This window comes from Salvia splendens, chromosome 9, assembly GCF_004379255.2.
Source record: "Salvia splendens isolate huo1 chromosome 9, SspV2, whole genome shotgun sequence".
In the NCBI taxonomy this organism is placed as follows: domain Eukaryota; kingdom Viridiplantae; phylum Streptophyta; class Magnoliopsida; order Lamiales; family Lamiaceae; genus Salvia; species Salvia splendens.
This window is the reverse complement of record NC_056040.1, coordinates 4,872,830-4,944,918: the sequence shown is the minus strand read 5'-3', so window position 1 is coordinate 4,944,918 and position 72,089 is coordinate 4,872,830. Positions and strand designations below refer to the sequence as shown.

The following is a 72,089-nucleotide window of genomic DNA, read 5'->3' as shown; positions in this document are numbered from 1 at the left end:
ACCTCTTTGACTAGACATGGTCGTCCCCGGTCTTATGAGGTAAACTTCTTTGACCGAACTTGGTCGTCCTAATTCGGCGAGGTTTATCGCGTGGATCGGACTTTCCCTTATTGCAGTTCGTTTCAGACGAAGTGCTTATTTCTTAAGCCGAATTGTGGTCTTGTATCTTCCTGAGAAGCTTGGACTCACAATCGTTGGCTTATTGCAGTTCGTTTCAGACGAAGTGCTTGTTAAGCTGAATTGCGGTCTTGTATCCTCCTTGGAAGCTTGGACTCACAATCGTTGGCTTATTGCAGTTCGTTTCAGACGGACTGCTTGTTAAGCTGAATTGTGGTCTTGTATCCTCCTTGGAAGCTTGGACTCACAATCGTTGGCTTATTGCAGTTCGTTTCAGACGGACTGCTTGTTAAGCTGAATTGTGGTCTTATATCCTCCTTAGAAGCTTGGACTCACAATAGTCTTTAATAATCGATCTAAAAAGGGGATCAGTCTTTAAAGAACGATATACCTTGGTACCATTTGTAAGAGACGACAAGCACATAGAGACAAAACACATAGAGAAAAAATGAAAAAGATGAAAGAAAAAAACTTTAAACTTTTTATAAAACGACAAGTAAAAGGTACAAGTAAAAAACAAACAAATAAAAACATATACCCCTATGACCGAACTAGACACGAGACGGACTGACCGGACCTTTGTCTCTTACAAGTGGAACTTCTTGAGGTTGGAGACGTGCCATGTTCGGGGTACTTGTTCTCCTGACATGTGAGTCAATTTATAAGACCCTTTGCCGAGGACTTCTGACACCCGATATGGACCCTCCCATGTGGGTTCGAGTTTGCCCAGCTTTTCTGCTCGGCTTACTTCGTTGTTTCTCAAGACGAGATCTCCCACTTGAAATTGAAGCTTTTTCACCCTTTGGTTATAATACCGGGCTACTTGCTCCTTATACTTGGCTGCTTTTATGCACGCCAATTCTCTTCTTTCTTCGGCGAGATCTAGTTCTGCTCTCAGTCCGTCGTCATTCATTTCTGAGGAGAAATTTAGAGTTCGGGGACTGGGTACGCCGATCTCCACCGGAATTACGGCTTCAGTGCCATACACCAGACTATACGGAGTTTCACCGTTGGAGGTTTTGGGTGTAGTTCGGTAGGACCATAGGACTTGAGGGAGATTTTCTACCCATTGTCCTTTGGCTTGTTCTAACCGAGCTTTTAACCCTTTCACCAGAATCCGGTTCGTTACTTCCGTTTGTCCGTTTGCTTGGGGATGGGAGACCGAAGTGAACCGCTGTTGAATGTTCAGCTCTTGGCACCAATTCTTGAACGTCTTGTCGGTGAACTGAGTCCCATTATCCGAGATGAGGATGTGGGGTATGCCAAATCGGCACACTATGTTCTTCCAGACGAAGTCCAATGCCTTTGAGCTCGTTATCGTAGCTAATGGTTCCGCCTCCACCCACTTCGTGAAGTAGTCCACGGCAACGATAAGGAATTTCATTTGCCGAGGAGCTTGAGGAAGTGGTCCCACTATGTCTATGCCCCATTGCATGAAAGGCCAAGGGCTTTGCATAGTGTATAGATCGGTCTGCGGCATCCTTGGGACATTTGCATGAATTTGGCACTTCGTACACTTCTTGACGAGCTGCACTGCCTCTTGTACCATGGTTGGCCAATAATATCCCCATTTCAGAACTTTTTTAGCTAAAGCTCTGGCTCCGATGTGGCTACCGCACGACCCTTCATGAACTTCTCTGAGGATGTAGTCCGTCTCTTCTGGTCCTACGCACCGCAATAACGGCTGGAGGTAAGACTTTCTAAAGAGGACTCCTTCATGAAGTTCGTACCGAAGTGCTCGGCACGTGATCTTCCGAGCCTCTCTCTTATCCTCGGGCAATTGTCCTTGATCCAGATACTGCAAGATCGGCGTCATCCAGTTCGGCGAGCTGGATACTGAATGTACCTCGGCTTCATCAATGCTTCGATGCATTAATTCTTCCGCCTTTGAGCTCGGATCTGAGGCCAACTTACTTAAGGTATCTGCTCGGCTATTTTCCGCTCTAGGAATGCGGATTATCCGAAAATAGGAGAAACTTCGGCTGACGCTTCGCGCTTTGTCCAAATACTTCTTCATTCTCTCGTCACGAGCTTCACTTGTACCCAACATGTGATTTACTATGACTTGTGAATCACAATGGACTTTGAGAGATTTGACGAGCAGACTTTGCGCTAACTGGAGTCCGGCCAGGAGGGCTTCGTACTCGGCTTCATTATTAGTAGTGGGGAATAGGAACCGAAGTGAGTAGGTTACCTCGTGTCCGTCGGGAGCGACAAGTAGAATACCAGCTCCACTTCCCATCTTGTTTGAAGCTCCATCTACGAATCCGCTCCAGCAGTCCGGCGGCTCTACTTCGGATTCCAAGGGCTGTGCTAGTTCGGCATTGGCAGAATTCTTCTGTTCGGCAATAACAGGAATTGCTTGATCGAACTTTGCTTCCGCAAGAAAATCTGCCAAGGCTTGTCCCTTGATGGCTTTCCGAGGTAGATATTCAATTGTGTGCTCTCCCAACTCTATAGCCCACTTGGCGATTCTGCCTGATGCTTCTGGTTTGGTCAACACTTGCCGAAGTGGCAGATCAGTTAAGACGCATACCTTGTGAGCATAGAAGTATGGCCGCAGTCTCCTTGCTGCATTTACTAATGCCAGAGCAATCTTTTCCAGTGGTTGATACCTGGTTTCCGGACCTCTTAATGCTCGGCTTGTAAAATAGATGGGAAGCTGCTTTAGGCCTTCTTCTCGTACAAGCACCGCGCTGATGGTTTGATCCGATGCCGCTAAGTATAAGAATATTACTTCGGCTTCGGTTGGAGCAGAGAGAATAGGAAGCTCGGCTAGATAACTTTTGAGCTCGTCAAAGGCCTTTTTCTGCTCGGCTCCCCACTCGAACTTTGGTGCCTTTTTCAACACCTTGAAGAACGGCAGTTGCTTTTCGGCTGCTTGGGAAAGGAATCGATTCAGTGCGGCTAGACATCCGGTTAGCCTTTGCACGTCATGTATGGACTTCGGCATTGCCATGTTCTGAACGATTTGAACTTTTGAGGGGTTTGCCTTGAGTCCGTCCTTTGAAACCCAACAACCCAGAAACTTTCCCGAATCTACCAAAAAGGTACACTTTTGGGGATTAAGTTTGAGGTTGGCTTTCTTGAGCACGTTGAGAGTGGACTTGAGGTTGTGCTCGTACTCCGAAGTGCTTTTGCTTTTGACGACTATATCGTCAACATACACTTCGACCTCCTTTCCAATCAGGTGCCGAAAAAGCTTGTCTACCATCCTTTGATAAGTGGCTCCGGCATTCTTTAAACCGAATGGCATCTTTTTATAAGCGAAAATGCCGAAATCAGTAATGAAGGCCGTTTTTGAAGCGTCAATCTCATCCATTAAAACTTGATGGTATCCTTTGTACAGATCAAGAAAACAAAAAATTTCAAAGCCTATCAAAGCTTCTACTTTTTTATCTATGTTCGGAAGGGGATAGCAATCTTTGGGACAGTGCTTATTTAGATCGGTGAAATCTATGCACATCCGCCATCCTCCTTCCTTTTTCTTGATCATGACAGGATTGGCCACCCACGAAGGATACTTCACTTCGAATAACACATCCGCCTTCAATAATTGACGGACTTCGTCATGGATGACTTGACTTCGTTCTGCCGCAAAGAGTCTTTGCTTCTGTTTTATCGGCCGGACTGAAGGATCAATATTTAACCGATGAGTGATTACCTCGGGGGGCACTCCGGTCATGTCCAACGGAGACCATGCAAAGACGTCTTTATACTCCTTGAGGAGCTGGATGGTTTTTTCCCGAAGTAGGGGCGTTCCCGCGAAGCCGATCTTAACCGTTCTGGATGGATCGTCTTCGTACAGCTGAACTGTCATCGAGTTCGGCTCCGGTATGACTTCGGTCATCGCCTCTGACTCCGGCTGCTGTGATTGCTATGCTTGGTGGTGCCGATCTGACTGCTCGGCACTTCTAAGCGCAATTTGCAGACATTCCTTTGCTCTCTTGCGGTCACCTCGGATGACCGCTATCCCTCCTTTAGTGGGGATCTTGATGGTGAGGTGATAGGTGGAGCAAACGGCCCGAACTGTGTTGAGCCAGTCTCTTCCCAGGATGACGTTGTACGGGGACCGAGCTTTCACCACGAAAAACTCAATCATCGTACTGGAGCTAGTAGGCGCTTTCCCCACCGTGATCGGAAGGCTGATAATACCTTCAGGGCGGGTGTCCTCCTGGGTGAAGCTCTTCAGGGGAAGCGGAGCCGGACTGAGCCGAGCTGGGTCCACTTCTAGTTTGTCGAAGCACTCTTTAAAAAGAATGCTAACCGACGCTCCTGTATCCACAAACACCCTGTGGATCAGTTTGTTTGCCACTCCGGCTTGGATGACAATGGCGTCTTGGTGAGGAGAGATGGCCGGGACGGGATCAGCAGCCGAGAACGTAATCACTTCGTCCTGCTTCAGCCTTTTATGCGTTGGCTCCTCTCGATTGGAGCCTCTGCGTTCTGACTTTAGGGACGACTTGGTCTTCCCGGCAGGGAGCGCGTCAATAGTCTGGATTACTCCATCATATTGCGGCTCGTCATCGTCTTCGGGATCCGGCTGCCTTTTCGGATCCTGAGGAGCGCAGTTCGCACCACTCTGCTTTTTATTCTTCTTTGGCTGCTTGCTTCGGTATTTTTTCAATGTCCCTGCCTTCACAAGAACATCGATACCTGCAGCCAAGTTTCTGCACTCCTCAGTATCGTGACCGTGGTCTTGATGGTAGGAGCAGTAGCTATCCTGTGGTCGGCGCGCGGCTGATTTCGTCATCCGCTTTGGCTTTTCGAATAGGTCAGAGTGCAGTTCGAAAATTTCCGCTCTCGGCTTGTTCAGCGGTACGAACTGAGCGGGCGACTTCTCGGGATTGAGACGAGGTCCCAATCTGTCTTGCACCGGAGCCCTTTGAATTCTTTCAAATGGAGTCCGGCGAGGATGCCCCTGATCGCTATGATCGGGCTTCCTTCTGTCTCCTCGGGTCGATGAGCTGTCTAACGACCGTTTGCGACGGTCTGCCTCATCGGCCCGGGAGTACTGGTCCGCAATGTCCCACATTTCCTGAGCTGTCTGCGGACCGCACTCAACGAGCTTCCTGTAGAGAGCTCCGGGCAGGATTCCATTTTGGAATGCCGAGATGACAAGCAGATCGTTGAGATCGTCTACTTGCAGGCATTCCTTGTGGAATCTTGTCATAAAGTCGCTGATTTTTTCGTCGCGACCTTGACGAATGGAAAGCAGCTGAGCCGAAGTGATTCGGGCTTCCGCTTTCTGAAAGAACCTCCTGTGGAAGGCATCCATTAGATCTCGGTAAGATCTGATGCTGCCCTGGGGGAGGCTATCGAACCACCTTCTCGCGTTCCCGATGAGCAGCTCGGGAAACAGCTTGCACATGTGGACCTCGTTGAGACCCTGGTTCGCCATGTTATATTGATAGCGCCCCAAGAAATCGTGAGGGTCCACGAGCCCGTCGTAAGTCATCGACGGAGTTCGGTAGTTCTGTGGTAGGGGAGTTCGGATGATGTCGTCCGAGAACGGAGTCTTCAGTGCTCCGTACACGGCGAATCCGATATCTCGTCGGTATGGAGGAGATTGAGTTCTCCTGTGATTCCGGTACCGAGGAGGAACTGGAACATGTGGGGGACGGGGATTCTTTCTCCTGGGAGATGCGACACTACTGCGGTAGTGACTTTCTTGTGCGGAGGGGGAAGGAGAATCCGTCGTTTTCGTCTCCGGCTGCTTTTGGCTTCTTCGCAGGAAGGTTAAGAATTCCTCCTGCTTCGCCGCCAAAAACTGCTTGACAGCCTCATTCAAATCGGGCTGCTGGGAAGATTCAGTGGGACGATTTTTGGAGCGGCTTGTTCCTTCGCCATGAGAACTGGTGGTGGATTTATCCCTAGGCTGTTTTCCAGACCTATGGGATGGATTGGCTTCCTCCTGGTTCTCACGGGCAGGAATACGGGTACTCTGCGATCTGGTATGCATTTTTTGGGCGGAAAAAATGGATCAAAAATTCGCTTTATCACAAATTTTGTTCTCTGTTTCCCACAGACGGCGCCAGTGATGGATCCGCGAATTTCTGATGTTTGTAAATGCTGGTAGAGAATAAAGACTACGACACAATGAATTTACGTGGTTCGATTTACTGAAGTAAATCTACGTCCACGGGAAGAAGGGAGGGCAAGATTGTATTGCTTGATCTGGGATTACAGCTTACAACACAGACTTGCTATATGCTATTTTATCTCTAGAGAGCTTAACCTTTTTCTATCTGATCTAAGTTCTATTTATACATTGAACTAAGATCGTGGTTTGCAGCCCCACTAACAAGATCGTGGGTGAGCAATAACTGCTCAATAACTGCTTCGTACCACTAAATAGATCGTGGGTATAGCGGAGGTCGTGGAGGCCTTTCATGAGTCCACTAACTCCTAGTTCGGTCGAAGGCTGAGACCGAACTGCTGGACTTTACCGATCAGCTCTTGCCGATCTGAGAGGAGAGCTTGACTGGTCGGCTTTTACCGAGCTGTAAGCTGAGTCCGAACTCTTTGGTCGTGCCGAACTCTTTGGTGCCGAACAGATACTCTTTCTTGGGCTCTGGGCTGATGGGCCGTCACTGTTATTGGGCTTGCCATTAGGGTTTAGTTCGTACCCCATCACTCTGTTTCCGATTTGATTTGATTTTATTTTATTTTTGGCTGAATCTATAACTTTCATTGTGTTTCTTTTTGACGTCTCCCCGTCGTCACTTTCATTCTCATGTGATTCCCCAATTCGACAAGGTTTTTGAGAAATTGTGCCTTCATAGATAAAGAACTGAACATAATTTTACAAGTCTTTTGATTCATTTGACTGAATTGTGGTGCATGAAAAGGAACTCAATAAGCGCATGGAATTAAATAAGTGTGCATGGTGCACGTACACGTGGAGAAATAGAGGATCAAATCACGGTGAGCGCGAAGAATGAGATTGTGGAGTAGTTAGACGGTTACACCGTGTTTGTTAGCTCATATGTACTGATGGGGTACGAACTAAACCCTAATGGCAAGCCCAATAACAGTGACGGCCCATCAGCCCAGAGCCCAAGAAAGAGTATCTGTTCGGCACCAAAGAGTTCGGCACGACCAAAGAGTTCGGACTCAGCTTACAGCTCGGTAAAAGCCGACCAGTCAAGCTCTCCTCTCAGATCGGCAAGAGCTGATCGGTAAAGTCCAGCAGTTCGGTCTCAGCCTTCGACCGAACTAGGAGTTAGTGGACTCATGAAAGGCCTCCACGACCTCCGCTATACCCACGATCTATTTAGTGGTACGAAGCAGTTATTGAGCAGTTATTGCTCACCCACGATCTTGTTAGTGGGGCTGCAAACCACGATCTTAGTTCAATGTATAAATAGAACTTAGATCAGATAGAAAAAGGTTAAGCTCTCTAGAGATAAAATAGCATATAGCAAGTCTGTGTTGTAAGCTGTAATCCCAGATCAAGCAATACAATCTTGCCCTCCCTTCTTCCCGTGGACGTAGATTTACTTCAGTAAATCGAACCACGTAAATTCATTGTGTCGTAGTCTTTATTCTCTACCAGCATTTACAAACATCAGAAATTCGCGGATCCATCACTGGCGCCGTCTGTGGGAAACAGAGAACAAAATTTGTGATAAAGCGAATTTTTGATCCATTTTTTCCGCCCAAAAAATGCATACCAGATCGCAGAGTACCCGTATTCCTGCCCGTGAGAACCAGGAGGAAGCCAATCCATCCCATAGGTCTGGAAAACAGCCTAGGGATAAATCCACCACCAGTTCTCATGGCGAAGGAACAAGCCGCTCCAAAAATCGTCCCACTGAATCTTTCCAGCAGCCCGATTTGAATGAGGCTGTCAAGCAGTTTTTGGCGGCGAAGCAGGAGGAATTCTTAACCTTCCTGCGAAGAAGCCAAAAGCAGCCGGAGACGAAAACGACGGATTCTCCTTCCCCCTCCGCACAAGAAAGTCACTACCGCAGTAGTGTCGCATCTCCCAGGAGAAAGAATCCCCGTCCCCCACATGTTCCAGTTCCTCCTCGGTACCGGAATCACAGGAGAACTCAATCTCCTCCATACCGACGAGATATCGGATTCGCCGTGTACGGAGCACTGAAGACTCCGTTCTCGGACGACATCATCCGAACTCCCCTACCACAGAACTACCGAACTCCGTCGATGACTTACGACGGGCTCGTGGACCCTCACGATTTCTTGGGGCGCTATCAATATAACATGGCGAACCAGGGTCTCAACGAGGTCCACATGTGCAAGCTGTTTCCCGAGCTGCTCATCGGGAACGCGAGAAGGTGGTTCGATAGCCTCCCCCAGGGCAGCATCAGATCTTACCGAGATCTAATGGATGCCTTCCACAGGAGGTTCTTTCAGAAAGCGGAAGCCCGAATCACTTCGGCTCAGCTGCTTTCCATTCGTCAAGGTCGCGACAAAAAAATCAGCGACTTTATGACAAGATTCCACAAGGAATGCCTGCAAGTAGACGATCTCAACGATCTGCTTGTCATCTCGGCATTCCAAAATGGAATCCTGCCCGGAGCTCTCTACAGGAAGCTCGTTGAGTGCGGTCCGCAGACAGCTCAGGAAATGTGGGACATTGCGGACCAGTACTCCCGGGCCGATGAGGCAGACCGTCGCAAACGGTCGTTAGACAGCTCATCGACCCGAGGAGACAGAAGGAAGCCCGATCATAGCGATCAGGGGCATCCTCGCCGGACTCCATTTGAAAGAATTGAAAGGGCTCCGGTGCAAGACAGATTGGGACCTCGTCTCAATCCCGAGAAGTCGCCCGCTCAGTTCGTACCGCTGAACAAGCCGAGAGCGGAAATTTTCGAACTGCACTCTGACCTATTCGAAAAGCCAAAGCGGATGACGAAATCAGCCGCGCGCCGACCACAGGATAGCTACTGCTCCTACCATCAAGACCACGGTCACGATACTGAGGAGTGCAGAAACTTGGCTGCAGGTATCGATGTTCTTGTGAAGGCAGGGACATTGAAAAAATACCGAAGCAAGCAGCCAAAGAAGAATAAAAAGCAGAGTGGTGCGAACTGCGCTCCTCAGGATCCGAAAAGGCAGCCGGATCCCGAAGACGATGACGAGCCGCAATATGATGGAGTAATCCAGACTATTGACGCGCTCCCTGCCGGGAAGACCAAGTCGTCCCTAAAGTCAGAACGCAGAGGCTCCAATCGAGAGGAGCCAACGCATAAAAGGCTGAAGCAGGACGAAGTGATTACGTTCTCGGCTGCTGATCCCGTCCCGGCCATCTCTCCTCACCAAGACGCCATTGTCATCCAAGCCGGAGTGGCAAACAAACTGATCCACAGGGTGTTTGTGGATACAGGAGCGTCGGTTAGCATTCTTTTTAAAGAGTGCTTCGACAAACTAGAAGTGGACCCAGCTCGGCTCAGTCCGGCTCCGCTTCCCCTGAAGAGCTTCACCCAGGAGGACACCCGCCCTGAAGGTATTATCAGCCTTCCGATCACGGTGGGGAAAGCGCCTACTAGCTCCAGTACGATGATTGAGTTTTTCGTGGTGAAAGCTCGGTCCCCGTACAACGTCATCCTGGGAAGAGACTGGCTCAACACAGTTCGGGCCGTTTGCTCCACCTATCACCTCACCATCAAGATCCCCACTAAAGGAGGGATAGCGGTCATCCGAGGTGACCGCAAGAGAGCAAAGGAATGTCTGCAAATTGCGCTTAGAAGTGCCGAGCAGTCAGATCGGCACCACCAAGCATAGCAATCACAGCAGCCGGAGTCAGAGGCGATGACCGAAGTCATACCGGAGCCGAACTCGATGACAGTTCAGCTGTACGAAGACGATCCATCCAGAACGGTTAAGATCGGCTTCGCGGGAACGCCCCTACTTCGGGAAAAAACCATCCAGCTCCTCAAGGAGTATAAAGACGTCTTTGCATGGTCTCCGTTGGACATGACCGGAGTGCCCCCCGAGGTAATCACTCATCGGTTAAATATTGATCCTTCAGTCCGGCCGATAAAACAGAAGCAAAGACTCTTTGCGGCAGAACGAAGTCAAGTCATCCATGACGAAGTCCGTCAATTATTGAAGGCGGATGTGTTATTCGAAGTGAAGTATCCTTCGTGGGTGGCCAATCCTGTCATGATCAAGAAAAAGGAAGGAGGATGGCGGATGTGCATAGATTTCACCGATCTAAATAAGCACTGTCCCAAAGATTGCTATCCCCTTCCGAACATAGATAAAAAAGTAGAAGCTTTGATAGGCTTTGAAATTTTTTGTTTTCTTGATCTGTACAAAGGATACCATCAAGTTTTAATGGATGAGATTGACGCTTCAAAAACGGCCTTCATTACTGATTTCGGCATTTTCGCTTATAAAAAGATGCCATTCGGTTTAAAGAATGCCGGAGCCACTTATCAAAGGATGGTAGACAAGCTTTTTCGGCACCTGATTGGAAAGGAGGTCGAAGTGTATGTTGACGATATAGTCGTCAAAAGCAAAAGCACTTCGGAGTACGAGCACAACCTCAAGTCCACTCTCAACGTGCTCAAGAAAGCCAACCTCAAACTTAATCCCCAAAAGTGTACCTTTTTGGTAGATTCGGGAAAGTTTCTGGGTTGTTGGGTTTCAAAGGACGGACTCAAGGCAAACCCCTCAAAAGTTCAAATCGTTCAGAACATGGCAATGCCGAAGTCCATACATGACGTGCAAAGGCTAACCGGATGTCTAGCCGCACTGAATCGATTCCTTTCCCAAGCAGCCGAAAAGCAACTGCCGTTCTTCAAGGTGTTGAAAAAGGCACCAAAGTTCGAGTGGGGAGCCGAGCAGAAAAAGGCCTTTGACGAGCTCAAAAGTTATCTAGCCGAGCTTCCTATTCTCTCTGCTCCAACCGAAGCCGAAGTAATATTCTTATACTTAGCGGCATCGGATCAAACCATCAGCGCGGTGCTTGTACGAGAAGAAGGCCTAAAGCAGCTTCCCATCTATTTTACAAGCCGAGCATTAAGAGGTCCGGAAACCAGGTATCAACCACTGGAAAAGATTGCTCTGGCATTAGTAAATGCAGCAAGGAGACTGCGGCCATACTTCTATGCTCACAAGGTATGCGTCTTAACTGATCTGCCACTTCGGCAAGTGTTGACCAAACCAGAAGCATCAGGCAGAATCGCCAAGTGGGCTATAGAGTTGGGAGAGCACACAATTGAATATCTACCTCGGAAAGCCATCAAGGGACAAGCCTTGGCAGATTTTCTTGCGGAAGCAAAGTTCGATCAAGCAATTCCTGTTATTGCCGAACAGAAGAATTCTGCCAATGCCGAACTAGCACAGCCCTTGGAATCCGAAGTAGAGCCGCCGGACTGCTGGAGCGGATTCGTAGATGGAGCTTCAAACAAGATGGGAAGTGGAGCTGGTATTCTACTTGTCGCTCCCGACGGACACGAGGTAACCTACTCACTTCGGTTCCTATTCCCCACTACTAATAATGAAGCCGAGTACGAAGCCCTCCTGGCCGGACTCCAGTTAGCGCAAAGTCTGCTCGTCAAATCTCTCAAAGTCCATTGTGATTCACAAGTCATAGTAAATCACATGTTGGGTACAAGTGAAGCTCGTGACGAGAGAATGAAGAAGTATTTGGACAAAGCGCGAAGCGTCAGCCGAAGTTTCTCCTATTTTCGGATAATCCGCATTCCTAGAGCGGAAAATAGCCGAGCAGATACCTTAAGTAAGTTGGCCTCAGATCCGAGCTCAAAGGCGGAAGAATTAATGCATCGAAGCATTGATGAAGCCGAGGTACATTCAGTATCCAGCTCGCCGAACTGGATGACGCCGATCTTCCAGTATCTGGATCAAGGACAATTGCCCGAGGATAAGAGAGAGGCTCGGAAGATCACGTGCCGAGCACTTCGGTACGAACTTCATGAAGGAGTCCTCTTTAGAAAGTCTTACCTCCAGCCGTTATTGCGGTGCGTAGGACCAGAAGAGACGGACTACATCCTCAGAGAAGTTCATGAAGGGTCGTGCGGTAGCCACATCGGAGCCAGAGCTTTAGCTAAAAAAGTTCTGAGATGGGGATATTATTGGCCAACCATGGTACAAGAGGCAGTGCAGCTCGTCAAGAAGTGTACGAAGTGCCAAATTCATGCAAATGTCCCAAGGATGCCGCAGACCGATCTATACACTATGCAAAGCCCTTGGCCTTTCATGCAATGGGGCATAGACATAGTGGGACCACTTCCTCAAGCTCCTCGGCAAATGAAATTCCTTATCGTTGCCGTGGACTACTTCACGAAGTGGGTGGAGGCGGAACCATTAGCTACGATAACGAGCTCAAAGGCATTGGACTTCGTCTGGAAGAACATAGTGTGCCGATTTGGCATACCCCACATCCTCATCTCGGATAATGGGACTCAGTTCACCGACAAGACGTTCAAGAATTGGTGCCAAGAGCTGAACATTCAACAGCGGTTCACTTCGGTCTCCCATCCCCAAGCAAACGGACAAACGGAAGTAACGAACCGGATTCTGGTGAAAGGGTTAAAAGCTCGGTTAGAACAAGCCAAAGGACAATGGGTAGAAAATCTCCCTCAAGTCCTATGGTCCTACCGAACTACACCCAAAACCTCCAACGGTGAAACTCCGTATAGTCTGGTGTATGGCACTGAAGCCGTAATTCCGGTGGAGATCGGCGTACCCAGTCCCCGAACTCTAAATTTCTCCTCAGAAATGAATGACGACGGACTGAGAGCAGAACTAGATCTCGCCGAAGAAAGAAGAGAATTGGCGTGCATAAAAGCAGCCAAGTATAAGGAGCAAGTAGCCCGGTATTATAACCAAAGGGTGAAAAAGCTTCAATTTCAAGTGGGAGATCTCGTCTTGAGAAACAACGAAGTAAGCCGAGCAGAAAAGCTGGGCAAACTCGAACCCACATGGGAGGGTCCATATCGGGTGTCAGAAGTCCTCGGCAAAGGGTCTTATAAATTGACTCACATGTCAGGAGAACAAGTACCCCCGAACATGGCACGTCTCCAACCTCAAGAAGTTCCACTTGTAAGAGACAAAGGTCCGGTCAGTCCGTCTCGTGTCTAGTTCGGTCATAGGGGTATATGTTTTTATTTGTTTGTTTTTTACTTGTACCTTTTACTTGTCGTTTTATAAAAAGTTTAAAGTTTTTTTCTTTCATCTTTTTCATTTTTTCTCTATGTGTTTTGTCTCTATGTGCTTGTCGTCTCTTACAAATGGTACCAAGGTATATCGTTCTTTAAAGACTGATCCCCTTTTTAGATCGATTATTAAAGACTATTGTGAGTCCAAGCTTCTAAGGAGGATATAAGACCACAATTCAGCTTAACAAGCAGTCCGTCTGAAACGAACTGCAATAAGCCAACGATTGTGAGTCCAAGCTTCCAAGGAGGATACAAGACCACAATTCAGCTTAACAAGCAGTCCGTCTGAAACGAACTGCAATAAGCCAACGATTGTGAGTCCAAGCTTCCAAGGAGGATACAAGACCGCAATTCAGCTTAACAAGCACTTCGTCTGAAACGAACTGCAATAAGCCAACGATTGTGAGTCCAAGCTTCTCAGGAAGATACAAGACCACAATTCGGCTTAAGAAATAAGCACTTCGTCTGAAACGAACTGCAATAAGGGAAAGTCCGATCCACGCGATAAACCTCGCCGAATTAGGACGACCAAGTTCGGTCAAAGAAGTTTACCTCATAAGACCGGGGACGACCATGTCTAGTCAAAGAGGTTTACTGCATAAGACCACTTCGGTTAACTGGGAAAGTCCGATCCACGCGATAAAACTCGCCGAATTAGGACAAGGGAAAGTTCGATCCCGGCGACAAAAATCGCCAAATTAGAACACAAACCAAGTCCGGTCAAAGATGTTTATTTCATCAGACCAAAGACGAGTCCGGTCAAAGATGTTTATTTCATCAGACCAAAGACGAGTCCGGTCAAAGATGTTTATTTCATCAGACCAAAGACGAGTCCGGTCAAAGATGTTTATTTCATCAGACCAAAGACGAGTCCGGTCAAAGATGTTTATTTCATCAGACCAAAGACGAGTCCGGTCAAAGAAGTTTACTTCATAAGACCAAGGACCAAGTCCGGTCAAAGAAGTTTACTTCATAAGACCGAGGACAAGTACGATGAAATTTTTTCGCTAAGCTGTAAATACAGTGTTAGAAGCGAAAACAAAATTTCATTTTTCAAATCTTGTTCGGCATACAACTCCGCTACCCTACAAAATGGCGTTACGCTATTACAAAGGACTATTCTACTGTCCAGGGTTGCTGAAGTTAAGCCACCTATCTGCAAAATCCTCTGGAAGCCGAGTTCGGTTGTTCCGAGCAGATGAAGAATAAGCAGGTCGACGAGATGCTATCCTCGACCCAACGCCTCTTCCCCGAGCCCGAGAAGTCCTAACACCTCGGCGATGAAGAGTCTCTGCAGTAAGCATCTGCTGATCTTGCTCGCTCATAGTCACAACTCCTCGGCGAATTTCAGTCCGTCCCTGTCTTGACGATTCCGGTTGCTCCTGAGCCCGTTCTCGTCTTGACGTTTCCGGCTGTTCCGGAGTTCGTTGTTGACTGGGAGTAGGATTTTGAACAAGGGAACCAGAGGTTTGATCTGGAGTGCGAGCATCTGTTGGCACGATATGCCGAAGGAATCTTTCTATGGAGGGGCGCCGAGAAAGAACAATGTTGTACCGAGAAGCCCAGCGCCGCAATGATTTCACAACTTGTTGGCAAGCCGAGCTCTCCAGCGCATTGTTCCTCCGGAGTACATGATATTCCTCCCACAGTTCGTCAACTCGACTCTGAACATCTGATATGGTCACTCCCCCGCGCACACGGATGTAATCCTCGTACGCAGTCCTCTCAGCAATGGTCGTATTCAGCTCGGCCTCCAGATCCTTCTTATCGGACTCTAAGTCCTTATTATCGGCCTCCAGCTTCACTAAACGAGCCAGAAGCTCGTCATTCTTCGTCTGATCGGCTATAGCTCTTTTCTCAGCTTCGTCTAAAGCCGAAGAGTACAGCCGTTTCCAGTGAAGTATCTCCATCTCCTTGAGTACAAAGCAGCTATATTAGTTCGGCAGCTGTACCGAGCAGATAGTAAAATACAACAGGAATAAAGGCGAGTACGAAAAGCTATACGAAGACAAGTGTAGAGTATTTTTCATTCACAAGGAAAATTTTTACACTAGGAGGGCTTCAAGGCCATTTTACAAGGAAGAAACTAGACTAAGAGAAGGGAGACGAAATCATACTCCGCCAGCTTCGTCTCCGGCTCCTTGGTCTGGTTCAGCTTCTTTCTCCTGAGCTACCTCAGCCTCGGCCTCGCATCCTGCCGGCCTCGCCTCCGCCTCCTGATCGGCTTCCTTCTCCGGATGCCCGGCCCGCTCGACTTCGGCCTCCAGCTCCAGCGACTCGGCCTCACCCTCTCCGTTGTAAGTCGAAGCGGGTGAAACGGGTCCCACGGAGGCAAAGATAGCCTCCAGGTTCTCGTCCCGATCAGCTCGACAACTCCGGACTCGGTCTGCAGAAAGCAGGACCGAGGATGAAGCGAGCTCCTCAAGGAGCGGCAGATTCTGAAGCCGAGCTGCTATCTCACGGCTGTACAGAGGCAGCACGACGTCGGCCCCCTGCTCCCCCTTATCGGTAATTAGCCTTACCAGACTACCGACAAAGGCCGAGAACTGGCTGCTCAAAAAGAGTTTCTCCGTGTAAACACGGAGAGCCTCCCCCTGGGCAGCCACGGCGGCAGCCTCCTTCTGAGCCTCCCGGTGCTTCGTCTGCTCTTGCAGGATGATGAGCTGGTTTTTGGCTGACCGGGCTTCATCCTGAGCCGAGATCCTAGCAGCTCGGGCCCTCTCAAATTTGGCCTCAGCCTGTTCGGCCAGACTTCGAGCAAGATGCAACTTCTTCTGCATCTCCTCGTAGTCGTGGGATGCTTTGGAGAGCTCCACGGAGACGAGCTTGGCTCTCTGAAGATGAACAAGGAAAAAACTCAACAGAATGGCCATCAAAAAATGTGGAAAAGAAGCCAAGTCAGAAAGCTTACCTCCACAAAATTTGTCGGCCATTGAAAAGGCTCAGGGACGTGTTCCGGGATGTCTGCAACCACCTCGGAGATGACCAGGTCTTTCCCCGGCACTCTTGGGGACTCATGAAATTTCCCCTTCCCTTTAGCCGAACACGACTCCGGCACTTTCGGATCCGAAGAAGAGGTTTTTTGCCTCTTCGGATTCTCCTCGGCTTCAGATGCCGAGCGAGGGGCTCTCTGCCTCTCCGGCTCCACAAGCTCGGAGGACTTTCGGATAGCCTTATTCAGCATGTACACTGCCAAACAGCAAGAAAGCAAAGTCAGATTTTCTTCGTTAAAGCAGTAGAGCATAAAGATAAAGAGAAATCCTCACCCTCGGCCTCTTCGTCCGAAGACGAGATGTCGAACACGACGTCGCCCTTGACGAGCTCAGACTCCGTGTATTGTTTCCTAACTATGGGAATCTTGTTGAGCTCGCCATCGAGCTCGTCCAACGGTTCAGGCCGAGGATGACGGATAACAGACTTCGGCCCTCTCCAAGGAAAACTAGGAGCCGCGGTCCTATCATAATAGAAGAAGCGGTTTTGCCACTTCGGCCACTTCGTTTTACAAAAGGCCCTAAAGGGCTGTACAGGGATCAAGTAAAACCAAGACCCCTTCCTCTTAAATTGAAAGAATTTAAGGATCGCCTTCAAAGACAAATCCCTTCCTAACCTACGGAGTTCGGCAGCGAAGGCCGACAAGTGCCTCCAAGAGTTCGGAGTCACCTGGCCTAAAGGAAGCTGAAAAAAATCTAGTAAATCTATAAAGGCAGAAGGGAGGGGGAAACGAAGCCCGCATTCTAAGCAGGCCTCGTACACGGTGGCGTAACCCTCCGGCGGGGAGTCAGCCCTATGATCACCGTCAGGTACCACCGCCCTCCCCCCAGGAAAAAAGTATTTTTCGGGTAGGGATACCACAGTATCCTTACTCAAAATACTATGGAAATACTCTACGGTCTTCTCCCCGGACTCTTTCCGGCCAGAAGACCCCTTACCACCTCTCCTACTGCTACCCGACTCCGAAGAAGAAATAGAAGCCATTTTTCTTACTTTTTGAAGGTGAAGAAAGTCTGAGGAAGCTCTTGAAAGCGGAAGAAAATTTCTCGAGAAAGAGAGAGTATAGAAGACGCAACAGCAAAAGTGCTTCAATGATGAAGAAAGGAGGTATTTATCAGATTCGGCGAAGATTTCAAGATCGTCGCACCGTTTCGAATCCCACCTTTTCAGGATTCAACGGCCTAATTTTACTGTCGCATTTAATGCAAGGCACGTCCCCTGACGTCAGCCTCCCCCTTACCGTTATCCAGAATGCCGAAGTGACTCACCTCGCCGAAGTGATTCACTTCGCTTTTCGGGGGGGGTAGTGATGGGGTACGAACTAAACCCTAATGGCAAGCCCAATAACAGTGACGGCCCATCAGCCCAGAGCCCAAGAAAGAGTATCTGTTCGGCACCAAAGAGTTCGGCACGACCAAAGAGTTCGGACTCAGCTTACAGCTCGGTAAAAGCCGACCAGTCAAGCTCTCCTCTCAGATCGGCAAGAGCTGATCGGTAAAGTCCAGCAGTTCGGTCTCAGCCTTCGACCGAACTAGGAGTTAGTGGACTCATGAAAGGCCTCCACGACCTCCGCTATACCCACGATCTATTTAGTGGTACGAAGCAGTTATTGAGCAGTTATTGCTCACCCACGATCTTGTTAGTGGGGCTGCAAACCACGATCTTAGTTCAATGTATAAATAGAACTTAGATCAGATAGAAAAAGGTTAAGCTCTCTAGAGATAAAATAGCATATAGCAAGTCTGTGTTGTAAGCTGTAATCCCAGATCAAGCAATACAATCTTGCCCTCCCTTCTTCCCGTGGACGTAGATTTACTTCAGTAAATCGAACCACGTAAATTCATTGTGTCGTAGTCTTTATTCTCTACCAGCATTTACAAACATCAGAAATTCGCGGATCCATCATGTACATTTATATAAGCTGTTCATTCTATTGTATTGGATCATGAACGATGAATTAATGGAATTTCCTTCTCTCTTATCTCTCTCGTCTTCTCTCAATGGCTCATTGTGTATAGGTGAGATTCCGGTCGCTCTTCCTATCAACGGTGACCCCAATTCTGCACCAAGTGGTATTAGTTACCTTGTTCGATCCCTATCAATGTCGATCCAATCTCGATCGGCAAATCTGCTGCTGGTGGAGGAGACAATTAGCAAGGCAATGGGCGATTTGTTCTCGAGGCTCGACGAGTCCAATCAGAGGCGTGATCAAGCTGTTCGCACTTGCGATCAAACCTTGAAGGAGCTGCGGGATGATTTCGTTGCTCTTAAAGTCCAAAACTCTGAGTTGATGGTGAAGCTTAAGGCTGATAATGGAGGCAATTCTTCGGCAGCTTCGACCGGATCAAACACGCATGCTCAATGCTTCCCGAAACGCTAATCTAAGGTTGATTCTCCGATAGTCTCTGTCAATGATTTGAACGGTTCTGGCACTTGTATTACTGCTCCAAATTTGCTGCAATCTACTGCATCAACGGCCCCTGAAATTCTGGAACAAAGGTATAAATCAGTGGAGGAATGTGTCACATGTTTTCCTGCAAAAATCAGTAACTTCATCGGAAGGCAAACACCGGAATTGAAGCAGGCGAACAGTTGCCACTATTTCTCCAATCCTATGGTTGAATTAAGAAGCCTAAAACAATTAGGTATGGTCTCTTACTATCTCAATCAATTCAAAACCTTGCTAGAAAAGGTTGAGATCACTGAATCGTATGCTGTTCATCTTTTTGTGAGTGGATTGAATTATCATGTACAAAAATCAGTTAAAATTTTCAAGCCTAAATCACTTGTTCACGCATTTGCTTTGGCTAGACTACAAGAGTCAGCTTTGAATTTTAGAGGAATTTATTGTGAGATGAGGATAGAAAGGAGGATAGTATGAGAGAATCTATCCTCACTAGCCTTGAATTTGATGAGGAAAGGAGTTCAGGAAAAGAAATGTGTGTGGAGAAGATGAGGGAGTACTGATAGAGGAGGCCAGGAAGGAAATGGTGATGAAATTACGGGGGAGTTCTAACCGATACGTAGTACCACAAGTTATAAATCTTGGAAATACGCATACAGCTTCGATGAATCATTCTGATTTGGAGGATAGGGGGAAGAGGGGCTTCAGGAGACCGTCAACTAAACATGAGCTAACTCGTGAGTTGGCATATAAAATCACTACAAGATCAAATGAAGACATGTGCAATGAGAAGGAGATTGCTGAGACAGAACAAGGGAAAGAAAATGCAGCTGCTATTGTTGTGATAGAACACCTTGCATTGACAAGAAGCCTTGCATTGGCAGAGGTGAAAGGAGCCAAAATGCTGTCAGAAGAGACCGAGAAGGAGGAGGAATTCCCACCTGAAGGCAGCTATGAGTTGATGAGTAAAACGCAGGAGTCTAAGAGAAAGCAAAACCTTGGTGCTTTGACAATAACAAAGGCTATGAGCCGGAGGGAATTTTTCCAGCCGGGTCACCATAAATATTTGGTGTCATTCTTGATTCGAATGAAAGGAGATGAAGGTGTTTGTATTTCTCCATGGCACATGTCACTCTTCATAAGAAAAGGTTGCTCGCTGAATCTAAGCTTGCTGGGTTCTTTACCCCTTGAGGAGAGTAACAAATTTTTCCTTCCATCACATCACAGGAGATGTATCTTCCTTTGGTCTTTTGGTATGGGTGCTTCTAACTAGGAAGAGTCCATATTCACACAATTGGGTAAGAGTTGCGGAGCCAAGGCATCGCACAGAGCGACTACTTCAAGTTGCAAAGGAGTACTTCTACGAAAAAGAGAGGTGTCTGTTGTATTCGTTGAGAATGTTTGGGAATGATATGGAATCTCTCTGTATTACTTTTGGTACTATTTTCAGTGAGGTAGTTGGTTGAGAATTCAATTGTCAGAATGGGGACATATATAGTAGAAGTCATGTTGAAGACTATTTGCGGCTGAACGTTGATGAGGGCTTCTATTATCATCGGCCCATATACAGAGATGATCTTTTAAGTAGGCTTACAGGGCATGGAGATTCACCTTTTCGATATTCAGGTTCTCGAAAGAGACTCAATATTACGGACTCAATTCCCACATCGGTTCTGAGAACAACTGATGTGGTGTATATAGACTAAATGGGCTCTCTCTCCTAACAGGCTAGTCTTTTGGGATGAGTTCTCATGTTTGGTCTGTATCAATTGGTGCTTTCATTGAGAGCCCAAACGGCTCGGAGTGGTGGCCGGGCAACGAACTCGCTGTGACCAACGAGTGCGTTTGGGACCGCTCGGAGTGGTGACCCACGGAGTGGTGGCCGGGCAAAGAATCCGCCGTGACCAACGTGGCCGTGACCAACGAGAACTCGGAGTGGTGGCCCACGGAGTGGTGGCCTGGCAAAGAACCAGCCGTGACCAACGTGGCCGTGACCAACGAGGACGTTGGCCCTTAAAGGAGGGTCGAATGTTACAGACTCAATTCCCACATCGGTTGTGAGAACAACTGATGTGGTGTATATAGACTAAATGGGCTCTCTCTCCTAACAGGCTAGTCTTTTGGGATGAGTTCTCCTGTTTGGTCTGTATCAGTGGGTCACCACTCCGAGCGGTCCCAAACGCACTCGTTGGTCACTGCGAGTTCGTTGCCCGGCCACCACTCCGAGCCGTTTGGGCTCTCAATGAAAGCACCAATTGATACAGACCAAACAGGAGAACTCATCCCAAAAGACTAGCCTGTTAGGAGAGAGAGCCCATTTAGTCTATATACACCACATCAGTTGTTCTCACAACCGATGTGGGAATTGAGTCCGTAACACTCAACTTGTTTCCATTTTTAATGACTGCAGTGATTGTATTTGGGAGGTTCAGCCAGAGAAAGGAATTTCATTCATTGCTGCAGAGAAGCAGATCAAGAATTCTAAGGGCCCGATTTTATTTGGGCATAATGCAAGAGATTGGAACTGCTATATGTGTGACTCGTTTATCACCACTGTTAGTGAGGACTGTACATACCGTGTTTGGGACCAACATGGCAGAGAACTCAATGAGATAAGAGCATCCGCAATAGAGGCGAGCGTACCGGCTCGCCGATTTTTGGCGCTCGCAGGTCCGCTTGCCAAACTATTGCATCCGGCGAGCGCTAAATCGGCGAGAATTTCAGCGAGCGCACGCCGATTCCCGGGCGCTCGCCGATTGGCTCGCCCCTATTGCAGCCTCCCGATCGGCGAGCGGAAATTTTAATTTTTTTTTATTTAATGTTTTTTTATGAAACTCATTCTTGGTCGTTTCTCTTTTATAGAGACATCCGTGAATGTTTTATGTTCCACTTTCGATGTGGGACAAACTCATTCTTGGTTGTTTCTCTTTTATAGAGACATCCTTAAATGTTTTATGTTCCACTTTCGATGTGGGACAAACTCATTCTTGGTTGTAAAGTGGGACAAATTCATTCTTGGTTGTTTCTCTTTTATAGAGACATCCTTGAATGTTTTATGTTCCACTTTTGATGTGGGACAAACTCGTTCTTGGTTGTTTCTCTTTTATAGAGACATCATTGAATGTTTTATGTTCCACTTTCGATGTGAGACAAACTCATTCTTGGTTGTTTCTCTTTTATAGAGGCATCCTTGAATGTTTTATGTTCCACTTTCGATGTGGGACAAACTCATTCTTGGTTGTTTCTCTTTTATAGAGACATCCGTGAATGTTTTATGTTCCACTTTCGATGTGAGACAAACTCATTAATGAGGATGTTGTAATGTTATTTTAATTTTAATGAAGTGTGTTTTTTTAATTAATGTACTTTTTAAATTTTTAATATTATTATTGAATTTTTCCTTATCTGTGTCGTAAATTTAATTCCGTATTTTGTGTGATTGTTAATTATTTGTTTTTAGTGCTGATGATGTGGCTAGGCTATGGCTAAGCTATTGCTTGTCCAGTTGCTTGTCCTGATGATGTGGCAGGGGGGATTTTAGTGCTGATGATGTGGCAGAGGAGTTTGTGGCTGGGCTATGGCTGGGCTATTGCTTGTCCACTTCCTATTGTGGATGCTCTAAGGTAGCATATTAGGAGGGGGGTATGGCGATGTTTATGTAATTCTATCTTTTCATTTCTAGTTGTTGTTGGGTGCAATTCGGCAATATACCGGCTTCATATGGCTGCGGAAGGATTAGAGAAAACAGTTGCATTGGAGAGTTTCAGTAATAGGAAGGAATCATTTGCTCTTTCGATACCAAGATCATCGGGTTATGGTAGACTCATGGACAGCAAAACTGTCGAGTGGACTGAACTTGCTCGTATCAGTGAGGAAGCATCAATCATTGGTATGGACTTACATTCAAATTATTCTGCCTCCTCAAACAGATGTGAGGTTTGGATTGTCGGCGGGGATGGAAAAGTCGGAATGACGATTGTTCATATAGTTGGGAGTGAGTGGAAAATAGAAATCAAATTTACTTTTACTTGGCCAGTGGAAAAAGATAGGCATCTCCTACGCATTTATTGGTGCAAATTGCCAGAAGCTAGGATCTTCTTCTTCACCACTGATCCTGAGTATGTTTCATGCCTTAGGAAGAGAATAATGTGTTTGGATGCTTCAATTGATGAAGAGTTGAGGCTCTATGTTGGCAAGCTTCATGAAGAGATGCCAATGCTACATGAATCATTTGAGGTATTGGTGGCGGATTGTTCAAAGCTGCGCCAAAGAAGACCATTCTTCAAACTCTCAGAGGTCGTTCTCGAATTCGGGAATCGTATGAATGGGGGAATCGAACAAGCTGCAATCTCATAAATCCTAAAGTAGCTATTGGAAGTATAGTATCGATGGTGATTTTGGTAATCAGGTGCTCCTTGCAACAAACATTTGTTACTTAATCCATGATTATACACTTGCAACGAACAACACCGCTCCAGTTTAGGTCAAAACAATTAAAGGTAATGTTATAAGAGAGAATGAAATGGAAAGGGAGATTAGGATGAAAGAGATTGAGCTCAGGGAGGGGAGAATAATTTGTAGGGTCGAAATATCATGTGTGAGAAGTTGTCATGGCATGTCATTTAGGAGTTATTGTGATTTTTCCTTGTATCCAAGAAGAAGAAACTGTGGACAAATGAAATTTAAGAAATTGAAATTACAAACAGCATTGAGCAGAGCTGCTAACTATCAGCTCCTGGTTGGCACGCAAATCGGCTCTGATCTAGAATGGCTGATACAGAGAAAGCCCAACTCGCTGCTTCTCTAAATGATCTTTTTACCAATGTCTCCGGCATGATTAAAGGCGAGCTCCAGGTAATTGGAGACTTTACTCTGGCTAAATTTGAATGAACAGATACTGGTGAGGCGATGTTGGTAACTGAATGTAGACTAGACAATCTTACTTTAGTGACAAATCGTTGCGCAGGATGTCTAACCCTTAAGGCCTCGTTTGATTGGTCTGTTAGGTCTTGATAGGCCACACAATCTTACCACTATCATAGGTTTGTTTGGTATGATACACAACCCCAAATACCCCGGATATACCCACTGACCCGGTAGAAATTAAGACAGCAACCTACCAAAACCATATTCTTCAATCCCACCCTCCCTCTCCGATAAAGAACTATGTCGGTCTTCTGGTTAGGCGTGTTCTGCTAAAATGACCAATACATCCCTCTCCTTGTTCCCTCCTTCTACGAATTTAACCTCAACTTCAATTTGATATAACACAAGGTCCTGAACGATTCAATTGGGGGTTTAAAACAAGATCCTGAAATCGCTGCAAATTTTTCCCACGACGACAGACAATTTGCTGTCAATAACAACGACGCCGACGAATCGAGGGGCACCCATTTACTGCAATTCCTCTCTGAAAGCGTATTACTTTGTTTTGCATTGAAAGCTCTTCAAATTGTGCGTCGAATCTTGCTCGATTCTTCATGGCTAATGAGGACGACATACCTAAGGTACGCACTGTCCGATTTTTGTGAAGCGGGAGTTTGGCGCGCGTAGATCTAAATTTGGGGGAACCGTGTTTAATTTGTATGTGAATTAGGGTGGATGAGGACAAAGTTGGAACAAAGCAGTTTTTATGAGGACAATTTTGTCCAATCCATATGCTATCAAGGGTTTGTGAAGGCTGAATCAAACCAAGTATAACTGTCTTGGTCCTATGAATCATACCAACCAAAACTCACATGATATATGGTGAAGTAACAACAGTCATGGAATAACTGATTGCAATAGCACTATCTGACCCATCCCAATCAGACCAATCAAACTACCGAATTTCGGTATGTAATGGTATACCACAGTATATGAAAATTCATATAGTTACCTTATCGAAAAATTCTGGTAAAACATCATACCGTACCAAAAATCACAATATATCAAAAATTTGATATTTCTGTATTTTCCCTTGCCATGTACTACTAGTATGCACCACTCTCCAACCATGAATTTAACCAATGTTTAAAAAACCAGACCGGACCGGCCGATCGGACCAGTCCGACTGCGAACCGGTAACCTTTCTTGTTCGATTCATCATATAAAACTGGCAGAGGGTTGGGCCGTTTTGGACCGAATGAGCCGGCCAACTGGACCAGAAACCAGGAACCGATTGAACCAATTTGAAAAAATTTTAACTTTGTAAAATGAATTAAAATTAATTTGTAAAAAAAATATACTCCATAATATTCTTCTTTCATTTCATATTAACCCGTACTTATATTGGACTTATGAATTGATAAAAGTATATACTTGAAAAATCATTTGTGTCTCTCTTTATAGATGTGTTCCACCTTATTCTTATTCCATTTTCAACGTGGGCTGAAAAGTCTTTGTTTTATAGTCATCTTTTATAATCTTTTGCCTTTACTTTTTCATTGTGGGGTATAGTTTCTTTTGTTAATATGTTGCATATTATATCAACTATCAACCATCGACTATATACCATGATATATCTATAATTGAAAGCTATATACATATAGTTTATATAACTAGATCATAACTAAAAAATTAATAAATTTAAATTCACTTTCAAATAAAGTTTTAATTAGTAATGCTTAGATTGAAAAATAAAGCAACTATAATATATAATGAAAGAAACGTTTATAACATAAATCTTTTTTTGATACATAATAAACATATGAGTATGTATATTTATGTATAACTAGTAATACTATTACTTGTTAAGAATTGGTATATATTATATTTGTATATCTATATATTATTTGAAATCAAATTATATATTGTATTAATGCTTGTTTATTTATATATTTTGAATTTCAATAGTATTATACCAAATATGTATTAAATTATATACTAAAAAATATAAATGCCACAGTATTTCGGTTTGATCAGTGGTTGAATCGGTCCGATCAATTAAACCGTGAACCGATAGCTTAACCGGTTGGCTTGGCGGCATTGAATTTAACAATGGCAATCTCGTAATACAAGGAATCCAAATGGCATATTCCTCTGCGGGTTGCCATATTTAGGCCATCCACAACGCTGTTCCTATACCGTTCCTTAAACCACTATTTGAGGGCCCCACTGTACTTTTTTACTCCATTCCTTAACTAAGGAACGGAGGATTGAAGGAACGGAACCTGCAATCCTCCGTTCCTTAACCGTTCCTTAACCGTTCCTTAAATTACTATTCATTCAATTTCATTTTTTTTTATTTCCAACTCAATTCAATTAAAAAACACACTTTAATAAAAAACAAACACACTTGATTAAAAAACACACAACATTAAAAACAACTACAACTTAAAAAAAATAAAAACCACACAATTAAAATCCTAAAAAAATAAAAACACACAATAAAAAACACACAATTAAACGTGGGAAAATTAAAAAACTACTCTGCCGGCGAATCATCCTCCGGAGGCGGTCGAGGTTTAGGGGGAGTCGGAAGGTCAAGATGTGCTGCCATAGCAACAATTCCGTTCCACCAGGCCGTGAATTGGGCGTACGAGAAGCGGGAAGTGTCCGCCATTGTGGCGGTCATGTACGCCACCATAAGTGTGTCCGAGCGTCCCCGCGAGCCCGATCCCGAGGCCGACTGGCTTGATTCGCCTCGGCCCTTCCTCGCTCTAGCCGCCTTCGCCGCCTTCGTCCCTTGCGGCCGACGGCGCCCAACGCTGGATCCCCCGTATTCGCCGGGCGTTGGATCCCCCGTACCCCCAAACACCTGCGGTTCACCCTCGCCGGCCTCACCGGTGTCACCAGACGAGTAGTTGCCGGTCGCCGTGTGCTTCGTGCGCTTTGAGGTTGAGCCCGAGCTCGAGCGGACACCGCCGGCCCACCTTTCCTCGTCCTTGACGAGCTGCCAAATATCAACATATTTGAACTGTACACCGGTGTCCTGGTAGAAGACGCGCAAAGCCGCCCTCAGAATGTCGGCGCCCGAAGCTCCGCTTTGGTAGTTCGCCGCTTCGGCCGTGTAGATGCCGCAAAATTTTTTGACCTGTAGGTCGACTCGGCCAAAGTGAGCACGGAGCATTGTATATTTGCGCTTCCGGGCCCCTTTCGGCTTAGTCTGGTGGTAGACATCACAGACCTTTTCCCAGAAGCACTTGGCGGCTTGTTGATTCCCGACGATGGGATCGTACGAGACGGTGAGCCAGGCGGTGTACACCGCCTTTGTTTCTTCGTTGGTGTAGGGATGCCGGCCCAGATCCTCCGGTTCCTCCTCCTCCTCCTCCTCGGGTGCCTCAGACGCAGCCCTGGAGCTTCCACCGCCTCGGCCTCCTCCCTGGGTGGGTTCAACGGGGATATCCTCCCGAATCTGGGACAAACTCTGGGAAAGCCGCGAGCCGGAGGGTCGAGCGTAGGCATCCACATCGAAAGTGGGTGGTTGGTACCCACCCGGCGTCGCCGACCCCTGGGTGCCCGGCGTCGACGACCCAGAACCACCAAGTGTGTTGTACATGGTCTCCCAATCGCCGAACGCGTTGAGATCCCACCCACCGGCGCCGCCACCACCGTAATTGCCGTCGCCGGACATTTTGTGAAGAGATTGAATATGAAAATTGGAGAGGAATTGATGTTGATGTAGGAAGAATAGATGTGTAGTTGTGTGAAATGAAGATGAAATTATGTGTATTTATAGAATAAGAAAATAAAAAAAAAAATAAAAAAAAATGTTAAACGGATATAAAAAACGGTCATATGACCGTTTACACATTTTTAAATTTTTTTTTTTTTACAAAATTCGAATTTTTTTTAAAAAAATGATTTATTGCGTCATAATTAACGACGCCCACTCGCGGGTCGGCGAGTGGGCGTCACGCACGACGCAGGAGCTGCCACGTCTCGCAGGCAGCGGCGGCGCGCGTGGAGGAACAAGCCGTGCCGCGTCTCGCCGGCACGGCTCACGGCACGGAATGGGGACGGCCTGGGAACGGATTGGCGAGCCGCAACGCGTCGCGCCGGCGAACCGTTCCGCCGGAACGGAACCCGCGACGGCCACGGCCCGCGTTGCGGGTGCCCTTACACCGCCCAAGGAGACGTATCAGACTTGCCGAGCGCGTGACTTTCTCGCTCTCTAGTCTCAGACTTTTTCTTCTAAAGAAACACACTATCCATCCATCACAACCGTTAAAAATTCTACCACGTCATCGATCCCTGCTTTTCTAATCCGACGGTTTCAATTCACTTACTCGTCAAACTCCCTCTGTCTCGTCTTCTAACCCTACCGCGGTCAAACTTAACTCAAATCCAACCAACCCTAAGTTAACTCATCTAACTCGGACGCGACTCACCTCCTCCAATATCTTATAGCGAACCAGCTCTGAGAGACATACACACAGAATTTTAGAGAGAGAGTTTCTACAAAGCCAAATTCTAGGGTTTAAACCTTTTTCGAATCAGTATCATTATAGGAATTGGATATTGGATATAGGAATCCGCACGTGTTTTTATGCAGTGGGAAAATAGGGATTGATAGAACAATGGATGAGATCTGGGAGAGAGCGGTGGAAACGGCGTTGGACGGCCAAACGGACGTCGATTTGGTCCGGGCGTTAACGCTCGACGGCGCGGTGAAGTGCGTCCACGGCCGTTTACCGCCGCCGTCGCTCTTCGAGAAGTTCCACAATCTCCAGCACCTGTCTATGGCCAACATCGGCGCCTCGTCGCTGGAGCAGTTCCCACGCCTCCGGAATTTGCAGAAACTTATTTTATCGGATAATCGGATCGCCGGTGGGCTCGAATTCCTCGTCGCAGCCGGACCTGAATCGTTGCGGGACCTCGATTTGTCGAATAACAGGATTTCAGATATTAACGACTTGGGACCGTTGGCCGAGCTGAGGCTGGTCTCATTGGATCTCTACGAGTGCCCTGTTACGCGGATTAAGGACTACCGATCTCGTGTTTTCGGTTTGATTAGGTCATTGAAATATTTGGACAAGATGGATGCGGAGGAGAATGAGCGCCCGGAGTCGGACGACGAGGACGATGATGATGATGAGGAGGATGAGGATGATCCTGGCAGTGGAGAGATAGACGGCGAGGACCACTCGTTTAGGCTGAGCAATGGGCAGATTGCGGGGAGCGATGGGGTTGTGGATGTTGATGAAGATGAGGAGAGCGATGCCGACGAGGAGGAAGCGGAGACGTCAAGGGCGATCAACGGCTTGAGTCATGCTGGCAGTTCTCATAATCATTCCAATGGGTTTAGAGTAGAGGTTGTGAATGGGGAAGATGACGAGGAGGAAGGAGATGATGAGGAAGATTCGGCGGAGGAAGTGTTTGAAGATGACGAAGGTGATGATGAGGATGTGGTGGAAGTCCACGACATCGATGACAGTGATGATGGGGAGGATGGTGTTGAGGACGAGGATGAAGACGGCGATGATGAGGACGGGGAGGAAGAAGAAGTCGATAATGATGATAGGGATTTGACGGAGGCCGAGAGTACTGATAGGCTCACAAGCACGGAGGGGGAAATTGATGCACATGAGCAGGGAGAGGACGACGCCGATGAGGATGATGATGGGGAGACGGGAGAGGAAGAGCAGGCAGTTGAGGAGGATGGGGAGTATGAGGATGAAGAAGAGGCTGAGGATGAGGTATAATTTTTTTTGTAATTGACATCTTGTTTCTTTTGTGCTGTTGAATTGTGTTGGGTAATTTTTCTTTGGCAGTTGAATTGGAGGCTGATTGCATATTTAACCACTATAATCTCACATTAGGCCTAATTAAATGCAAATGTACTTTTTAGCTTGAAAGTCTTATAGTATTACTGTGTTTTGCCAAAATCTGGTTGCAGTTTTTGTGTATTAAGAACTCGCACCGATTTTTTCTATCATTATTATTTTTTAATTACATTAAGTTTTTCTATTCTGCCTAGGGGTTTAGTTAATGATCTTGCTTTGCCTTTCTTGGACATCCTTGCTGAATTTATATTTGTGTTTTTTCAGAACTTGCTTTGCCTTATTTGTCAGTGGTTTCTTAAGCAATACAGTGGAAGATCAATTTTTTTATGTGGTTTCTATTTGACAGTTGCACCTACAAGGTTTTTGGTTATTATGTTTATATGAAATCTTTGCCAAAATGACTGATGTTGTAAAGAAAATTGCTGTAAATCTGGTTCTTTAGATTTGACTTCATCTTTTTTAGTAAACTTGTGTTTCTGAATTATTGACTAAAAAGTTGCTTAAATAAATCTTCATCTGTGCCTACTGCTTTGGTATATCAAAATTTTGAAAATTTGTCCTACAGTGTGAGTAGCCATCCTTTGGTATGAACTTCTGGTAAAATAAAAATACTGGTGACAGTGAGTTGTAGTTGTAATCACCTTGCTTCTAATTCTGGTAAAAAATTGTTTTAATATTGTTGATGTTCAACTTACTGGAAAACCATTAGATCCCCCCTCCCAAAGATTAATCACGTAGAGACCTGTCTTTTAATATTTTTAATGGAAAATCATTATTTTTGCATAGCCTGATTTAGAATTTTGTGATTTTATTCACGTTTTCCAGGTAAAAAACAATCAGTTTACAATAACTGGAAAAACCATTTGCTCCTTGTCTATGTATGATTTGAAATTGGCTTTTATTCTTTAGAATTGGTGGTTACAATTAGCTTGTTCTTGCAACTCAAAAAATGAAAAAATAAATGATTGTAATACTAAAACTGTTTTGGTGCTCTTAATTTAATTGTATCTGCCCATGTTTTTTGTGATTCATTAATGTAGCATGAGTGCAGGAGGCCATACTTATTTTTATAGAAAAATGATTTCCAAATTTCTCTGATTTCATGAAAATTGTGCCTGAACTCATATTTGAACCCCTTTAAGATGTCATGATGGAATGACAAACTGTTGGACGTATAATGTACTGCAATAAATGCTGCGCATTGTATTCATTGATGTACTGAGTATTGGTCAAATTTGGTTTATGGCTTGTGGTATAACTTCTCAGTATCAGGTGAATGTGAAGTGCTAACTATTAGTTTTACATTTTGAGATTTGCATTAGGTTTTCTTTTATTTATGTCAATCTAATTGTGTATGTAATACCCTTTGATTAATGTTGAGTGTTCTTCTCTGTGTGCGTGTTTTTTAACCATGTTAAATAGTCCTTGATAGCTAATGGTAAATTTGTTGTGTTGGTTGATTGCAGGAAGATGATTATGGGTCTGCTGGATACCTGTTTCAACCAGTGGAGCGGGTGGAAGCAGAAGATAATGGCGGTGGTGGAGAAGGTGAAGACCTTGAATTGGAGGAAGACGAAGATGATGAAGATGGCGAGGTTCAGGAATTACCGGCTGCGTCTTCTTCCCATAAAAGGAAGAGAAATGGTGACAGTGACAGTGACGATGATGGGGATGATGGTGAGGAGGAAGAAGAAGACATGGCGCAGCCATCATCAAAGCAGCGATAGAGATGGAGGGGCTAGCTATGTTTATATGGAAGAAGGGTGGAAAACTTGAAATTAGTAAAATGGGGTTTGAAAGAGTGTGTCCTGTCCGTAGACAATATTTTGGAGGGAAATTATGTTATGGGTGGGAACTGGACAGCATGAAAATGAGTGTTTAAAAAGTGGTTTATTTCCCGCTTCGCTTCAGTTGTGGTGTTATGCCTTGATTCGAATCCAAGTTCAACTCGCTCCGCAACTCAGTAGTGGCGACGGCAGAAAAGGAAATACTCATTTTTGTTGACATATTTTAGAGGGAAAATGGAAAAAGAAAAAACAGAATAGAGATTATTGTATAAACGCGAGTGTATTCTATTGGATCAGTTAAAAGAATTCAGAGGCGGCGTCGTTTTGCGAATTTTGATTCCACGTGCAGCATATGATGGGTTGGATCAAGGTTATAATGGGTTTTTTATCCTATCATCAGTTAGCTTTAACTAAATTCTGAAGCTCTACTTATAGTTTTTTGCAGGTGTTTCAAGGCACTCGAGCTGAGTGGATCCATTACCAATTATAATCCATGATGGGCTTTTGCATATGTTGCGTCAATCAGCCCAAGCGTTTCCGTTCCCTTTTGGTTTAGGCGATTTTAGGCTGTGTTTAATGTAGGTGGTGGCGAAGGGACCCACAGAAGGCCAACTTTGACGTTACTTCCATCATTTTTTATTTTCATGTATTGTTGATCAATATTGGAATATCTTGCACAAATTTATGAGTAGCCCCTCTATAACGCAATTTCCAATTTATTGTTCACGGATAGTTCTACTTTTTTCTTATTTCTTTAATTTATAAAATAATTTAAATTGAAATATTTGTAAATATATTTATCTAAATTGCTATTAATTGAAAATGATAAAAAAACAAATATAGGAATTTTATTAAAATTTCAAATAATAATAATTGAACAAAAAATATAGAACATAATTAAAAAAAAAAAACTCCATATGGTTTTTTATAACTAAGCAAACTAACAAAGTAATAAAATGGGCAAATTATGAAATTACAGTTTATATTCGTGAATATTTTTGTGTCACCCACTTGTCGAGTTTGACTTGAGAACTGAAATATTTTGAATAACTAACCTCCTATCATTACGAGATATTGAAGATAAAGAGGCTGTTTTATAGGAAGGCAAATGAAGGGGGCAGACCTCGTAAGACAGCAACTAACACCATTCGCCATCACTTCTCTGTCTCTTACCTTTCATGCCGTTCTCATATTGAATTTTGCAGAAAAACAAAACTAGAGACAGAGCACATTCAAATTAATTAACCATGTTGGTCATCCCATGAATCATTAGAAAACGGCGATTCATGCATGTGATCTTCATGTAATGCTGTAGAGATCAATGAAGCTGGAGCTTTGAGTTTCGGCTTAGTTACATATCATTATGTCGTCATTGCCATCGTCTTCGTCATCATCTGAGGCTAATCCCTCAACATCTTCATCTTTAACTTCAACAGACTCTCCTCCTTCAACACCGCCTCCATCAGAACCAACACCGCCTCCGCCCTCTCCTCCTGCATCAACGCCTCCCCCGCCCTCTCTATCATCAACTCCGCCCCCGCCCTCTCCATCATCATCGCCCCCTCCCCCTCCCCCTCCAACCTCACCTCCTCCGCCCCCACCAACTTCTTACCCTCCACCTCCCGCGGCTTCAACGCCACCCTCATCCCCTCCCCCTACCCCTTCCGCAACATCCAGTTCCCCTCCCCCTTCTCCTCCCGTAACATCAAAATCCGAATCCCCTCCTCCGCCAGTTTCCACAGTCACTCCCCCGCCATCTCCTCCCACCTCAAACCCAACCCCTGTGGCTGCCTCGCAAAATCCTCCTACACAACAAGCTAATTCCTCTTGGTTGCCTACAATTCCTCCACCCCAACCAATACCTATTTCTCCAGAACTACCTACATTGCCTTTTAATTTCTCTCATAACCCTCCACTCCCAGCGTCCGCTAGCTCACCCCCAGTTCCTCCACACCCTCAGAATGTGAACGGCTTTATCATCGCCGGAGTTGGCGCGGGAGGTACTGTGATAATCGCACTTCTCTTCATCATCTTCTGCCTTTCTTGTAACCGAAGAAAAAGAAAATCCGATTACGTAATGGAACCATTGCAATGGCATGGTCAGCAACCTATTTATCCAACCATGAATCTCCACCCTCCTGCCGGAAGCTTCATGGGCGGCGGGTGGGTCCCGAATTCAAGTAGCGAATTTAGCTCAGGCCAACATGGCGCTATCCAATCACAAAACATGGGTGGTATGTACCAGTTCAGCTACGAGGAGCTTGCCGCAGCCACCAACGGATTCTCTCAAGCCAACCTGTTGGGGCAAGGTGGCTTCGGCCCCGTGCACAAGGGTGTTTTGCCTGATGGGAGAGATGTTGCCGTCAAGAGCCTCAAGAGCGGCAGCGGCCAAGGCGAGCGAGAGTTCCAGGCTGAGGTTGAGATCATCAGCCGCGTCCACCACCGCCATCTCGTCTCCCTTGTTGGATACTCCATCGCTAATGGGAACAAACTCCTCGTCTACGAGTTTGTTCCTAATAAGACGCTCGAGTTTCATCTTCATGGTTCTTACATCCTCCAATTTTGTCTCATACTTATCTTCCATATCAAACTGCCCCTAATTATTTGCCTGCAGGAAAAGGTGAACTTGTGCTTGATTGGGCGACGAGGCTTCGTATTGCAGTTGGCATGGCCAAGGGGCTTGCATACCTCCATGAAGATTGTGTGATTCTTCTTCATCTTGCTATTCTCAATTCTTATCTACTTATTGTCTATTGATCATGTTATTTTGCTTTTTGGGAAATTAGGTTCACCACGAATTATCCACCGTGATATCAAAGCAGCAAACATTCTTATTGACAATAACTATGAAGCAATGGTACTTCAATTACTTGCTATGTCTTCTTCATCAATGGAATTTAGATATATTAATGTTAAAACATGTTATGACTTTTACAGGTGGCCGATTTCGGATTGGCTAAACTCACTACTGACAACAATACTCATGTCTCTACACGCGTAATGGGAACTTTTGGGTGAGCAGTGAGCGATCTGCAGTATACATACATATCATTAATTAGTTGGCATCATAAAACATAATATATCAGTTCTTGATTCAGTATGAGTTCGCTTATTCATTAATATCAGTAGGGTAGGGTTATGTGCCATTGAAAGTTAGCAACAAAAATAATTTGTGATGTCAAATGATATTAACGAACCAACGAGCTGATATGATTCTCAGTTCTCAATCGATCACAACTTTCTCTATATATAATGAAGTTGATGTGATACATATTGATGGATGAAGGTACCTAGCACCGGAATATGCATCAAGCGGGAAATTATCAGAAAAATCAGACGTGTTCTCATTCGGGGTGATGCTGCTGGAGCTCATCACCGGGCGGAAGCCAATCGACCTCTCAAACAGCATGATGGAAGACAGCCTAGTAGACTGGGCGAGGCCTCTTCTAACAAAGGCAATGGAAGATGGCAACTTGGAAGAGCTGGTGGATCCACGGCTAGAGGGTAAATTCCACCACGCCGAGTTGTCTTGCATGGCTAGTTGTGCTGCTGCGAGCATACGACACTCAGCGAGAAAACGGCCTAAAATGAGCCAGATAGTGCGGGCGCTTGATGGGGACTCGTCGTTGGAGGACTTGAACGAGGGGGTGAAGCCAGGGCAGAGCACGGTGTTCAACCCCAACGGGGGGTCTGAGGTGTACGACACGCGTGCCTACAATGCCGACATGTTGAAGTTCAAGAAGATGGTCATGGCGTCTGGGGAATTCACCAGCAGCGAGTACGGTACCGACTCCTCCGAGGTTGATACTCATTGATGTCTAAATCATAATCTTATATCTCCACTCACATGTATCATATATGTATATGTACTTCATGTAGGATTACCAAACCATATATATATACATTAAGGCGTCTGACCTAAATTCCAAATGAAATTTCAAATTTGCTCTTTTGCATAAATACTATCTCCGTCCACAAAAAATTGACTGATTTTATCTTTTGAATAAATACTATCTATGTCCACAAAAAATTGACTGATTTTACCATTTTGGGTCGTCCACCAAAATTAGATCAATTTTAAATAGGCATATTGACATATAATATCATGGAACTTTCAAAAAGTTGGGTTTTTTTTCATTAACTTTGAAATTGACAAATAATATCACGAACTTTATGCCGAGTTTGTTATTTCACACCAATGAAAAAATTCCAACTATATTTAATAGATTGAATAACAATTTTGGAGGGTGTGCTTCAAGAAAAACTATCCTTAAAGATTGAAAAACTTGAAGCTCTCGAAGTTGTTGTCGATAAATTACGAAAAAAATCCGTATCATGATATTAATTGCCGGAATTTTTTCATTGGTGGGAAATAACAAACTCGGGGTAAAGTTTGTGATATTATTTGCCAATTTTAAAGTTCGTGGGAAAAACCCAACTTTTTGAAAGTTCCATGATATTAGGTGTCAATATCCCTTTTAGATATGAAAAGTTTTAAACAAATACTAACCTTACACATCATTCTAAATGTGGACCCACAATTCACTATGACTACTTCCACCACCTTTTCTATCTCTCTTATTTTACCAATTGTGCATTACAACTCGTGTTATTTACAACCTTATCTATTTTTTATGGATAGAGGTAGTAGTTTGATACAGAGTAAAGATTATGTTAAGAAAAAAAGTAAAGATTATGTTAAGAAAAAATTGTGAGATTGATAAAGAATAACATTTCTTCTAAATTTAATATGAATGACCTAATTGATTAAGGCTAAGCGATGTCGTTTTCAACTTCAAGCATCGCATAATAAATGTAGTATTCCTCCCGTCCATGATTAAATGTGTCAAATTTTGTAACACCCCAAAAAGAGGCATAGAAGTAAAGCAACTACTCCGAAAACAGAATTTTGAAATTATGCCGTTTGATGATAAATAAAGTGTAATGTGTGACAATGAGTTAAGTTATAAATAGATAGAAATATGTTTATTTATAGTTTATTTAAAAATATTGATTATAGAAAGGAATTTTTCGATAAAATCGAATATTATTTTGGTGTATGACTATAGCAACAAAATTTGTATTAATATTATAATATAAGGATGCAGAAAGCGGTAGTTTAAATGTTGATTCATTTCTCAGAGATTTATATCACGCTCTTGCTAATTTAAAGATTGAGCCGTGTACTTCACAATAAATTGGAGTTAAAATATACTCCTATGTGGAATAAATATGGATTGATCTAGAAATATTTCGAATTATGGACTTAAGTAAATTGTGATCGTTCAATATTTTCTTACTTGGTGAATGGATATTATTTTGATAACACGTTCTTTTTCTCTTATATTTTGGGAAACGTGTATGACATATGGAAAAAGGATAGAGTGGCTTTTAATGATGAAGTAGGAGTAATTCATTTTAAAAGAAAAATCTATAACACTAGCTTTGATTTAAATTGTGGTACGTGTATTGTTGAGGTGGAGAGAAATGAGAGTTTTGGGTTCATTAAAGGATGGTGAAGTTTTTGCTTCTCATAGATTTTGGGGGTTAGAGATGTTAAATGGTATAGACAACATATTTAGAGAAGAAAGCAATGAGAGAAGATAATTGTATTTGATTGAATGATGAAATGGTACTCAACACCCATATATTTATAGGGATGTTGGTGACCTTTGAGATCCTACAATAAATGTATATTCATGGAACTACACTATTATTGGAACAAGGCATGCACATCTTCAATGCTTCTTGGAACTCCATTCTTGGAACTCTATTCTTCTTTAATGCTTATTGATACTTCCCATTTTCTCAACACCCCCCTCAAATTGAGTGGTGGGATCTCCAAAACTCAATTTGGAAAGCACATCTACAAAGCTCCTTGAGTTGACTGCTTTAGTTAGGATGTCGGCAAGTTGATCCTCAGAGCGAACAAAAGGGAGTTCGACAATCCCATTCTCAATGTTTTCTTTGATGAAGTGTCTGTCAACCTCCACATGCTTCGTTCGATCATGTTGTATTGGATTTTGTGAGATGCTTATAGCGGCTTTGTTATCACAATACAACTGGCACTTGCTTGGAGAGAGATTAATCTCTTTCATCAATCTCCTTAACCATAAAATCTCGGTCAACCCACTTTTAATCCCACGAAATTCTGCTTCAGCACTCGAAAGAGCCACCACCTTCTGCTTCTTGCTTCTCCATGTTACCAAATTACCTCCAACAAAGGTAAAGTAGCCTGTTGTAGACTTCCTATCGTTTGGGTTCCCTGCCCAGTCAGCATCTGTATAACCATGAATCTCAAGATGCCCATTTTTGGCGAACAACACTCCATGCCCTGGAGTTCCCTTCAAATACCGACAAATCCTAAGTGCTGCCTCCATGTGATCTGTCTGCGGCTTATGCATGAACTGACTTACGACCCCAACTGCATAGGCAATATCTGGCCTAGTGTGCGAGAGATATATGAGTTTTCCGACCAGTCGCTGATATCGACTACGGTCAGCCAACTTGGCTCCTTCTCTGATTTGTAATCCGTGATTAACTGCCAGAGGAGTGTCTGCTGGTTTACATTCCAGTAGGCCAGTCTCTGCTAGGATGTCCAAGATATACTTCCTTTGTCGCAGAAAAATTCCTTTGGTTGACCTTAGCACTTCATCCTACTTGAGATTCCCCAAGTCCTTCATCTCATATTCCTGAAAAAGATTTTTCTTTAATTCCTCAATCTCTTCTAGGTCGTCACCTGTAATAATCATGTCATCAACATATATGATTAAACATGTGATCTTATCACCCTGCTTCTTAAAAAATAGCGTATGGTCTGAATTGCTCTGTGTATATCCATAGCTAATCATTGCCCCAACAAACTTCCCAAACCATACTCTTGGAGATTGCTTCAATCCATACTAATATGAGTGGAAAAAATTAATACTAATATGAGTTCGAATTTTATATTTTCATTTTATATTAGTGGAATCTGAGATCTACTTGCCAAAAATAGTAAATTTGAAATGAGTCGTGTATTACTGTATAGACGAAAAAGAAAAAAATGAAATGTTTAATGTCATGGGAGTACAAATGTTTGGTAAGTCTATTTCTTATTAGACTTAGAAAATCAATTAATTGATATCAAAACATGCAAATATAATGATATTTTTTTATTCTAGGTATTTTACTCTTAATCTTGTTTCTGGTATATATACTCTTCAAGACGTGGATATATAGACCACGATTTCATGAAATGAAAGAGAGGCGTCTGCTTAGGTGATAGACACAGTATTGCTGGATGGAAGATAGGTGCATGAATTCAAAAAGCAGCGGCCCCACCGCCGCCTCCGCACCGCCTGGTCGCTGTCTCAGCGCCGTCCTCGTCCAGTTGCAAATTTTCTAGGTATACTTACATTTCTTCAGTCAAATTATGAATTTTTTTTTTGTAAGCATGTTCTAGGTTTAAGAAAATGACTAAAAAAAATAGGACTGAGAATAATTTATGTTGGGCGTGTTGAGTCATAATTTTGATCTATATGACTTGTAAGATTATTTCTCACTACTATGTCTTTCTTAAAGTGAATTGATGCATGTTTTGCTTTGATAATAAGATTATGCTTTGATAATAAGATTATTTCTCACTACTATGTCTTTCTTAAAGTGAATTGAGGCATGTTTTGCTTTGATAATAATGTAAGTGAGGAACAATAATGTTTGTAGTCTCTTTCTCTATATTTGGGCACAAATTCGACAAACTACTTTCATGAAGTGAGCAATTACTCTGGACTAATGGTATTATATATTGTAGTAGTAATTTTTCTAGATTTTTCTTTAATCTTCTATCTAATTTAAACTTGACTTTTTGTCTCCTCTATAGAAAGAATCGGAACTTTTCAATGTTTTTATAGATCAATCTAGTATTTCAAAAATACTTTTTAGAAGTTTTTTTTTTGAACAATTTTAGAAGTTAAATATCTTAGTACCACAACTATAGTTCTCGGCACTTACAAAATTTTAAAGAAAAATATGTTCAATTAAATTAGAAATTGCTAATTTATTTAACTACTATCATATATCGAATAAATCCTCAAGAAATCCTAAATTGTGCATTTAAATTTTGGAGAAATACTATTTAGGTGTTAAGTGGAGTACAATTCTACTTTCCTTATAAAAGTTCTGTTCTCAAATTTTACTTGGTTCAAGCAAGTATTGTGTCATTTTATCTCAAAGGTGAAACATTGTCTATTACCCAAACAAAACCCTAATTTAGGCCAGGATTCAGTGCTGAATGAATCTGCAAAAAATCGCAATCGAAATTAAAGTAGTTAATAGGTGGCATCATAAGTCCGATTCACAGAATTCCCAGCAATTTTGATTCAAATCCAGTTCAGTTAATTTGTGAGGTGATCGAGCAGGAGTCGGTGCTCGATGATAACTCGCTCGAAACTCGTTGAACAACTCAGAGATTACCAGGTCCGATCCCAGCACAAGTGTCCCCCTCTTGCCGTCTTCTCCCCAAAACCCCTTCTTTCAACCTGGTTTGTTACTTTTTTGCCCGGAATTTAGTTAGCTTTATTGCGAATTATTGCTGTCTCTCGCGGATCAAACAGTTGTGCAGTCTCACTATTTGCTTTATTATGTCTGTTTCACATTGCGGTTCAACGAAATGATTGATAATTCAGTTGAATGTTACAAATAGCTTATAGTTTGGACTACGAAATGATTGATAATGCAGTTGAATGTTACAAATAGCTTATAGTTTGGACTTCAAAATTTATGCGTGGGAAAAATGAAAAGGGTGAAATTGTTATACCTTCCTATCGAAGAAGAAATCGAGGAAGCTAAGTAAAAGAACAAGCTCACTAACCATGAATAGTAGGATGAATATTTCCCCTGAAATGTAGGTTAACTAGTGCACTCAAGCTTAGTTTTGTTTCTGCTCAGCCGGCTTGATTGCTTAATGGTCGTTACAACAATGTAAGAAATTAAAAATGTGATATGTGCATATCGTTTCAATGGTTAGGTTTCCTAAATTATGCAATTTGGTGAGGATGGTTTTAGAAAAATCTGTGTTTGTACATCTATACTCTCTAAAAATTTGCCTATTTAAAATATTATTAGGGTGCATGTACAAACTTACATTACTTGAATAGCATCAAGAGGAAAAACACACACTACATTTTCTCTAGAGAAGCAATCCATATCTTCTTTTACAGAGGAACTATCATGCATCAAACCTTATAATGATTTAGTTTTGGCCTGTAGATAAGTACGTGATCTTACATTGTGGAGATTATAGTGACTACATTGAGGGCTTCTTTAATTGGGTTGCAAGGAACTCCAAGTTTAGAGTTTCTCAAATTTGATCAAACTAAGATAAAGAGGGCCACTCATTGTCATGTGTTTCTGATGGCGATCCTAAGAAGGACGATATACACTAACTTGGGGGACCAGTGGTGCCTAGGATGCAAAAAAGTACTTCTATAGCAACCAGCCAACCATATACACTACTGGCTACTCTGTATCTCTTTTGTTAGTGAAGTTTAATCACCTATCTATGTATATTGACCAGAGATCTATTTGTAAAGAAAATAAAATTTAGAATGTCAGAGCCTATTTTGGGGTATAATGCTGATATGTCAGATATAGGTCTAGTGGCAGGTGAAGTTAATATGCACCTATGCTCGAAATATATGAGTAGAACTCCATTTGGGTTATTCCCAGATATATCATGGGCTAAAAACTTTTCTTAAGTTCCTCAAGGTCTCAACAAAAGCTTTGGATTAAGAAAATTTTAAGAGAAAATAGTCATGAATTAGCCATGTCTATTTCATTTCATTTGCGCTTTTTGGTCCTAATTTTATACCCTAAGAATATAGCCGTCTCCATATCATGCCTGCTGCTTTTCATTATTCTAACATCTTTGTTTGAAAGGTTTTGTGATTCAGTCCTAAATTGATGGGAGCTGTTTCCAACTCGTACTATTACATCTTAAAAAATTAGCAAACCATTGGATATTCATAAACTAAACAATGTGTTGTTACATATGAGGTTGTCTTTCAAGCTGTGGTTGTAGGTAGTTTCCTGCATATTTGTGTTCAACAGCCCCATTAGTTAATAATGACTGCTGTAATATAGGCAACCTGTAATCTCAGAATGCAATACGGCCCCATTAGTTTTTTAAACTTTAGAATTTATACACAGCCCAAAACTATCCTTTTCCATTCATATATGCACGAAATAATATGATGTCTCTTTTTCTGTCACTAATTTGAGTTTGTCATGTCTAATATTGATTCAGATTCTTCTCTAACTCAGTATATTTCTCGTTATGCAGGAGTGATGTTGCACTTGCTGTTTCTTGGACCTTATTATTTATTGCCCTCCTACTTTCATCATATATTACCCTTTACCTAAAACGCTACTTTGTTTCCTCCATTATACTATGCCTTGGTATCCTTCTTCCTATACGTTTGAGAATTCTGCGGCAGTCACTTGCTAGAAAGAGAGACAGAAGACTGATGCTACCTCTATCCATGTGAGCATCTTCCAATATAACGAAGCATTTGAAAATCCTTGCCCACAGTCAAACACGCTTTTCAGTTGCATCCTAGAAAGCTCAAGGCCGCGACATCGATCATTAGAACACACTTGGCTTACCTGTTGTTGGGAATATTGGATGCCTCTGGTTCTGACCCTTTTGAGTCACACACGCTGGATCAACGAGTAATGAAATCGCCCGGGAGAGACTCAAAATAGCTATAGCAAAAGTGGGATTCTTGACTTCAGATTTTGCAGTTTTTTTTAAATTGTAAATGTGTCTGAGGCGTGACTTTGGCCATCGATTTGAGTTCATAGATGTTAGTACTACTTTAAAATTTCTCTACTTGGTAGTGGATGAAGTCACAATTTAAAGGAACGACTTCAGATTGCACCAAAGTTAATAACGGTTATTATCACTTTTAAGTATCATGTACTGAGATGATGCAATTTAAATACTAAGTAGTAGTATGATATATATGTAAAAAAAATTGGATAAAAAGTCGTTTGCTCTCTAAGAATATGTTTTGATGAATACAAGGAACAATAACAATGTTTGATAAATCTTGAATTGTTGATTGATTTAACATAAGATGTTTTGATACTTATATGTTTTGATGAATATTAACATGTTACAAATTTAAGATTTTGTAAAATTCAAAAATTTAAATTAAACAAAGATAAATTTTAAAGCATACTTTACACTTTAGAATATATGTTATAATGAACTTGAATTTACATGGAAAATATCTATTATCATATTACTATATTAGAACAAAATAATGTATATATATAAATAAAAACTTTATTTTATTTTTGTGAAAGTATTTATTTTATCATAATTATTAAGCAAGTTGCCAAACAAGATAGTAATAAACAATAGTTACATACATGGTTACCAAACATGATAGAAGAATAAACAATAGTTGCATATATGGGTCTCAATTCTCAAATCAATCATATACTCGGTGTAGATTAAATCTAACTAAAATTTTATTGGATCATAAAATATCAACCTTAACCCTCCCCTCTAAATATAATGGACTATTCGTATCAATCCACACATCAACCCTACTCAGATTTTGGATTGATCGAGCAAATATTTTATCCGATCACCAACTCTCTATATTTAGCTGAATATATTTAGACCATCGCTTGGATTTGAGAAGCCCACTTAACAACAAGACCCATAAAATTTTCTTTTGTTCCTTTTTTGTCTTTTGAATTTTCTTTATAGTGGAGTAATTGATAGCTTTTCCACTTGCAAAGACTCTAGACTTGCCAGTTTTCTGCACAATAATCCAACCCTTCATTGACGCCTAAAGAAAAAAACATGCACAGAGGCATCAAGAAAGCCTCATAAGATTTATATATGTGCTGTGTTGCAGTTATACTACAATCAAACCTTCCAGTTTGTAGCCATGGAGAAAAAGATGTACAACATTCTTGCATATGCAAGAAATCGGCTACTTAGCATCTCTTAAGAGCTTAGCTCTTGGCGGTAACCAACTCAAATCTTTTGATTCTTAACCATTGCTAAGATCTATTTTCTTTATACTTAACCTCAAATCTTTTGATTCTATTATTTTAAAATGTTAAATATTCCTAATCATGTAGTATTATTCTCATCTCTAATTTTGCAACAACTTATAATTGTCGTCTTCATCGCACTTTTTGCCATTCAACTAAATTTGAGAATTGTAAGAAACAGCTTACTGATTAAAACTATTGTGCATGAAGTTTGCAAATTGTCATATAAACTCATGCTTTCATTTGGGTATTTTGATAATCTGTTATGTTGTCATCTGATTCTGACATGGTTTATTTTTTAGCTATTTATACATGTTAATTTTGGCTAAAAAATTTAGAAGGATATAGGGACGATGATGATAGTATATATGAGTCCTAACTTTTTCTGATACAATCTTAAATAGTACTACCTCCGTCCCCCAAAATTCGTCTCAGTTTGACCGGACACGTGTTTTAAGAAATATAATGGAAAGTGAGTTGAAAAAGTTAGTGGATTGTGGGACCTACTTTTATATATTAGTTTTATAATAAAATGTGAGTAGGAATGAGTTGGTGGAATATGAGACCCACTTCCAAAAATGGTAAAAGTGAAATAAGACAAATTTTGGGGGACGGGCGAAAATGGAAAACTGAGACGAATTTTCAGGGACGGAGGTAGTATAAGGCAACATATTTGAGAAAGAGAGAAAAGTTTTAGGCTTATTCTTTGGTATTGGGCAACACATTTGAGAAAGAAAGAAGCTTTAGGTTTATTGTTTCATATTGGAAAGAATGATTTCTTTCATAGAATGAGGTCCCTTTGAATTGGGGTTACAATTCGTGTGTACAAGGATGTAGCCATAGAAAGGAGTAGTAATTAATTTATCTTACAATGATCCCTAATCTAATCCTTTTAACTTTTGTAACTGATTTCTTCCTTAGAGCATTCATAATGGTGGATTATAAATTCGTCCATCCTCATTTTTCTTCTGTCATGTTAGCACAGAGTATTATATATTCCAGCATCTGCAATAGTGCCCTAAATTCTGTCATATAAACCTACATATCCAGATTTTAGATAAAAAGGGGTATTTATAGAATAAACTAGTAGAAGAAATAGGATTAAAAAAGGTATTTATATGGAGTATGAAAAAAGTGAACTTTTTTAAAAGAAGCCGAAGGGATCGGCGGATTTATGGGCTGTGGACGTGCAATAGTAGACGATTGGGTGCCGATCGGCACATTCTATCGTTGGGGCGTTGACGAGGGCGGTGAAATCGGTGATTGGTTTGCAATAGTTGGCGATAGAACCACTGATCGATCGGTGATTCTATCGTCCACTATTGTGAGTGCTCTTATTATTTTTAGTAACAAAGAAAATATATCGCCAGTTGGAGCCTTTAACATGATTTTCCATATCAGTACTCCAATTATGATTGGTGAAAGTCATATGAGATGGATATTTTCATTGCTCTACAAAACTCGTGATTGCATTATTCTCATTTACTATTTATTTATTTACTTATTTTTAAAATAAGAAGCATAATAAGACAAAATAGGGGGGAAAGGACATTCCAAAATAACTTCTTAAATTTGATTTGGGCCTGACGAAAAGTGGGCCACGCCGAGTCCTATTTCTATGGAGTAATCAGACAAGAAAGCTGAAGTAACAAACAGAACAAAAAAAAACAAGAAAATAAAATTAACATTGATTGATTCAACAAGTTAAAGTTTAACCATGTAAAATAAAAATGAAAATGCATTCCAACTTATTTTATTCGAAACAATAGAGTGAAACTAAAATAAAGTACACTGAAATCGTCACAAAAACTAAAAATTGTAGAACATTCATGCCTTATTAATTAAGGACTAAGAAATACTGCATGTTGTTTAATAGATTAGAATTAGAATTTAACTCTTCATTTCAGTTTAACATTTTTTCTTCTGGCCTTAAAGTAGAAATAGTTACTACTGGAATATTATTGAAAAGTTACCTTAATAGTACTTATTACTCTAAAGAACATGCAAATTAAATTAATTCATGTTAGCCCATGAGATTGCCCAGTCAAACACAAAAAAGAGTCCACTTTAATTCTGAAACATGACTACATGAGGCCTACGGCCATATTATTTTCAAATTGAAGTCATTTTTTGTAAGAATGTTCTTTAATTTTTTTGTAAGCCGTTGATTCACCAAAAATACTCTTTTGGGGTTTTATTATTTTAGAGAACGCTAGGAATGACAAATGAGGATGTTTTGGTGTAAAAAAAATACTACTACATTGTTATTCATAAGATATATGATGATGATTAGCCATAGACGAGGTGAGAAATTGTAATAATGGAGTGCTCATTTCAGTTGGAAGAAGAAGAGAAGAAGAAGGAAGCTCGGCTTTGAGCTCGGCTTTGAGTTCGGCTTTGAGCCGAGAAGACAGTTGGTCTTGAGCCGAGAAGCAAAGGAGTTCGGTTTGTGTACCGAGAAAGGAGTTCGGTTTGTGAACCGAGAAGGGAGCTCGGTTGTGAGCCGAAGAGAGTGCTCGGTTGTGAGCCGAAAAGAGTGCTCGGTTGTGAGCCGAAAAGAAAGTTCGGTCTTGAGTCAAGAATAGAGTTCGTCTTGAGCCGAGAAAGAAGAAGCAACAGTTCGGTCTTGAACCGAGAAGGAAGTTCGGCCTAGAGAAACTAGCCGTTGGAGCAGCTGTTAGTTAGCCGAGATGTAGCGGTTATTCTTCTTGCTTTCTTGATTCTTCTTGTAGTTAGTTAGTAGCAGTTGCTACTTGATTGTAGAGCTTTAAATAGCTCAAAACCATGTACGTAGTGTGTAGTGAAAATCAATAAAGAGTTTTCAAGTTTTCTCTCCAAGATTACCATCTTCGATACTCTAAGTGTGAGTGTGTGTTCTTCTGCATTGTGAGTTATCATACAACTGTGAGTGTGTGTGTGATTCACCTGAGTGTGTGAAAGTCTTGTGCGTATTGAATCTCAACAAGTGGCGCCGTCTGTGGGAAGGGGATATTGAAGCTGATTTGCAGAGGATCAAACGGTTTCAGAGATGGCAGCAAGGCTTGATGCAGAAAAGTTCACAGGCAAGAATGATTATAGCCTGTGGAAGATGAAGATGAAGGCGGTCTTGATTCAACAAGGCTTGGCCGCAGTTCTTGCAAATACAGAAGAGAAAGGAAAGGCTCCAATGCTTGATGATAAAGCTCAGGCAAAGATGGAGGAGATGCAGCTCAAGGCACATTCTGCAGTGATTCTGTGCCTTGGAGATAAGGTCTTGAGGGAAGTTCAAGAAGCCAAGACTGCGGTGGAGATCTTGAACAGGTTAGATGAAGTTTACCTGGCAAAATCTTTGGCTAACCGGCTGTATCTCAAGAAGAGGCTCTATGCCTATAGTTTTTCTGGTGAAAAATCTATCATAGAGCAGTTGGAGGAGTTCAACAAGATCATTGATGATCTGGGCTCTGTGGATGTTAAAATTTCAGATGAAGACAAGGCCATTCTTACATTGAATGCCTTGCCTAGCTCGTATGACCAGTTGAGTGATGCAATTATCTATGGCAGAGATAAGCCTATCACCTATGCAGAAGTCTACTCGGCCTTGATGGCTAAGGAACTCCAGAAGACTACCAGCAGAGGCTCTGCAAGCTCCAATGTTCAAGCTGCAGAGGCCTTGAATGTGAAGAAGTTCAAAAAGCAGAACTTCAAGAAAAAGTTTGAGGGCTCTAAACCCTCAAGTTCTGATGCTCAGAAGGAAACCAGAGCATGTTTTTGGTGCAAGAAACCAGGGCACTTGAAGAAGGACTGCCATGCCTGGAAGAGAAAACTAGCCTCTGAGGGCCACAACACTTCTGATTGTGTAGAGAGTACTGATCCCCCTGCTCAACTCATGAATGTCAGTGATAATGGGATCAGTCACAGGTGGATAATGGACTCAGGGTGCAGCTTCCATATGTGCCCCAACAAATCTTGGTTTCATGAACTTCAGGAAGCATCAGGGACTGTAGTTCTTGGAAATAACCATGTGTGTCAGATCAAAGGGATAGGGAAAGTGAAGCTAAGTTTGCAAGATGGCTCTATAAAGATCCTAACTGGGGTGAGGTATATTCCGGAAGTGAAAAGAAATCTCATCTCATTGGGAATGCTGGAGGAGAAAGGATTCACCATATTGATGAGTCAGGGAAAGATGCTTGTGAAATCTGGGAATGCAGTGATGATGGAGGCTGACAGAGAGCACATTCTCTATTATCTGAAGGCTAAGGCTGTTGATGGAGAAAGCAATGCAGTGTCAGATGATTCCATAATGCTATGGCACAAGAGATTGGGCCATCCAGCAGAAGGAAGCTTGAAAGAACTCATCAAGAAGGGCCTGATCTCTGGAGATTTCAACAAGATGGACCCCTGTGAGCAGTGTATACTTGGAAAAGCAAAGAAGGCACCCTATCCTACAGGTATTCACTCTTCTACAGCCCCATTAGACTACATACACAGTGATCTCTGGGGCCCTTCACCTGTAAGCTCAATTGGTGGTGGGAAATACTACCTTGCTATTATTGATGACTACACTAGGAAACTGTGGGTGTACATACTGAAAGAAAAATCAGAGACATTCACAAAATTCAAGATATGGTGTAAAGAGGTGGAGCTAGAGAAGGGAAGGAGTGTTAAATGCCTAAGAACTGACAATGGCTTGGAATTCTTGTCTACTGAGTTTGATCTGTTTTGCAAAGAAAAGGGTATGAAGAGGCACCGCACTGTTCCTGGTAACCCCCAGCAAAATGGTGTTGTGGAGAGGATGAATAGGACTATCCTAGAGAGAGTAAGGTGCTTGTTACTCAGTTCTGGTCTGAGCAACAGATTTTGGGGAGAGGCTGTGAATACAGCAGCCTATCTCATCAATAAGTGTCCATCTACTGCCCTTAAGTCTGAGACTCCTGATTACATGTGGTATGGAGCCCATAGTGACTACTCAAAATACAAGGTGTTTGGGTGCGCAGCCTATGCTCATGCTAGGCAAAGTAAGCTTGAGGCTAGGGCTCTGAAATGCATATTGCTGGGGTATCAGAGGGGTGTTAAGGGGTATAGGCTCTGGTGCATTGAGCCTGGTAGGCAGAAGGTGGTGGTGAGTAGGGATGTTGTGTTCTTGGAGGATCAGATGCCATACTTAAAAAGGAAGCTGGACTCCAATGAAGTTGAGAGTGATTTCCTCAAGGTGGAGCCAGTGGGACTTTGCCAAGGAGCAGGTGGAGCCTCTGACTCAGAAAGTGAGTCTGAACCAGAGGATGATGGTGCTCTAGCTCGAGGTAGAAAAATTGATGAGCCTACAGCAGATTCTGCCAGAGAGTACCAGATAGCAAGAGATAGAGGCAGAAGAAATACAAGACCACCTGAAAGGTTTTCTGATGTGGTCTACTATGCACTTTGTGCTGCTGAGAGCATTGATATTGCAGATCCTCTCACATATAAAGAAGCCATGAAGAGTAAAGACAGAGAAAGGTGGATTGAAGCCATGAATGAGGAAATGGAATCTTTACTCAAGAACAAAACATGGATTTTGGTGGATAAATCCAGACTGACTACAGATGGAAAAGAAAGGAGGCTGATCAGTTGTAAGTGGTTGTTTAAGAAAAAGATTGAGACCACTGATAAAGATAGAATCAGATTCAAGGCAAGGCTGGTGGCTAGGGGCTTCACACAGCAAGAAGGAATTGATTTCAATGAAGTATTTGCTCCAGTTGTTAAGCACACTTCGATTAGGATCTTGTTGGCAGTTGTGAACCAGCTAGACTGGGAGCTACAACAGCTTGATGTGAAGACAGCCTTCCTCAATGGGGATCTAGAGGAGACTATCTTTATGGAACAGCCAGAGGGCTATGTGAAGACTGGAGAAGAAGGCAAGGTGTGCCTGTTACAGAAAAGTCTTTATGGACTTAAGCAAAGTCCTAGACAGTGGAATAAGAAGTTTGATGCACAGATGAAGAAGATTGGCTTCTCCAAATCAGAATATGATGATTGTATTTACATCAAGAAGGCAGGCAGGACTCCCATTGCCTACCTATTACTCTATGTGGATGATATGCTACTTGCAGGCCCTTCTATGACAGAAATCCAGAAAGTTAAACAAGATCTGAAGTCGAGCTTTGAAATGAAGGATCTAGGAGAGTCAAGGAAGATCCTAGGCATACATATTCAGAGAGATAGAGGCTGCAAGAAGCTGTGGATGCTGCAAACTGATTATATTGACAAAGTTATGCAGAGATTCAGAATGGAGAATGCTAAACCTGCCTCAACACCCTTGTCCCAGAGTTTCAGATTATCAAAGGAACAAGCTCCTAAAACTAAGCAAGAGGCTGATGAGATGGAGGCTATCCCTTATGCTAGTGTTGTTGGGAGTATCATGTACACTATGATTTGTACAAGACCAGATCTTGCTCATGCTATCTCAGTGACTAGCAGATACATGGCAGACCCGGGGAAGGAGCATTGGAATGCTCTTAAATGGATATTGAGGTACATGAAGTCAACTAAGGACTGGGGGATTGTGTTCAATGGCTGGGAAGGTGGATCTGAGGAGGTTGTGCAGGGGTATTGTGATGCAGACTATGCTGCAAATCTGGACACCAGAAAGTCTCAAACAGGTTATTTGTTCACCATGTTTGGAACTGTGATCAGTTGGAAATCAGGTCTGCAGAGTGTAGTTGCTCTCTCAACTACAGAATCAGAGTATATAGCTCTCACTGCAGCTGTACAGGAGAGCTTTTGGATCCAGGGAGTGATTTCTGATTTTGGTTTTGACCAAGAAACAATGGTGATTCATTGTGACAGCAGCTCAGCTATATGCTTGGCTAAACATCCGGGTTTCCATGAAAGGAGCAAGCATATAGACATAAAATTGCACTTTATTAGAGATGAGATTGAAAGGGGAAGGGTGAAGGTGGTTAAGATTAACACCTTGCACAATCCGGCAGATATGCTAACTAAATCTCTAAGTAGAGACAAGTTTGATCATTGCAAGAAGTTGATCAATGTTTGTGCGAGAACTGAGATGAGCCCTCAGGTGGAGAATTGTAATAATGGAGTGCTCATTTCAGTTGGAAGAAGAAGAGAAGAAGAAGGAAGCTCGGCTTTGAGCTCGGCTTTGAGTTCGGCTTTGAGCCGAGAAGACAGTTGGTCTTGAGCCGAGAAGCAAAGGAGTTCGGTTTGTGTACCGAGAAAGGAGTTCGGTTTGTGAACCGAGAAGGGAGCTCGGTTGTGAGCCGAAGAGAGTGCTCGGTTGTGAGCCGAAAAGAGTGCTCGGTTGTGAGCCGAAAAGAAAGTTCGGTCTTGAGTCAAGAATAGAGTTCGTCTTGAGCCGAGAAAGAAGAAGCAACAGTTCGGTCTTGAACCGAGAAGGAAGTTCGGCCTAGAGAAACTAGCCGTTGGAGCAGCTGTTAGTTAGCCGAGATGTAGCGGTTATTCTTCTTGCTTTCTTGATTCTTCTTGTAGTTAGTTAGTAGCAGTTGCTACTTGATTGTAGAGCTTTAAATAGCTCAAAACCATGTACGTAGTGTGTAGTGAAAATCAATAAAGAGTTTTCAAGTTTTCTCTCCAAGATTACCATCTTCGATACTCTAAGTGTGAGTGTGTGTTCTTCTGCATTGTGAGTTATCATACAACTGTGAGTGTGTGTGTGATTCACCTGAGTGTGTGAAAGTCTTGTGCGTATTGAATCTCAACAGAAATAGTATGAGAGAAAAGACAAACTATATGATACCAGTCCAGACATACAATTACACAGAAAATAACAGGTGGTAGTAAAGAAAGTGCATGAAACAGACCAACACTAAAAGTTGCTCTTCATTTAGATACTAATACTAATATTAATTTTTGGGGCCATACCTGAAAAAGTGAAAGCTACTAAAAGAAAAAAGCAATCTAACCAAACAACATAGAATTAACTCATTTTCACTCCATCTATGTATCAAACCCAAAAACAAAATTAATAAAATAAATAAACATCCGAAAAGAAAAGAATTGCATGACCCACACTTATCCGTCGCCATCAAATCCGATTCTCCCCTTAAAATTTGGAATTCATTTCTTTTCCAATTAAATTAGAAAATCCCATAATTATTTATCTAGTAAAGTCATGAACCAGCCCGGGCCTGTCCGTCACGTTGAAACGCCACGACATAAACGGAACTCCGCCACCGCCGCCCATTTCCGAATGATCCACCGCGCCTTCATCTTCCATGAACCGGTACTCGCCGCCGTAGCACGGAGCTTTCATCATGTACTGCGCCTCCACCTGAGCTCCGTTGCCCGTAGCCGCCGCCGTCGCCCTTCTCTCCTCCTTCTTGTAACGAATGCCACACGCATTGCATAGCGACTGCAATAATTAATCATATTACTATACTTTTTTAATTCAATTAAGGATGCTAATTTATTGGTGATGTGCCCAAAAAAAAAACCTTCGGGCCTCTGGGGCCGTTTCGCCACAGGGGAGTGGAAGTGGTGTCGCAATTAGCGCAGCGGCGAGCGAGGAGGGGGTCGGCGCCTGAGGCGGAGGAGGACGGAGGCGTGTGCTTGGAAGGGAGGATGTTCCAGCCGAAGTTGGAGATGCAGGAGGAGCGCTTCTTCTCGTGGTGGGTGCTGTGATCGACGCGTGTGGAAGGGGTGCCTAAGGAGAGGGTACAATCGACTGAAGCGGAAGGAGAGTACAAGTCGGTTTCATCGAAGAATGGTAGGTGGGAATTAGGCATGGAGAATAGCATGGGGAAGGAATTGCCACTTTGGTGGTGGGTGTGATACATTGTTGATTAAATTAAGAGATGATGAATTGAATTTGGATTTTGGAATGTGGAGTCGGGGTGTTTTAATTTATAGAGAGGGGAATAGTGAGTTGAAAAGGATGGGTAATAATAGGAGTAAAATGTTTGAACAACAACATAGGATAGAGAGCTGGTGAGATCGACTGTTGCTTTATATAAAATAAAATGGGGAAATACCAGTCAGCACCTGCGAGAATCCGGTTTGTCGTGAATTGAATAAAACTGGCAGTGAAATTAGATAAAAATAGGGTGAGGTGCAGATTACACGTTGGAATAAAAATAATGCAGAAGCAAATTTAGGCAGCATATATATGTATATAGATAGATAGATATAGAGATTGGTCATTGGGCAGTCAAAAGAGCCCACGTGACTAGCGGGAACAGTCTTCCATGGATCTGCCGGTCGCCGATCACGAGGCGCCACTCATCGTCCGTATCCATGTCTCCGCCTTACCTCCTCCGCCCGCCACCGCCACACATCAGAGTCACGGGAATAAAACGCCTTGATTTGGGGCCCTAAATTCATTAATTTATGTGATCGATCGGAACATGTTGGGACTATGCGTTTTTTTGGATTGTGCTATGGCTCTATTATGTCCTTCAATTTAATTATTTTCATTCTCTAGATTTGCAACCCTCATTTATTTAACCAACTTGGAAACAGATTTTTTTGATTGACCCTCATTTTATTAATTGATCAAACATCAATTAACAAATTCTCCCACGTTTACTACTCCCTACTTAGCATTCTTGAAAAGTAAAAAATTAAAATTCTTAACTCTGAAGTAATCAAGTATAGGAAAAATAGTACGAAGGACTTTCAGTTTTTTTTAAAAAAGGATTTCAGAGGGGAATAAATTGAATCCAAGATCTTGTTAATTGGGACTCACTCACTACTCGTTAAAAGAAATATGGATATGCTAGTATTAAATATTCTAGTATTAAATCATAAATATATGACCACAATATCATGCACTTCCCATGTACTATATATGTATCCATATATTTTAATTAAATGAATAAATAAAACTATTTTTTAAAATAAACTAATTTTTTATTGTACAAAATTTAGTCACGTACATTTGTTGATTCTTGTAATTGAATTTTATTTTGACAAGAGTGTTCGAAAACAATGATTTGGTACGAATTGGCGAGGCTCATTATTATAGAACTGAAACAAAACATCAAGGCGTCATCATTTTGAGATAGGTTTATAGGGCATGCTGTGTGTGTGCCTATCTTATCTCTAGCAAACTTATTCAGTCATCACCCCAATCATATAAGAATAATGCTATGAGGCCACATTATGACCAGCCATAAATTAATTAAATAAAAAAAATTGATTTTTTTAAAATTTTTTGATTTAATACTACTTGATTTTACTTTTATATCATATTCATTATATGTTGCTCAACATGTTAGTGTTGCTCTTTCGTAGTTTTTGCTTAACTTATTACTATTGTCATTTCTTGATTGTTGCTCAACGTATACAGTAATTCGTGATATTAATGTGTTTTACGTAATGGAATTCAAAGATAAGTATCAACTCACAAGTCCATTCACAGACATATAAGTTTATATCGATAATTCTAATTTTTTTATACATGTAAATGCACTAAATTAACTCTTTATGGCCGGCCACATTATGGCCATTTAGCATCACTCATCATATAATCTATCACTCTCTCTATTTAACTGTTGCATACATTATCTAAAATTTTATTTTATTTTTGTTATTTTTTATACAAAGAATTAGTACTATTATTTAAGTGTTACGAGAATGAAGTGTTATGGCTGCAATCTTGCTAGCTTAAAATTGGACTCCATCACAAATTATTTGTTGGTATCACATGCATCGTTGTGTTTAAGGTTTTGATGAGAAAATGTATATCTCTTGCTTGTGCTATAAGTTTGCATTTCATAAAAAAGAAATGTTTGGGTTTTATCTTGCAAAAATGTGTTTGTCGAATAAGCAATAGTAAAATTGATACGTTGTAAAGTGTTCATGCTACTTCAAATTGAAATTGACGCTGACATATTAATATAGTAGTACTATTTTTTTTAGCATTTTATAATTTAATTCAATTGTCTATTTTGCTCACTAGCTAATGTATAAGGATTTAATGAATGCAAAAGGAGTAAAATTTGTGGCCCTGAATCTCGTGGCTTAATTTGAACAATTTCGTCATACATAGAAATATTACCAAATCCCACAAATTATAGTAATTGGATGCTAATTTGGGAAGAATATGACATTATTGCTTTATTTGAAATTGATGGATATGATGATGTATGAAGCTAGCTAGTTGTCCCAGTCCATGATTCTTGATTCCATAAAAAGTTAAGGCAAGTCTATCACTCTAGTGATAGAGATAGTAGTGTAATTACAAAGATCATGAGATTCTATTGAAAAATAGAGAGGGGGAGAGAGAGACAGAGACAATGCTGGGGCTGGGAGTGCAAAAAGTGAAAGAGGATACTCTGCAATCATCAAAGCAACACAATTTGTTCCTCTACTCTTGCACAAATCTTTGACCCAAAGATGGAAACTTGGAAAAAGAAAAGCCACTACTCCAACACAACACACATACTCAAAATATTGGGAAAACCAAATTAAGGAGTAGTATAATTTTCATAAACTATATTGGGAGTAAAATACTTTATTAATTTGTCACAATATGAAAATGAGAGTTTATCTTTTGGTTGTTTCTGGTTTTCGATTTAGTTTTAGTTGTTTTGTTTTTGTCAAATTCTATCACCTTACATGAATGAATTTGTTTCCAATCGTTTTTCAATTAGGATTAAAAGTTGAGTTCAGTTATAATTTTATTCTCTAAGTGTTTATCTTTTCGTTTCCAATTAGTAGGACTTTTGTTGCCCATATATACGTTGTATTATTAGTTTGAATGGTAATTTTTGGACAATTTAATAAACGAGATTTAGAAACTTGAGTTTTTGTATCAGTTGGTTTCATTTCTCTCATATGCTCGGTATTTCTCGAGAGCTGATTCAACATTATTTCAGCTTTCTGGTTAAGCACGTGCCAATGACCGAACGAAGACATAGACGTGTTGGTCGTGATGTTTGTAGTAGGGGACAAGGAGAGGATCCCATGGACGAAGAGGACTCTCGACAACATCATCTACGTGTTGTAGAGAACATGAATTGAGGAGACAAATTCAACAACTTCACAATGCCTTGCGCGTTTCGAGATTTTTTTTATCGAAGGTTCGTGTTATGTGTCACAAACTGATGAGGACAGTGACACTAATATTCCTTTTGTGCAAAACTAGAGGTTGAGTATTTTTTGAGAAAAGGTGAATGATGCAAATGTGAGACATCTGCGATAAAAATGGAGACTTGGAATGAAAATTTATTTTTGAATTTTCAAGAATAACAACTGGTCAAAATCTACAAAAATAAATTGAAATATAAGGAGTAAAGAACGAGTACACAACAGGCATAATGCTTCTAGTTTTTGTACGTTGAATCATGCAAAAGGGAATAACACATGTTATTTGTATGTGTGGTCACACTCATGAAGATGTGTGCAAATCGATTACTTAAAATGTATGGGATTAGACCATGGTCCGACTAATAGACTCAACCAATTCAAAGAGATTTGTTCGAATTATGCTAGTTTTCTCAAACATGGTACGTCGAAATCAACAATTGTTTAGTAAATATTGAAATTTTATTAAATAGTAGTACCCGTTAGAAAACTTTGAAATAGAAGAAGAAATGAATGTTGAACATATGTGATAAGGTGTTAAAAGGGACAAAAAGAGGAGGAAGAAAAGTGACCCCACAATGACGATGGGTCCCAAAACCAGACAAACAAAGTCCTCTGGAATATCGATCGATTCGATCAAAAGATTCAAAATAAATAAACAAATAAGCAACGAGAGAGAGAGATTGTCTTGAGATTAGAGTGGGGCAGTTGGAGTTCGACAAAGGGGGAAGAGAAGACCACCGCTTTCCAAAAGATGCTCTCTTCTCTCTATTTTTTTAAAAAACTTACTTGCCTTGTGATTAACCCTACCCAATGTTATGTTTATGTTATCTCAAAACTTAAATAAATCCTATCTTTTGTTTTGATAATTTCTTTAATTATCAAATGGTTTTGTCCGAATTCATATTTCATTTTTTTACAACATAATTATATTAAGAAACAACTTCACTAGAAACAATTCTGATTTATAGTATAGCAGACAATTAAAGATTAAAGCAACCTATAAATAGCTAGGAAAAAAAGAGTGAATATAAATACGCTTAAACTTTTAATATTATACTGCTATTAAATAATAAAATCATATAATACTTAATATTAGTTCCAATACATATCTTTATTAAGAATAGAATATAAGAGTTAGGAAGAATGTGAATAGATGGATAAGAATGAAAAGATAAGTGCGAAAAAAATTAATGTTCTTAAAATTAGAAAATTATAGGTTTGAGTTTCGCAAAATATTCTAAATCTGTTCCGTAATAAGGAATATACATTTGAATAATGATAATAGGGTTTTTGTAAATGCAGAAAATGGATATATCTAAAGAATGACAATCCGTGTATGCAGTTGGTGTAGGAGTGGGATAGTTTTGGACCGTGGGAGTGAAGATGCCTATGAAAATAAAATTAATAGTAATTCTGTAGGTGATTTCATTAAAATAAAATAGGGAGATCTACTATAATGTTTATAATATAATTAATTAATTAGCATTAAAAATGTGGGCATGTCTGCGAGATTGTTTTGGTTAATGATGCAAACGCACACGGACGCCATTAGTTATCACAGCCTTTGAGGGCAATCAAATCTCTGCCCAATCATCATCTTATGCCTCTCTGGATTTTGTGGGGCCCTCCATCTTATTATATGGTCATCAAACTGAATTTAAATTGCAATATCTTTCAAATGTATTTGCACTTATTTTTTTTATACTTCCTTCGTCTCAAAAAAAATATGAACATTTTTAGTCGATATGAGTTTTAATTCATAATAGATAAAAATAATAGAGCGATAAAAAAAATCTAAAATATTATTAATAAAAAATAGGTCTCATCTTATTAGAAAGAAAAAAGTTTTTAAAATTAAAAGTTTATATTTTTAGAGACGAATTAAAAAGAAAGAGAACGAATGGAATATATATTATCCCATTTTTTGTCATTCATTAATTGGACTAGTTAATTTCTCTTGAAAACATACACATAAAATGATCAAAATCAGCCCTTTGCTTTTGAAACAATACAAAAATCAAAATATCCCTTTGTTCCACAAAATAATTAATACTCCTACTACTTAGTAGTAATTCATTTCCGAGATGCCCAAAAAAGTTATTAGTCTAATTTTTTAATTGGAATTGAATTAAATATTATACTCCTATTAATAAAATAATCTTATTAACATTTATAAGATGACTTGTGTAAGCAATACAAAAGGCAAAGTAAGTCATTTGTATATAAAAATTTTATTTTATATTTCTTTATTTTATTAATTTTATGTTGAAATATGTATCGTATATTATTATTTTTTTTGTTGACGAATACTAAATTTCATTATATAGATTTAAAAAGAATTAAGTTGAAAGGCAAAGCAACTCCCGATTTTACTTTCACACAGTCCCACCAATTACCCAATTCCAAAATATTGCAATCAATGTGATATCTTAAACACTAACCCATAAAGACCTAATCATTGCCATTAATCCACGTGCCACGTGGCAATCAATGGACTCACACCATGCATGCATGCATGCGAATGCGTCAACCCAATTAATGCAATCTAAGTAATTATTAAACAATCTTATATTATTACTACCACAAGTCACGAAAAGAAACAGTGTTCGAACTTCCGAAAAAAACATTCCTCAAAAGCAACGATATACAACTGGAACTAATGAATCCCAGTCTCCCACTTTCTCTCTCTCTCTCTCTTCATAGCATTGTAACGTCGTTTTGAACAGGATCTACTTTTGGCAGGTAATGTTAATAAATTGATGTCTTTGAGAGTTGTGTGAGAATAGAGTAAAGGAAAAGGAAACGATGATCAACACAACATAGCAAGCAACCAAAATACCCCTCCTATCCATTTTCATAATGCAATTTTAATTACCAACATCACTATTTTCATGATGCAACTCTTACTTACCAAGACCACTATTTTCAATGTGCCCTCAAAGTTCGAATAGGAGAAACATTAAGCACAACATCTACAACAATGATCCTTTTAATCGCAATTGATTAGTTACAATTTCATTTTAGTTTGTAGTCTCGTTTCAACCTTATTCCAACTTTATACTCCCTCCGTCCGCGAATAGAAGTCTCGTTTTTCCATTTTAGTCATTCTGCGAATAGGAGTCTCGGTTCACTTTTACCATAAATGGTAATAGGGTCACACCTTCCACTAACTCATTTCACTCACATTTCATTTAAAACTATTATATACAAATGAGACTTTTATTCCACTAACTTTTTTTCACTCACTTTTCTTAACATTTCTTAAAACTCGTGCCGCCCATAAATGAGACTTCTAATGGCGGACAGATGGAGTAGTATTTACTAAAATCTTGATAATTATAAATTAAAATTAAAATGAATGAAATTTTTTATTACTAATTTAAATTCTTAAATTACATAAACCAAATTAAAAGATTAAATAATTTAACTTGCTAAATTATTAAATAAAATACAAAAAAATGGACCATAGGATACAATGACATTAAAATTAATAATAAAATAAATTGAAAATTTAAAAAATAAATGGAGAAAAATTTAATCTCCGACGCTCACAGTATCGACTTGAAACAACTTAACAATCCGGCTTTTTGCCCCATCCAACCAGAAATCAGGGCTCATCTCCATCCGGACCGTCCTACAACAAGGCCTTGATTCAACTCTCATACTAGCGGCCCCTATTGGGGTTTGGGGCCTTGCTGCGTATGCTTCGACCTCTAAAGAAATTAGTAAAATTTGAACAATATTAAATATATATATATGAAAAATTGTTCCATAAAATCTTGAACTTTGCAATTATGATTTTTTTGATGAACTTTCAAATTGGTACCATATATCATGAACTTTAAGATTCAAAAATTAGTAAAATTTGAACAATTATGATTTTTTTGATGAACTTTAACATGTTGAGCAACAAATAATGAAGATGATATAAAAGTAAAATCAAGTTGTATTAAACCAAAAATTCAAAAAAAATCAACTTTTTTATGTTATTTAATTAATTTATGGCCGGCCACATTATGGCCGCATAGCTTTATTCTTTCTCCAACCCGGCCTGAATTCTATTTTTCTGACAATCTTTATGCCAGCGTGTACAATCGAAAAATCTACGTGGATTCCACCACCCAAATTTTAATTAAAACATTTTTTTTATTTCACGACATCGTTTGTTTTCTCACCTCCCACTTCCATCCTTTGAATATGTAATTAACCTTTCAAATCTCAATTGCAACTTTTTTTCAGGATCTTCGTCGATTTCGGACTCCATTCAGGTATATCTCGACTGCACACTTGAATAGGTTTCAATTTTCGTGAATTTCTTGTTCTTTTTCTTCGAATTAATTTTCAAAATTAAAACCCTTGCTTTCTTCAAATCAACAAGGGATTGCTACTCATATCTCCACTCAGATTGCGTTCCCTGCTTTCACCACCTTCATTAAATGTAAACCTTTCTTCGAATTGAAAAACGTATTCACCACCACCAAGTTGGAAAAAAAAACGATAGAAATTGAAAAAATAAATTGAAATCAGGGACCCACCTCATCGACATCGAGGACGGTATTCGTGACCACAAGGTGAAATAGACAACCAAAATTGTTGTTGCTTCTTTATTTTACCAATAATCCAATAATCTTTGAAGAAATTCCCTAAAATGCGTTCCTAAGGCCACCCGCAACGGGTCACGCGGATGGCCCGTAATCCGTCACGCCGGGGACGAGACGGCGGCGTGACGTGTTGCAGTGCCCCGTCTCGTCCCCAACCCGCCGAGCGTTCCGTCCCGCCGAGACGGATGGCGAGACGTCTCGCCACTCGCCAGCGCTACGTGGCGCGCTCTGGCGCCATGCGTGACGCCCACTCGCCGGTCCGCGAGTGGGCATCGTCACGCTAAAGCAATAAATTATTTTTTTAAAAAAATTTGAATTAAAAAAAAAAAATACGGTAATATTACCGTTTTTTCTTTTTCTTTTTTATGTTTTTTTACTCTATAAATACTCCTAATTCATCCTCATTTCACACACAAATACACATCTATTCTTCCAAAATCATCTTCATTTCCTCTCCAATTTACATCTAACCTCTCATCACAAAATGTCCGGCGACGGAAATTCTGGCGGTGGCGGCTCTGGCGGGTTCGACATCAACGCGTTCGGGGGACACCCTCGAACTCCCTAATGTCCATGTACATGACCGCCACAATAGCGGACACTTCCCGCATGACGCATCCCCAATACCAAGCCTATCTTGCTGGAAATGAGTTTATGGCAAGACAACTTGGTATTCCGCCTCCAGGTGGCTTCAGTGCACCTCCACCGCCTTCGGGGGATGATTCGCCGGCGGAGTAGTTTTTTTTATTTTCTATAAAATTGTATTTTAAATTATGTAATTTTTATTTTTTTAGGATTTTAATTATGTGTTTTTTTTTTCAAATTTTAAGTTGTATTTTTATTTTATGTTGTAATTTTATTTTATTTAATGAAGTGTGTTTTTATTAATTGAATTTGGTTGGAAATAAAAATAAAAAATGAAATTGAATGAATAGTAATTTAAGAGACGGTTAAGGGACGGATAAGAGATGGAGGGTTGCAGGTTCCGTCCCTTAATTAAGAGATGGAGTAAAAAAGTACAGTGGACCCATGAATAGTAATTTAAGGGACGGATAAGAGACAGCGTTGCAGATGGCCTAAGGTTTGTGAAAGAGAGAAACAAGGTTTTGTGTTTTTATTTTTGTAGAGTCGCAGGTCGTGTGTTTCTAATTCTCGATAGTATATTTTTATTAAATTTGTTTTGTTTTCAGATTTTGGTTTTTAGAGTTGTATTTTGTTAAGATGTGCCAACATGACATGCCAAGTATGAGAATTCTGCCAAGTAGGATTCAAAATGACACACAAACTAGCCAGATTTTACTCTTGACCCGCCGTAAGAAATACCAAATAATCTGAAAGTTCATCATATACGATACCAATTTGAACGTTCATGGGTAAAACTAAAATTTGTGCAAAGTTCATGGTTTTTGGGACCAGTTTCTCTATATAAATCTATGTCACATTTAACCATTCTCATTTGAATTGGACAACATTTTATGTAACGAGCTGTAAATTAGTACTATATCGTAAAAGAATATGCGCATAATCATCCCAACACATTTGACATACATATGTATTACCCTTACACATTATATATATATCCAAATTGATTATATAAAGAATTCTTTGTCATATGAAGTGAATGTTGCAATAAGGAAATCAATTAATTGGAGAACAAGAAGGCAAGAGATGAAGTTATGACAAGAATAAAGAAGGAAATCAATTAAAGATTATGGAAAATAAAATACAAAGGATATTAGTATAATTATAATATATTTTTCAAGTATATCTAGAATTAAAGCCTATAAAAGGTTGTGTAACCATTGAGATAATCAATTAAAATCATTCACAATGTAGTTTTTAAAGTTCTCCCAATCTTTTACTTTTTGCAATAATCTTTTATTTTTCGCATTATATTTTCTAACATGGTATCAGAGCAGGTTCAATCACATGGATCGATCACTGTCTCTAAAGCAAAAAAAAACCATACCCCAAACTACGAATTCACCATCCGATTCCTTCAATGGAGGCTCCAGGCTCATCGAAGAAGATGATAGCGACGCAGGAAGAGATGGTGGAGGCGAAAGTCCCGCTGGCTTACAGAGACCAGTGCGCCCATTTGCTCATCCCCCTCAACAAGTACCGCTAGGCAGAGCTCTACCTGCCATGGAAGTGCAGCTCAGAGCGCCACACCTACGAGAAGTGTGAGTACGAGCTCATCATGGAGCGCATGCTCCAGATGCAGAAGATCTGCGAGCGCGAGGCCCAGCTAAAGTCGCCGCCCATTCCGCTCCTCCCCAAAACCACCAATGCTTGATTCGACATTTTGACCATGATAAATAATCTTTTTGAGGAAGAAGCTGGAAGTATTTACAGTGCCAGAATGTGGTGCTTGGTCTGACCCTGGCATTGCAACCTCAGCACAATCAGAAACCCTATCAGAAAAACATCAAAGCAGGTGGAGGTTTCTGCGATTAGCAACGAGAAGTTCTTCACCAACAAAGTGACGGCATAGCAAGACCCGACGAAAACGGCGTCACAAGCAGCGGCAGCGACAGCCTCTATGGCTGGCGGCGATGCTGTAAACGATGGTAGCGCTTGGTTGGATGGAGAACTATCCGGCCGAGGGGGATAGGTTAGCCCCAACCGGATAATTATTCGAGATTATTGGAGCAGCGCCTATGCCAGAGAAGAGAAGATAGCTTCAGGCAGAAATGGTCCGGAGAAGAAGAAGCAACCGAGAAAGGAGAATCTACCGCCGAAGAGGTGGTAGCCGTGAGAGGTTGTGAACTCACGTTATAATGGATGAAGCGTTTGGCTGAGGGGAGATATAACCACTGCCAAACGATTCAATCTCCGAATCAAGGAGAAACTTGCCGAGGACGAAGGCGGAGCAGCCAACGTCTGTGCGGCGAGGGGGAGAGAACTAATGTCGCCACACAACCGTTGTGAAGAGTTGGTGGGAATGGGATGTCGTCGAGAGGACGTTGAGAACCCATTACCATAAGATGATGTTAAAGGAACAACTGCGGAAAAAGCCAAAGCCAAAGCCAATACGAGAATATGAGGCCTTCTTAAACTAAATGGGAGAAGATAGTGTCGCCACACAGAGATGGGGGGCGCACAATGGCCGTGAAACATCGGCTGTTGAAGAAATAGAAACTGGAGTGAATGAGTGACTGGAGAATTCTCACCGTCGAGAAATGAGCAGACTTCGGATGGACGACCAAAAGTATTGTCAGAGAATAATGACATACGGAGCAGAGGCTCCACAGAGTTCGGCGATTACTCATCGGATGTGGCATGGATTGAGAGTATGTCACCGAGAAAAGACCCATGAAGAAACATAAAGGAGGCTGATGGTTTCACGTCTTCATTGTTAGGGTCTTCAAAAAAAAGAAATAAATTTGGGCCTAGTAGTTATTAGGCTCAAGAAAGAAAAGAAATGAAAATAATGGACTCATAGTTTGAGTTTGGAATGGACCGAGAATGGTCTGAATTGGCTCCTAGATACGAGCAAAAACTGTATAGATTAACTCCTCGACAAGAGTCAGAAGTGTCTGAATTAGCTCCTCGACAAGAGTCAAAACTGTCTAAGATGGCTCCTAGATATGAGCTAAAATTATCTAAGATTGACTCCTGGATATGAGCTAAAACTATCTAAGATAACTCCTAAATATGAGTAAAAACTGTTTAGACAAGCTCCCGGACACGAGTTAAAACTGTCTAGATTGGCTCCTTGACACGAGTTAAAACCGTCAACAAAAATTGAAGAGCTCCTTGATACGAGCCCAAACTTTCAATGAAGAAAAATTGAAGAACTCCTTGAAATGAGTCTAAACTTTCTATAACTCTTTGATACGAGTATAAATTATCAGTGATTAATTGAAGAAGCTCTATGATACGAGCATAAACTGTCAATGGAAATTGAAGAACTCTTAAATACGAGTATAAACTATTTATCAAACTAAAGATCGTGCAAGTTAAGTGTCAAAAAACTCGATACTCAACTTGAGGGGGAGTGCTGGAATAAGGAAATCAATTAATTGGAGAACAAGAAGGCAAGAGATGAAGTTATGACAAGAATAAAGAAGGAAAGCAATTAAAGATTATGGAAAATCAAATACAAAGGATATTAGTATAATTATAATATATTTTCCAAGTATAGCTAGAATTAGAGCCTATAAAAGGTTGTAAAATCATTGAGATAATCAATTAAAATCATTCACAATGTAGTCTTTAAAGTTTTCCCCGTCTTTTCTTTCTGCAATAATCTTTTATTTTCCGCATTATATTTTCTAACAGTTAAACCATGACAATAATAGTACTAATAATAACTACTCCTATTAAAAATACTAGAGATGGAAATATGTGACGGTCAAATATTGAAAATAAAGAGAAGACTAAAAAGATGAATCTGTAAACCCCCAATTGTCTCCTAGAAGGAGGTCTAGTCTTCTGCCCAAAGGAAACTCGACACCCCTTTTATCTTATCTCTTTTTCTTTTCTCGGTGATTGATATTTGATAATGCCCAATCTACCTTATTGTCCATTTGTCATGTAATTGCTTCATCCATTTTCCTTTCCATTTTTATAAGGTTTCAGCATGCTGCAACATTATTCTAGAATGGCGTCCTTGCTTTACCAACATAGTTTTCAAAATGGACAATTCGCTATACCAAAATTAAATATAAAGGAAAAGGAAAAATTAAAGAAACAAAGAAAAGAATATTATAGGGAGGGAGGTTCAGCCTTTAGGAATGTTACTGTTTTTAGACTGGATTTTCACTTTTATTGGGATGTTACATACTACTTCAGCCCCAGATTTAATCGAAAAGTTCGACAATAATACATACGTCAGAGAAATTCAAATTCTTCCATATTTTCATTTGTTTTTTTTCGCTTTAATTAAGATGGAATACCACTGCTTCATGCCTACATATTTAATTTGGCGAGGGTTTATTATCTTAGATGAATTGAGAATGTAAATTATGTACTATATGAAACAAAATTAAAATACAAAAGAAGAAAACTTTAATTTCTGAAACATTTAAGAGAACATTGTAAAAGAAATACGAAAATAATTTATTGGCTTCTAGTGGCCTACATAACTAGGTGCGGTAAATTGACCATTTCAAAACAATGTTGGTAAGTACACTACTATTACAATGAGAGGAAGTGGTGAAACATTACACAATTGTCAATTTTAATCTGAAATATCAAAAGATCCACCAGAATGGAAGCGAGTCTAGTGATATTGGATATCAAAATTAGCAAGATTATTTAGTTTGAAAAGGTTGTACTAATATTTTTTGAAATAATTGAATTTTAGAGCATAAGAACATATGGCTTGCGTTCATGTGTTATGTGGCATCGAAATAGAATGAGGGAATGAATGGCAAACGTTCGCTCCCCGCATGACTCACGACGTCAAATGAGGGGGGCGAGGTGTTCTGCCACGCACCTCCCCTCATGTGGACCAAATGCCGACATCCTTGTGCCCTACTCCCTACAAGAGATGCGGAAATTGTTTGAAGGTGAGTTGACACTTCGGAGGGTCTGATCGTCAGGAAACCAACAAAAGTCGAAGGTTTTTTGGGGGAGAGAGTGGTTGAGACTTTACAACGCGACCAAGCCCATGAAGCTCCCCATTGGAAATAGAAGATGCTTCGGGCTCATTTTGAGCGAATAAGTCCCAAAATACGTAAGACCATCCACAACGCGTCTCGCGCCGGGCTCGCGTCTCGTCTCGGAGAGACGAGACCCCCGCGAGACGCATTGCAGCGCCCATCTCGTCTCCAGCTCGCGCCCGTCTCGTCGCGTAGCTCGTCTCGGCGAGACACGAGACGAGATGTCTCGCCACGCGCCAGGGACACGTGGCACGTCCCCATGCGTGCGTGACGCCCACTCGCTGGCCCGCGAGTGGGCGTCGTCACTGATGACGCAATAATTCATTTTTTTTTAAAAAAATCGATTTTTAATAAAATTTTTTTTTTTCAAACGGTAATATTACCGTTAAATATTTATTTTCATTTTTTAATTTTTTTACTCTATAAATAATTCTATTCCATACTCATTTCAAACACAAACACACATCTATTCCTCTCAAATCCTCTCTATCACTCCAATTTCCATCTTCAATCAACTCAAACAAATGGATCCTTTTGAGCAAATGCGCCAATTAATGGAACAATCACTCGAAGAAGATCGACGACGAGAGGCGGAGGAAGCCGCACCACCCCCACGACGCTCCCGGAAGTACATCAATCGGAACCGGGAGGAAGCCGCTGCACGGTTAGTACGCGACTACTTCGTTTTTTTTAATGTTAAGTTGTAATATTGTTTTAATTTTAATAAAGTGTGTTTGTTTAAATTGAATTGGGTTTTAAAAAAAATTATAAATTAAATTGAATGAATAGTAATTAAGAGACGGTATAGAGACGGTTAAGAGACGGAGCGTTGCAGGTTCCGTCTCTTAGTTAAGAGATGGAGGAAAAAAGGACAGTGGGGCCCTCAAATAGTGCTCAAATAGTAGTTAAGAGACGGTTTAAGAGACGGTATAGAGACAGCGTTGTGGATGGCCTAAGTTTTGCTGCATCTTTAACAATGAGGATAAGTGATACAACATCAGATCAAGTGAGGTGAGACCGATGTTATAAGGTGGCACTCAGAATCTACCAATAGGACAGCATGAAGCCTTTCAAGTTTGTCCCAACCTGGGAGAAGGCTATCACATCGAAAAGTGATCGGGTGGCGTTGATTCGAGCTCGGGCTCGAAACGCACTAAGTACTCCTCGATCGGGGGCCAAAATTTTACAAGTGAAGGGGCCCAATCCGAGTTCGTGAGTGAGGCCCCTCGTCCTGACTTTGACCAATTGGATTGAAGACAACAAAATATTGAGGCAAGTGATGAGCGCCTAACCTTCCCCGTCAATAAGGGGGTTTTATTTGGCTATTTTGACAAAAGCTATGACTACCAATGAACACTTGAAGTAGGTATGCACACGGTTCAAAAACCGCCGGTTTCGGTTCAGTACAGGTGGTTTACGGTTCAAAAAAATCACGAACCTGAACCGGCCCGCCAAGGGTTTAGGCGGTTCCGGTTCAAAAAACCGTCGGTTCAGTTTTTTTTTGCATTTTCTTCTTTATTTATCTATGAAATGTGCGTAAATAAAATTCAAAAAATCACGAAGAAAATTGCTTTATTGATATAAATTTAAACGAGGCTACAAGTTACAACAATTACAAATCACTAAAGACTTGAAGTCTTAAATAATAAATTTAAATATTGGTTGCTTTTTTAATCATCTATTTTTATCATTCTTATACAAATTATATTAATTGTTGCTTTTTTGCACATTTTAATCAATACATTGAGAAAAATGAGTAACATACCTACATTTAAATCCAATTATTTGAACATGTCCACATTCCATAAATATACAAATTATGAGCAACATGCCACATTCAAATTTAATTAAACTATTATAACTAAACTATTCTAGTTGATGCTATTATTAACTATATTTGTCTTAGAAAAGGAATTATGACAAAAATAAATATAAAAATAGTGAATAATAAAATGTAAAAAATAAAGAAAGTTTTGTCTTCTACATTGGAAAAAGATTAATGAATGATCTAAACATATAGTTATAAAAGAAAATACTTCAATATATTTTGTCCTACATCGAAAGTGAAACATAAAATATTCAAGGATGTCTTTATAAAAGAGAAACAATCAAGAATGATTTCTTAGAATTCAGAGGCCCAATAAATAAATATGGGATAATGAAATTTTTGTATTTATTTTTTTGTGAAAATTAAAATTTTTGTATTTATTTTTTTGTGAAAATTAATTTTTAAATATAAAAATTAATTTTTATAAATAATAAATAATTTTTTTTATTTGTATTTGAACCGCCGGTTAGAACCGTTGAACCAGCGGTTCGGAACCGGTGGTTCCAGTTTCTGAAAATCGTGAACTTGAACAAAACCGTCCGAACCGCCGGTTCGGCTCGGTTTGTGCATGCCTAACTTGAAGTCGCATGCTTTGTTTGGTACGTATGTCACGAATTTTCTGAACTCATACGAAGCAAATCAAATATGTGCACACGGTGTCGAAGATGCCCGAATAGTAGTATTTGGATAACATGGTATAATTTCGTCGATTTGTACCGGTACTAAATCACTCAAAATCCACAAAAAATTAAATTAATCAGTTGGAAGCTATTGTTTGATGAATCATTTGGATTTGTGGGGTCCATGAAAATAATAGAATCATTGAATGGAGCGACGATTTAAATTTAGGGTAGTGATTTAGAGACATAATGTCTCCATGCCATAATACCCTTATGGCATTTTGACATAGATATATTTTTTATTATGACTACTTTATCCAATATCATGTTAAATGGATACAAATCTAATTAAGGAATATTAAATCAAATTAAATATCTTTATCTAAATGCATATTTATTGATTTGATTAGAGATAGACTACAATCATGCTCGAAACTTTTTATATGTTTACACATCATTTTTTTCATGTTAATTTTATACTATTTTATTTATTTAAAAATCATGAATTTAGATTATAAATTAGTTACTATAGTAGTAATTAACAAAATACATACTAAATTATTATTTAATAATAAAATAATTTGATAGCTTCATCTATTATTATTTTTTCAAATAATTTTTTATATAATCAGTTGATAATTTAATTATGAGTTATTTTCTTTTTTATGTTATACTTTCATAGCCGGTTTTATTATTTTTTTTGTTAAATTTCTTATTCAAATTTGAATTGTATGATTAAATAATAGTAGTAGTTATTATGATGAATCATTTATTTGCATTATCTTTTGTATTTTTGTATTAATTTTCTTAACTTTTATCACATGTAATATTTGTTTTCGACTCTATAAAATTATGCTTAGAAAGTTAACTTTATAACGTTTCAAAAATAAAAAAATTATTGTATTTTTTAATATAAAAATAATTGGATGAATCAACTTTTCTCATTTTAGATTATTTAATATATCGTACATCAACTAATTATATTAAGAATTAAGAAAATGAAGAATCATAAGCTCCATTAATAATATCTTTTTTTAGTTAGTAATTTTAAACTAAAATTTATAAAACTAATTTGTAAAGAAATCCAATATTTTTTATTTGGTAGTAAAATTGTACTACTCTATATATTAAAATTTTCTTTAAATAAATGCAATAAAAGGGGAATAGATAAAAAAATATTATCCAGTCATATTTTAAAATCGTATATATAATTCACGTGTTTATTAAATGCATGCATAATATATGCATAATCTACATTTATATCCTTAAATAGGTTATAGGTGTAATAAATAAACAAATTAATATAGGGGTAGTAAAGTAAACACATAAAATAAAATTTTAATTAAAAATACCACATAATATATAATTACCATTTTAACCTCATTATGTCTTAGACATTATGTCTCCAAAACATTATTCTTAAATTTAATACCGTCAAAACAAATTTATGGCATGATTAAACAAAATTAATTGCTCATATTCACTTGATACATTTTTGTTCGAAAATGCAATAATCGACTAGATTTTATTGAAAAGTAAGTTGGTGGCTTATTTTTATTATTAACTACTATTAACATTAGTACTCCCTCCGTCCCCTAATAGGAGTCGTTCTTTGACCGGGCACGAGTTTTAAGAAATGTAGAGAAAAGTTGGTTGAAAAAGTTAGTGGAATGTGAGACCCACATTTTTATATTGGATTTATAATAAAATGTGAGTGGAGTGAGTTAGTGGAATATGGGGCCTACTACCATTTATGGTAAAAATGAAGAATGACTCTTAATGAGGGACGGCCCAAAATGGAAATTAGCGACTCTTATTCGGGGACGGAGGGAGTAGTATTTTTGAATTCAATATACGTAGTGCCCATAAACTGGAGTATTAAAATTGAACAAGATAGGTAATCCGCAAATTCTGCGCCACTCTACGGAAAATCCCGCCAAAATCGGGTCTCCAATCAAAACTACCTTCGCTACTCACTTCCATCGCCAACTACTGATGAGCATAAACCGGCCGTCTCCGCCATCAACTAGCGGCGGATTCAGCTCCGCATCTCCGCCTCGCCGACTCCATAACCGGCTGCCACCGTTCCGCTCTTCATCCCCTTTGGTAATTTTGCTTCACAAGTATATTTATTTATTTATTATTTCATCGTGCATCTCCAGCATTATAGGTCTGTACAATACAAAATTGACAGCCAAACTTTTGCCCTATCATGAAATATGATAGCATTGTCTGATCAATTGGGCAAACATTGGATGATTGGACAGTATTTGTGATATATATGTGTTTAAATATCAGATTAATTGTGCACAACTTCAGTGTTGGTACTTGTTGTTCTGGGTCTGGGATGCTTGCTCTCACTACTTACCTAAAGTGGAGAAGAAAAAATTGATAATAAAAATCTGATTTGGTTGCTAGAACTTGCTATGGGGTGAGTGTGACTATAATGATGCTTTTATTTTCTTGTCTGTATTCAAAATTTCACAATTATAACCCTTGAAGAAGGTGATAGAGTTGGTCTCCGAATAGTGTAAACTTCCATGAAAAATTGGCATCAATTTAAGCTATATGATTGAAAATATTTTTACATAGGTATGTGATGTGTTTGGTGAAAAGGTACATCCATGTTTGAAAATGTTTATGCCGGTCTTTCATTGTGTAAAATAGCAATGAAATCATAAAGAGAGTGATGGATTATGTTTATGATGGACCTAATTTGCTCACAAGTTTGTCACACTGATAAATCTTTGAACTCAAGAAGGTATATGCGTCTTGATCTGGAAAATTACCCGGGGTGGGGGGCATCAAAGAAATGTGAAACTTAAGTGATGGACTATTGTACTGGGAGACCAGGAGCTCTTTGCGGTTACATTGAATGGACCTCTAGTGAGGACATGATCAATCATAAGCCTTCAAAACCATTAGGGGTGCTTGAACTAGAAAGGTTTGGACTAACCTCGTAGTTCTTGGAGGGAGTGATAAAAGAGGAAAGATAGTGTCACTGCATTTAAGTGTATATTATCACACACGACCTGCATTTAAGTGTATAATATCGCATCATCTGAAATTTGATAAAATGACAGGATTTTAATTTTGAGCACGAAAGGTGTAACTTTACTTGGAATTTACTTAAATAGTGTATGAACATGAAACCCTTATGAGGCTAGATGTTTATTTCTTTCTCTTCGGATTGTTTAGAAATTTCGCAACTGGTCCACTCTTATGCCTTAAATCCAAGAGAAGCACAGAAGCAATAACCATGTGCTCCATTTTCTGGACTGATTTACTTTTAATACAGAACACTGAAAAAGTCTATGAGGCAAAAATTAGACTACAATTCCAAGCTTTTTTCTTCCTATAAATTGAAAAAGAAACCATTCGTTCTCATAACTCAAGTTGGATAACTCTCATATAGCTCAAAGAAAATCTTTAGTAAATTTCATTTATTTTGTAGTCTTTTACTCCCTTTGATTTATGCCGGTTGAACTATTTCAAATTTTTGGGGCATGTTTGGTACCTTGGGCACTCAAATATGACTGAATCTCTCATCAGGCTATTGTGCTCTTAAAGTTATTGCAGAGTAAGACGTCGATTTCTCAATAAGATCTTGGATTGTGAGGTGGATTCTGCTGAAAAAAAAACATGGCGCGCATGTAAACAAGGTGCTCTACCAGTTGAGCTATAACCCTTAGTGCTTGTGATGCATATTTTATCATGTATATAATTTGTTGTTAAGATGAATATTCTATGATTCAACATCATAAATATCGACTGTATGATCCCTATCCTTCAGCTGCAACTATTTTCGTTGCTCGACCACACCAACCATCACTAAAGAGACTTCTGTGAACTCACCTTCATCATTCTTCGTAGAAAGGCCTTTTGCTGCAAAGCTGGACGAACTTAGATTTTGCACATATGTCAGTGTCATTCCTCAGGAGCTTAGCAACCCATTTTTGAGCCAGTGTCAAGATTGCTAATGAATGTAAAGTCTCCATTGATAAGTCTGGACAGGCGACTGTCATTCAAGGAGATAGGGTGCCACCTGAACGCTGACAAAGACAAACACACCATTAGTTCTTTCTCATTCACTGTTTTTACTAGACTTAGATTCAAATTGGCTTTGCTAGAGTAAGCAATATAGGCCATGAGAGAACACCCAAGTCTTGACCTGTGATATGTATTCATGTACAG

General features: G+C 40.6%; 3 protein-coding genes and 2 long non-coding RNA genes across 5 annotated transcripts; 4 read left to right on the top strand and 1 right to left on the bottom strand.

The window, feature by feature from the left end:
* Positions 1 to 27,956: 27,956 nt before the first annotated feature.
* Positions 27,957 to 31,946, top strand: LOC121748649 (acidic leucine-rich nuclear phosphoprotein 32-related protein-like). The gene is made up of 3 exons (XM_042143123.1): positions 27,957 to 29,288; positions 30,842 to 31,532; positions 31,598 to 31,946. Exons 1-2 carry the CDS (start codon positions 28,170 to 28,172, stop codon positions 31,100 to 31,102), a joined length of 1,380 nt encoding a protein of 459 aa, XP_041999057.1. The 5' UTR covers positions 27,957 to 28,169; the 3' UTR covers positions 31,103 to 31,532; positions 31,598 to 31,946.
* A 579-nt stretch (positions 31,947 to 32,525) lies between these two features.
* LOC121748171 (proline-rich receptor-like protein kinase PERK15) lies at positions 32,526 to 35,097 on the top strand. Its single transcript, XM_042142395.1, has 5 exons — positions 32,526 to 33,705; positions 33,777 to 33,863; positions 33,949 to 34,019; positions 34,100 to 34,176; positions 34,449 to 35,097. Exons 1-5 carry the CDS (start codon positions 32,526 to 32,528, stop codon positions 34,975 to 34,977), a joined length of 1,944 nt encoding a protein of 647 aa, XP_041998329.1. The 3' UTR covers positions 34,978 to 35,097.
* Positions 35,098 to 39,324: 4,227 nt separating this feature from the next.
* Positions 39,325 to 42,090, top strand: LOC121746733. The gene is made up of 2 exons (XR_006039068.1): positions 39,325 to 39,684; positions 41,484 to 42,090. It is a non-coding gene; the product is annotated as an uncharacterized LOC121746733 (long non-coding RNA).
* An 8,916-nt stretch (positions 42,091 to 51,006) lies between these two features.
* LOC121747431 (GATA transcription factor 18-like) lies at positions 51,007 to 52,212 on the bottom strand. Its single transcript, XM_042141465.1, has 2 exons — positions 51,643 to 52,212; positions 51,007 to 51,560 (listed from the first exon to the last, which is right to left on the bottom strand). Exons 1-2 carry the CDS (start codon positions 51,982 to 51,984, stop codon positions 51,306 to 51,308), a joined length of 597 nt encoding a protein of 198 aa, XP_041997399.1. The 5' UTR covers positions 51,985 to 52,212; the 3' UTR covers positions 51,007 to 51,305.
* Positions 52,213 to 69,804: 17,592 nt separating this feature from the next.
* LOC121747386 lies at positions 69,805 to 71,680 on the top strand. Its single transcript, XR_006039197.1, has 2 exons — positions 69,805 to 70,001; positions 71,466 to 71,680. It is a non-coding gene; the product is annotated as an uncharacterized LOC121747386 (long non-coding RNA).
* The last annotated feature ends 409 nt before the right edge of the window (positions 71,681 to 72,089 follow it).

What these genes read in the sequence shown, in the direction of transcription:
- LOC121748649 (XM_042143123.1), top strand. Translation starts at nt 28,170, where the DNA reads ATGGATGAGATCTGGGAGAGAGCGGTGGAAACGGCGTTGGACGGCCAA. An exon ending in AAGAAGAGGCTGAGGATGAG is followed by an intron (nt 29,289 to 30,841) that starts GTATAATTTTTT and finishes GGTTGATTGCAG; the next exon opens with GAAGATGATTATGGGTCTGC.
- LOC121748171 (XM_042142395.1), top strand. Translation starts at nt 32,526, where the DNA reads ATGTCGTCATTGCCATCGTCTTCGTCATCATCTGAGGCTAATCCCTCA. An exon ending in GCTCGAGTTTCATCTTCATG is followed by an intron (nt 33,706 to 33,776) that starts GTTCTTACATCC and finishes ATTTGCCTGCAG; the next exon opens with GAAAAGGTGAACTTGTGCTT. An exon ending in ACAATAACTATGAAGCAATG is followed by an intron (nt 34,020 to 34,099) that starts GTACTTCAATTA and finishes TGACTTTTACAG; the next exon opens with GTGGCCGATTTCGGATTGGC.
- LOC121747431 (XM_042141465.1), bottom strand. Translation starts at nt 51,984, where the DNA reads ATGTATCACACCCACCACCAAAGTGGCAATTCCTTCCCCATGCTATTC. An exon ending in ACGGCCCCAGAGGCCCGAAG is followed by an intron (nt 51,561 to 51,642) that starts GTTTTTTTTTTG and finishes TAATTATTGCAG; the next exon opens with TCGCTATGCAATGCGTGTGG.